The sequence below is a fragment of the Acanthopagrus latus genome, chromosome 8 (assembly GCF_904848185.1).
Source record: "Acanthopagrus latus isolate v.2019 chromosome 8, fAcaLat1.1, whole genome shotgun sequence".
Classification (NCBI taxonomy): Eukaryota; Metazoa; Chordata; class Actinopteri; order Spariformes; family Sparidae; genus Acanthopagrus; species Acanthopagrus latus.
This window is the reverse complement of record NC_051046.1, coordinates 7,947,804-8,019,369: the sequence shown is the minus strand read 5'-3', so window position 1 is coordinate 8,019,369 and position 71,566 is coordinate 7,947,804. Positions and strand designations below refer to the sequence as shown.

General features: G+C 44.2%; 3 protein-coding genes across 4 annotated transcripts in view; 1 reads left to right on the top strand and 2 right to left on the bottom strand.

Annotated features, from left to right (window-relative positions):
* The window catches only part of LOC119024151, a 10,312-nt gene extending 7,316 nt beyond the window's left edge, over positions 1-2,996 (bottom strand). The window contains exons 1-2 of the mRNA XM_037106649.1: positions 2,934-2,996; positions 2,244-2,700 (exon numbers count right to left, since the gene is read on the bottom strand). Coding sequence (XP_036962544.1) covers positions 2,244-2,700; positions 2,934-2,971 — 495 coding nt within the window. The 5' untranslated portion in view covers positions 2,972-2,996. The remainder of the gene's footprint in view (positions 1-2,243; positions 2,701-2,933) is intronic.
* A 4,158-nt stretch (positions 2,997-7,154) lies between these two features.
* On the top strand, positions 7,155-22,110 carry elapor2a (endosome-lysosome associated apoptosis and autophagy regulator family member 2a). Its single transcript, XM_037108274.1, has 22 exons — positions 7,155-7,459; positions 8,953-9,073; positions 11,166-11,355; positions 11,456-11,603; positions 12,365-12,454; positions 13,674-13,779; positions 13,890-14,042; positions 15,035-15,123; positions 15,232-15,412; positions 15,518-15,646; positions 15,833-15,923; positions 16,005-16,107; positions 16,191-16,328; positions 17,415-17,678; positions 17,779-17,952; positions 18,117-18,303; positions 18,478-18,574; positions 18,669-18,770; positions 18,886-19,012; positions 19,382-19,560; positions 20,946-21,114; positions 21,318-22,110. The coding sequence occupies exons 1-22, from the start codon at positions 7,364-7,366 to the stop codon at positions 21,384-21,386; spliced, it is 3,003 nt and encodes a 1,000-aa protein (XP_036964169.1). The 5' UTR covers positions 7,155-7,363; the 3' UTR covers positions 21,387-22,110.
* A 2,478-nt stretch (positions 22,111-24,588) lies between these two features.
* On the bottom strand, positions 24,589-66,774 carry grm3 (glutamate receptor, metabotropic 3). Of its 2 annotated transcripts, none has more exons than XM_037108311.1 (14): positions 66,491-66,774; positions 61,137-61,205; positions 54,476-54,535; positions 48,052-48,603; positions 46,281-46,424; positions 42,397-42,666; positions 41,334-41,937; positions 33,660-33,902; positions 33,354-33,543; positions 32,076-32,385; positions 31,774-31,967; positions 31,507-31,639; positions 29,652-29,829; positions 24,589-28,443 (listed from the first exon to the last, which is right to left on the bottom strand). In XM_037108311.1, the coding sequence occupies exons 4-14, from the start codon at positions 48,367-48,369 to the stop codon at positions 28,367-28,369; spliced, it is 2,661 nt and encodes an 886-aa protein (XP_036964206.1). In that variant the 5' UTR covers positions 48,370-48,603; positions 54,476-54,535; positions 61,137-61,205; positions 66,491-66,774; the 3' UTR covers positions 24,589-28,366. The 2 variants fall into 2 exon arrangements, with proteins under 2 accessions (XP_036964206.1, XP_036964207.1); XM_037108312.1 differs by lacking the exon at positions 66,491-66,774 and adding an exon at positions 65,537-66,354.
* Positions 66,775-71,566: the final 4,792 nt, after the last annotated feature.

Genomic DNA, 71,566 nt, shown 5'->3' with positions numbered 1-71,566 from the left:
ATGTTCAATATTTGCCTTGGCTAAAATAAACATTGTGAAACCTCCTTCCTGTGTCAGAACAGAAAATTGCAAAACATATGCTGAAAACACGGTTTTGTAAGTGCATCTGCCACCGCACAGTGATGGCTATGTTGAGGGGGAGGAGGGAGTGGTTCAATACATTCACAAGCCTTATCTCATGACCCCCGGGAGGTGTCCACCACAGACACGTCTTGTATTGTTGGCCAAAGAGCGCCGCTGCTGTAGTTTTATTGGGAGGCTGGTATAATGTAGTAAAGAGGGGATTTTACATAAAAAAAAAGTTGTGTAATGGTTACAGATGGCGTAGAGTTTTCATCGGTTAGTGCATTTGAAATTCTCACAGCTTGTATCTGACTGCCACAATAAATCAACCATGTGTTCAATACTTTCACGGCACATTTCTTAACTTAAAACCGTACAGAACCGGACAATCCCCCGGCCCAAAACAATCAAACCCAACAGATGTCTAAACATCTGCTGATGAGATGTCTCCCTTTGGATCAAGTCATCAACAGTGTAAATTCCAGGATTCCCTATTAAAACCCACCCCTCCCCCACCCCTCATTCTTCTAGAGTTTTCCACTGCTGATCAGCATTATTGATCAGAGCCCGAGGACACGGCTTACATAATGGGCCCACCTCCTGTTGGACTAAGGAGGAAAATCTTATGCACACAGACTGCGTTCGGCCGGTTACTGTCAGACTAAAGAGCAACAACCCCCGAGCACACACACACAGCCACACGTGTCTGTGTATGTGTGTGTGTGTGTGTGTGTGTGTTCAGGGAGATCAGCAGACACAGATCATGTTGAACAGGAGCTCCGGACACATTTCACTGACATCCTATCTACAGACATCGAGCCCTCTGACCGCAGTGTGTGTATGTGCGTGTGTGTGTGTTTGGAGTTTCAGAGCTTTAAATCTCATTGATATGATTTGTTTTTTAGTAGTCTGATGAGAAATGACTGTATTAAATCCTGACTGTGTGTGCTCACTCAACACACTTGTGTATGATACCTTGATTTGGTTATGCAGCCCCCTTGTGGTGATATAACAGTACTTTAAAAAATAAATAAATAAATAAATAAATATATATATATATATATATATATATATATATATATATATATATATATATATATATATATATATATATATATATATATAGGTCGCCGACTTTCTGCACAGTCAATTGCTAGAGAGCTACAAACTTCATGTGACCTTCAGATTAGCCCAAGTACAGTACGCAGAGAGCTTCATGGAATGGGTTTCCATGGCCGAGCAGCTGCAGCCAAGCCACACATCACCAAGTGCAATGCAAGGCGTCGGATGCAATGGTGTAAAGCACGCCGTCACTGGCCTCTAGAGCAGTGGAGACGCGTTCTCTGGAGTGATGAATCACGCTTTTCCATCTGGCAATCTGATGGATGAGTCTGGGTTTGGAGGTTGCCAGGAGAACGGTACATTTCAGATTGCATTGTGCCAACTGTGAAATTTGGTGGAGGAGGAATTATGGTATGGGGTTGTTTTTCAGGAGCTGGGCTTGGCCCCTTAGTTCCAGTGAAAGGAACATTGAATGCTTCAGGATACCAAAACATTTTGGACAATTCCATGCTCCCAACCTTGTGGAGCGGGCCCCTTCCTCTTCCAACATGACTGTGCACCAATATATAATATATATATATATATATTTACCTTTTGTTTATTGTTATGGACAAAAGAAGCACATGGCAAGTTACTTCTATGTGGAAAATTATTACCTGGCAATAATTCTGATTCTAATTGACATGCAAATAGTGTTTGTGATACGTCAGTCACAATCAACTGCAGGAGCTGAGAGGTTTACTACTTTGCTTCTTGTTAAAAATAGTTTTATTTTGAAAGGCCTTCTTGATTAGTATTTAGTATTAGTATTAGTATTTATTCACTGTATGCTTATTAGTGATTAATACATTATGTTATATGACATGTGGAAATAGACATGTTTTCTGCTTAAATATATCATTATGAAGTAAATGTTGATTGCATGATGTAATGTATGTCGAATTATGAAACCATAAGTGTTTACACTGGTTTTCCATGAATCCCACTCTAACGATACAGATTAACTGGTTCTCCTGTCAGGTTAGAGACCTTGTATCAATTCTGTCTGTCTACTACTCACTGGAAAAACTATACTTGAGTAAATGTACTTTCCACTTATTGAGCCAAGCATTTCTTACCTTTGGCTTTCTGATAATAATGGAGGGTCTGGGGATCTGGGGATATTTCAGCTCCAGCTCCGGACTACAGTCCAACTCCAGCTCATCCTCCTCTGAGCTTTGAGAGAGGCTACGGCTGGGTGGAGGTGACTCAAAGCACGGTGCCTCACCTGCATCCTGCAGGTGGCAGATAGAGTTTGAGTTGGTGCCGTTCACATTTCTGGTTCTGGTGGAGTGTGTGGAGATACAGCTGACAGTCCTCTGAGCCTGTTCATGCTGCCGCTGCTGCTGCTGCTGCTCCTGTAGACTGACTGGCAGGCCTTCTGGCTGGGATGTAACCGGGTCTGCTGCAGGTAGTCCGTGGCTACTTCTGCTTCGTCTGGCGCTGTTTGGCTCCTGGGCAGGTGCTGGATCAGTGTTCACATCGGATGGATAACCAAAACAGTGACCCAGAGAGGAACAAGGTAGTCCATGCATGCTGGGGGATTCAGAAATGACCAAAAGAGACAGCAAAATAAACCCTAGTTGCACTGGCATTAGGTGGATCTGGGGTTTCCCTGTGTGTGGGGGAACACCAGGCAGTTGACCTGGAGCAACCTCTTGTGCACCATCAAACTTTAGAGTATGAATAATTACTAGTAAGGAACATATGTCATTTCCTTTAATAGAAACCTCTCTTTATCAAGGGAAAACATTCAGTTTGATCCATACCAACAAACATCCTCAAAGGCTTTTCTCATTATCCGCATGTCTTCTTCTTCATGTCAAATCCGCATCAGTCGTCCAGCAGCAGCAGCAGCAGCAGCAGCAGCAGCAGCAGCAGCAGCTGTATCAATGGATCATCAGTTTATCCCAGACTTTATCTCCAGTCACCAGACTTTCTGGGTCAGTAGGTTGAGCTCTCTTATTACATCATTCTCCCTTTTTCTCTAGAAAAAAAAAAATCCAGACGTGGTTTCCAACCGCTCTTACAGACGAGGGTGACTCTTTCTTGCTCCCTTGTCTGCCGTCCTGACAACCTATATGTATATGAGCGTCTCAGGGTTTTTGTGTTTGTGTGTGTGTGTGTGTGTGTGTGTGTGTGTGTGTGTGTCAGTTGCAGCGTGTCACTGATGGGTGTCTCATTTCTCCAGCAGGTAGTCCCTGGCCTGTTGCAAGTTTGGAGGCAGGGGATGGGCCACGGGGACTCTGGTTACCATCTGATTCAGGGTCAGTTACTAATACACTTGCCCTACACTTCACCAGTATTAATTAATGAACTCGTCTGATCGTGGAGCGGTGGCTCTGGAGTGTAAAAGGTTATTGGAGTGTTACAGATGGTTGAATATGAGAGTTCATGTTACAGGCAAGCACCGTAAGCGATAGGGGCCCGAGATGAGAAAGAGAAAGGAGGGGAGAGAGAGAGCGAGAGAAAGGGGAGGGATAGAGAGAGAGAGCGAGCATCCCTCGTCACAGAATGAGCGAGCCAAGAGAAACCCAGCTGCCCTTGGGTGACGGCTACTTAAATATTCATACAATCACATAAAGCAGACTAGCATCAACACAGCCTCGCCAAACTGGTCTGTATGTTTTTTTTAATAGGATGCAATATGACAAAAATAGAAAGCATCTTATAGCAGGCGCTGTTTTGTTCCAAGCTCAGCCTTTTCTCGGCTAAATTAGCCGGTGACCAAGCAAACACAGCTGACAGTCTATGTGGTAGCACTGGAAACAAGCAATCCATCAATCTAAGCTTAATCAAAGGTTAACAAAAGCACTGAACTACCTTGATGATATTAGCACGTCTCTGCCATAATGTAGTATAGGGACTCGGGTGCACACTAGTGAAAGCATTGCAATACAGATATTTGAGTCCATGTTTGCAGGAATATTAAAAACCACGCACAGCTGTACTTAAAAGATAAATTACATTTGTACTTTTCATCCATCAGGTGCCAGATTCACGAGGCCACATTGCAGCAAAACAGTATGGCACCCACAGAAAGGACAAACAACAAATAGTCAAACTTCTGACTAATTCTGTTAGGTCACGTGAAACGTTTCGAAGGAATCCTGCCAGTTTCAACAGAGGGATGTCATGCACACAGCGGTTCAGTTTCAGTCCATGCTATCGCTCCTACTGCCCTCTATGATCACCCAACGTCTTCTGTTTGTATGTTTTACGGTGATGTAACTCGCACACAGACCTTGAAGGAGTGTCGATATCTGCTCGATATCTAAGATACTGACACTCCTTCAAGGTCTGATAGCTGCAGGGCTCGGCCTTGTGGATGTGCTGTCAGGAGACACACCGGACGCAACAACCACTTTAGATAATGTTGCTCATGTGGAGCAGAGATAGATTAATGTCGGTGCATTAAGAAGTGTAGCTAATTAATATGCTGTCAGACATGCTGCATGTGTGGGGTGTCTGCAGGCCCCTGGATATTAATAAAACATATTCTTATATGTATTTATTTATTGAAGACCTGCACAGGTAATATACCTCATTCATTATCTCTGTCCATAAGAAGGTTAGATTATAAGACCTCGTGTGAGGAAAGACAGATTTTTTTTTGTTTTTCCTCTCTGTCATTACAGTACAATGAAACTAAATCTGTTATGAGCACAGCTCTCCGTCCCTCCGACAAACTTGTGTTGTGAGTGAAACACACCCTGACAAATTGAACCGGGCTGTGACTATCAAACATGCATGAGCTCTTTTGTCTCACGATGTAAACCGAGACAAAGTTTTGCGCTCACCATTTAGAAACTTAGCAGGTCTGAAAAGTTATGAGGGCAATTCTTTAATCATAAGCATGTGATAAGTTTCTGTACTGCTGTGTATTGTATATATTTTCTGCAACATGTTTATATAACGTCTGGTGATGCTAATACTTAAAGGTGAACCTTGTGTGAGGGTAGAAGTCGTTGTGACATGACAGCCCCCTTCAAATGATGACTAGTTTTGAAGTGGGAATCTTCTCAATACAGTGACACATTTTACAAACCTGCACAGGATTTTATAGGTTTTCTCTAAGAAATAGAGCAGTGGTGTCCCGTCATCAGGGTGTCAGATGATGATGACACAAGGATTGCAGCAAGCGTGTGCTGAATAATGTGCATGTCTCCTCAGAGATCCACAGTTGCGCATTCTTTTGTATAATTCTTGTGTGGCCTTATTTCTCTCTACCTGTGTAATGATGGATTAAGCCTTGTCAACACAGCTGCTCTGACCTACAAAGCCAAAGCACAGTCACTTCCATTGCAGTAAGTGCAGTGGTTGCGCTCTGTCATGGTTTTTCTGAGCATTGGCAGCACTTCCTGTGGTTAGCTGTCTATTAAGACTAGATTATATTGTATGAGAGTTTATAATTCTAAATATAGATTGAAATAATTCTTACAATACTGAATATATCAAGCCACCTCAACAGGTTAAACCTCACAACATATTACCTGATGATTCCTTGAAATATTTTCAATTACAGATCTAAAACAACACCTTAAAAATCCAGACATTCATAGGATTATATACAGATAGGATGAAATAAAAAATAAAATTTGATTTAGATTTTCTCAACAAGAAGACAAGAAGAAGACTGTAGCTACAACACTTTGCTGTTTCATTACCTCAGGATCTTTTTACAGGTAAGACAAAGACTGAGTGCAGTATATGAATTTTTAGGGGCGTATTTCAAATGACTGATCATGATTTACAAGAAGAATGGATATTTAATAAGAACATTCATAAGTGCTGCTCTAGGATCGACTTTGACATTGACCGTTGTTTTTATGTTTAAACAAACTAAAGAAACAAACTATTTTCCTTTTCATAACTGAATAAACTGAATAAACACAGTGGCGTTAAAGGACAACACAGTTTCATTCTGTTTAACTTTGTTTACATGTGGTGGACCCTGCCACCTTTATAGCTTCAAACAGTGTTCTGGGGACCTAAATTTCCTGACAACAGCTTGTTTATTCAGCTATGGAAAAAATAGATAAACTCTGAGTTTGTATTATTGCCTCATTAAAATGTAAAATATTAACATTCTGAGTTTGAATCTCTTCTCCAAAATACAGCTGACCCTTCTCTCTACCAGGCCACAGCACCAGGTCCAAAGCCAAACCTTCACAGTCTCCAGAGGACATGTGTGCCTTTGGAAAAAAAAAAAAAAGCATCATTCAGTTTTGGCACTGAAATCCAAAATCCAAACATCTCATTATAGGCAGATGAGCGACACATAGCAGCAGCCATGTGTGACCCATCCTGCAGGGGTGATGATGACTATGGAGCTCTGGCTCCCTCTGGCGGTCAGTGATGTGGACTACAATGGTCATGATTTAAGAGCAGTGTAGTCCATCTACCCGAGGCTGCGTTCAGGGTCAGGAAAAAACGCAGCTGGGGCATTTCAAAAATGTCTGTGCTCACATAAAAACCAAACCTGCAGCAGTGACCTCAACAGAAACTGTAAATTAGTCTTAATTTTATAATATTCCAGCTCATCTAAACACATGCAGTTTGAAGACTGAAGCCTTTATTGTACGTATTTATTTGTGTATTGTTTTGTCAAGCTGGCTCCAACATAACCAAACACTGTTATTTTTTTCCCTGAGCGACGTCACCGGAGCGTCAGAGCCGGTGGTTAAAGGGACACGCACGGAGAGCTGCGCCAAGTCAGCAGAAAACACCGGATGTTATCTTGTTCTCCCTTCAAAATAAAACCGGCAATCATCATGACGGGGACAATAAAGGCAAACAAATACACGGCGATGAATGTTTTGTATATTAAAACAACTATAGCGCAACCACGGGAAACAACGCGAGTGGAAAAATAACCTAGCGAACGATTCCTCCTCAATGTGTGCGCCGTGCGAGCTTTACTTTGAAAACACGAAGCGGAAACTCAATCTAACGCCGCCAGGCTTGATCGTGATGAGGCAGCAGCCCCGGAGCGCACAGTCTGAGGATAATCGCAGGTGGTGAGGGTTACAATCTGCCGACAAGGAGCGACACGAGCAGGTGTAGATTCGTAGCCGAACAACCACTGATCACAGCTTTTTTATGAGACGATTATCTCTCCTGGATCGAGGCCTTTTCTTTCTTTCTTTTTTTATTTTTTATTTTTTATCTCCCTCTCTCCCCCCCTCGATGATCCACAATGCGGTCCTCGGCTTGGTTCGTCGCCAGTCGCGCTCTCATCCTCTGCGCGCTCGGGCTGATTGACGGGGCAAAAGGACAGCGGCAGTGTAGCGAGGTGAGAGATGCCACAGCAGATCGATAAGAGCTCGTCGGAGCAATCAGAAGGAGGAGAGAAAAATCACATGAACGGACTGATTGTAGCTGCTGTGGTCGCTGACAGTGAGTGGTGGTGGTGGGGGAGAGTAATCCAGTACTACTCAGATACGATTAAATATTGATGACACATTTCCGGGTGTGATGATTCTTAATAAATAAATAAATAAATATATAAATAAAATCATTCCCCTTTGCCGTCATCTTGCAGGAGGTGGGAAATAGAGTGCCACTGTGCAAAAAAAAAAAAAAAAGATGAAGAGATCAAGTTTGAACTGCATGCATGGAGAATGTGTGCTGAGGCTCTGGTGTGTGTTGAACTTCACCACTCAGTGTTGTTGTGTGCAGGGTTCTGTTATCAGCTTCCTGCATGGACTGGCCCTCTTCCTTCCCTTCTGGTCTGGCTCAGCTCAACACCTCCTTCGGGGTCCTGACTGGCAGCTCAGACAAGTTCCATGATAGAGGAGCAAACATTCCTCCCAAGTTGCTGTCCCAATCTGTGCTCTCACACTGGCAGAGAGATTACAGCCGCTCCCTTCGGTTTAAGGCCATAATGGTGCTAAATGACTGTGCTGCTGATCTTGGATGGCTGCGTGCGACACCAGAGCTGATAACTTGGATTCAGTCATTCAGTCTGGGGGAAATGCATCCTGCTGAAGAATAATAGGGCAAGATGAGTGTTGAAATTCTGCCACGTCAGTGATTCACCACAGCTCAAGATATGACGAGTTCAGATTACTTTTCTCAGCAGGTTTGTCACGTTTTCAGGCATCTGCGTCGATGACTTTGGTTAACAACGACACTTTCCCTCGATCACAGGACCCACAGGCACGACTGACTGACAGCAGGGAAAATCAGTCCCACTCACAACAGCCCTTGCATGCATTCGCCGTGGTGTCAAAATCTGGTTTGGCTCAAGGAGCAACATTATGTAAACTGTCGGAAATTAGGCCACCCTCCTCTGTAGACACAGAGATGGTGGTGGAGGCGAGAAGCTAAAGGCTTTTCACTCCAGACTCCACATTTTAAAAACTGTAACATCAACATCAGTGTTCATCCTGAAAATGTGAAAAAAAAGCTGCTGGTGAGACGCCCCCGCCTGTTTTACTGGCCCCCCCATGGTTCCCATCGCCGTGGAGATGGTATGTTGTGTATCCAGGGCAGAAGAGTGGCTGTGACTCGAGAGATAACAGGCGGACATGTTTTGTGAGGCTGAGCAGCTGGATGTGGAGGTTAATTTCAGCGCTGGCTGCTAATGCAGTAGCTCTGATTTGTAAAAGACTCACCCAGAATGCGATGACTCAGGGCTTTGATTTGGGTGGTGGCACTTGTGGTGTGATGTTTACTGACCAGCCTCTGGCCTACTTCTGCCCATTGTTTGGGTTGTGGTGACCGATTTCTTATGCCTATGTGTGTGTGTGTGTGTGTGTGTGTGTGTGTGTGTGTAACTGGCAGGCGGACTACTACTATGAGTACACAGAGTGTGACAGCACTGGATCCCGGTGGAGAGTGGCCATCCCACACAGCCCCGGGGCCTGCACTGGACTACCAGAACCTGTACGCGGCACTGAGTGCAGTAAGTATAAGTGTGACTGAGTGAAAGTTGATGTGTGTGTGTGTGTGTGTGTGTGTGTGTGTGTGCGTGTGTGTGTATCTCACCTTCTTAGTAGTGAGATACACACACTCAGGAGCCTGGAAATCCCACCACCACAACCTGTTTGGATTTACTCCACTCAAAGACCAAGTGAAGCCACAGCTGCTCTGCTGCTGGATAATCTTTTCAATATATTGATTAGTTATTTGGTCTATAAAAATGTCCGAAAATGGTGGGAAATGCTTATCAGTGATTCCCAAAGTCCAGGATGATGTCCTCAGATGTCTTGTTTCATCCACAAACCCAAAGATACATTCACATTTAAGAAACTGGAATCAGAGAGTTTTTAAGAAATTACTCAAATAGATTATTTAACTGATTTATCCTGGGGTCTTTTGAGGCCAAGGACCCCTCAGCTGATAGAGAGACAACAAACTGTAAAAAAACAACAATAAAAGCATACTACATACGTTTATTTTAAAACATTCTGTTGCAGTTTAAACTGTGCCTACAGTAACGTGTATGGCCATGTATAAACAAGTCTGTAGCAGTTGTGGTATAGCTAATGTTAGCCACGTTAGCCTTACATTTTTTTTTTTCTCCAGTGGTTTGGAGGTGGAGGGTATGTCAGAGTCTCCTGCCTGATATGTAGAAAAACAATCCACTGTGGCTAACAACAATGTCTCTACACATGGAGTGCTAATATTACAAATTGCAGACCAATAGGTTTCAGTCATTTGTAGTGAACTGACTAGTTTTCTGTTATGGATCGATTTAGCCAATGGTTAGCGAAGTTAGCATGCTCAGATGATTGCACAAGGAATCGTGGGTAGACCATGTTTTCTTTTTAACAAAAATGCATCTTTTCTAATTACGTGTTAGATTTCTGTTAAAGGTGATATATGTAAAAATAGGCCATATGTTAAATTCCTAAAAAACAATCATCAGAATAAGACAGGACATTTGCAGAGTTGGGGCTTTCTCATGTTTTTGATAATTAGCACTTGTCAGTGCTTGTGATTTTTCTTCCATGGAATCAGATCTAAGTAAAAGATGAGTCAGAGGGAGCGTTAACACCTTGATTGTGTTTGGATGAGGTTTGTCAGCACTCACAAACATTGTCTCTGTCTCATCTCAGTCTCATCTCAGTGGAGCCAGGAAGAAAGACTTTAATTGTGTGAAACCCCGTCCTGAATTTTCTACAAAATAGTCATACAAGTTTTTTCCTTGTTAGACTTCCCTGGAACAGGTTTGACCAATACTGTCGTTAGACCGCTTCACTAGTGGCTAGATTGAGATTGTCACTGGTGAGATCTTTGTAGAAGATAATAACGCTCGGGGTGCATAATAATGGCTGACTAAGGCTTTCTAATGTGGATGCTTTGCACATATATAAACTGCATGGAACAGAAGCGGTTCTTGAAACAATAGATCATTGAATAAAACACTAAATGTCTTTTTGTTTTTTTTTCCCTTCTTCCTGTTCAAATTCGGTGGAAGAACATCAGACATGCGTTTCCTTGTAGCAACTGGGCAAACTATCTGACATCTTAATGATCGTGCTATCCGCGATTCGACCTAATACAATGCAAGAGGCTCATTTAATCAAGCTGTCACCATGAAATTGAGTGCCACAACAAAACTATCCTCAAATTACACCTGTGAGCTGCTCATCCCCACATGACACGCACTACACATTTCAAACCCACACACGCACCTTTTTTTTTTTGATTTGTTTTTTTTGCATTCTTTGCTTTGAAGCATGACGAAGCACCACAATGGCATATGACCAGATCAGGTATGCAGAAAAGGCTCACGCTGTCAAAACACTGGCAGCTGCAGAAGACGCGATGGCTCAGTGGTGGTGGGGGGGAAGAAAAGCGCAGTGTGTAACAGGATGTTCGGATTAAGCTGCCTCATCGCAGCTACATGAGACTGAATGCAGCAGCATCTTCATCCGTGTGCAAAATCACTTCGTGTGTGTTATTTTTGCAGAGAAATGCAAAGGAGTTTCAGGATAGGACTTATTCAATATTCTCCCCCCTTTTTTCCCCCCATCCCTCTGTGCCTCCAGCCTTCTCGTGCGACGCCGGGGAGTTCCTGGAGATGTCGGCTCAGGAGTGCACCCAGTGCGCGGCGGGGAGCTACTCCCTCGGCAGCGGCGTCCGCTTCGACCAATGGGATTCCATGCCTGCTGGATTTAGTAGCCTGGCAACCTCGCTGGAAAACAGCCCCCGCGGAGACGACAGGCTCACCTGCAACAGGTGTGAGAGCTGAATTGCACAAAAACCCCAAACAAAACCAAAAACACCTGAAAGCTGGAGTTTAAGTGTAAAACTTAATTGAGCCTCTTTTTCCCTGCAGTTCGTCCTGGGTGCCTCAGGGAAACTACCTGGAGTCCAACAGGGACGAGTGCACGGTCTCTCTCATCTACGCCGTCCACCTGAAGAAGCAGGGCTCTGTCAGCTTTGAGTACCAGTATCCAGACAAGAACCTTCTGTTCGAGTTCTTCGTGAGTTTTGTCAGCTTTCATCGTCTTACTTCTATTTGTCTATCGATCTGTTTAAGTGGATGCTGCGCGAGTGTATATACACAATCAGAAAGATGCCTTAGACACCCTGGAGAGGGCATCAGTTTGTCCTCTCACTCCACATCAATGCCCGAACACGTAATAGTCACAATGCTAATGCAAACATGCTACATCTAGCTAGAGAAATCTCCAGAGTGCATGTGCACAAGTCAGACTGTCATCTTACTGTTGTCTTACAACCGATATTCTACCTCTATTAAGAGCACTGATTTACCTTAGGGGCAGTTTCTCTGTAAAACTGTTTCCTCAGTGAAGCAACACCTCTTCCATTGTCTGCCGTGAGCTGACATTTGCCTCACATGACACCCGATGGCTCCAGGAAAGACCTCTTTGTGTTAAGAATCTGTTAAAAGACAAGTATACTGTTCGCATTCCACGTGGGTACATCGGTTTCAGTGTATTGTGCGTGTTGTCTCACTGCTGGGATACTGACACAGAGCAGACCCCATAAGAAAGATTATTAGCTGCACCTGTGCTTTTTTGCTGCCATGGCAAGTCAGACGATGAGTCTCTTAACTGGTGCTTAATTGAAGGCAGGTTTTGTTGGAAAGGTTAAGATTGTATTGAGTCATTATTTTGTGAGAAGGTGTTTTCTTTCTTTCTCCCAGTGAACATGTGTATGTAAGTTAATACTGTAGTTATACTGTATATACCTTAGTTTGATCCTTTGTGTGTGTTTTTAGATCCAGAACGACCAGTGTCAGGAGATGGATCAGTCGGCCGACGCAAAGTGGCTCAAGCTGACCAACCACGGCGAATGGGCGACCCACACGGTGAGCGCTTCAGATAAACAGTAGCTTCAGAGGACAGATCTTTGGCAGCCGGGCTCGGCCCTCCGAAATAAATGTGTTGAGCTCGGGCCGAGCAGCGAGAAGTGGGTGGATACAAACAGGAAGCCTGTTAGTCCACAGAGAGCGGCTGGCATCACTTATTGTTGTCTCCAGTATTTTTCCAGTCGCTGTTAAATTGCAATTAGCTGTAATGTTGGGCGGAGGGTTGATTCAGTAAGTGGATCTCCTGAAGAACATGAAGTGTTTTTTTTTCCCCTTCTGTAGCGTATGGTTTAATAAAGGTTTAATGAAATAAGTATTTGTGAGGACTAAAATGTGGGACTTTGTCGTCAGTTTCAGTCAGACAGATTAAATTTGAAAAGAAATCCAAGAAAATGTTTCTACAATATTTTTAATTGTAGTTATCCAGTCATATTAATTAAGTCATATAACATTATTCTACCCTGCATTTGACAACCCTGCATGTATGACATTATTGCTTATTATGAATTTGAGAATATTAATTTTGCAGCTCTTTGTGTTAAGAGGAGACTGAAAAAGATGAATAGGGTAAAACTGAACTAATGGATGTCACCAGGAAACTTTCCCAGTTAATTACCTACATTAAGATGATACATTTGTATTACAACCTTTTTTGAAATGTTATGATTAGTATGAAAGTATTCAAATGACTCATTATCTAGAGTTTCTACTGAGGGAATTATGTTATCTTTTTTATCGCCTCTTAAATCTGAATATACAGCTGTAACAGAAAAGAATTAAGAATAAAATGTTGTATTAATCAGGCTGTTATGGATAAACGAAACAAGCCCTCTGTTAAAACCTGCAGGATATAGAAAGGATTGAAACTGGTAAGTTTTATGTACGGTGACCAAAAAAATACACACTTGGAGAAAACAGCATTTAACGATATAATGACTTCCGTACATTTTAGATACAGAATAAGACACTAAAGGTGCACAGGGTCAAAATAGATATGAACGTGAAGCTTCCCCAGCTGATTACTCACTTTACAACAATTATTTTCTGCACAGGTTTTATGAATATCTTTCTATAAACACACACGCGAGGTGATATATAATTTATATGTGTTGTTTTTGCACACATTCTGGACGTTTACTTCCCACAGCTCTGAAGAAAGGCATGTTGAAATGTTGTCTTTCGGCTTGACTGAAAACACATGATATTTTGTGTATTCTAGGTGAACCTGAAATCTGGCACCAACATCCTGTACTGGAGGACAGGTGGAGTCCTGATGGGGACCAAAGTGGTGAAGCCTGTTCTGCTGAAAAATGTTCAAATAGAAGGTCAGGAGCGACTTCCCTTTCTTCGCTCCGTTCTGCGCTCATCTTATCAGTACGCTTATCATGTTTTCATCCTCCTTCTTCATTCTCTTTCTGTCACTTCCTTCTACCAGGAGTCGCCTACACCTCGGAGTGTTTCCCCTGTAAGCCAGGGACGTTCAGCCACTCCCCGGGCTCCTCCACATGCGACCCCTGTCCTCCGGACACCTACTCTGGCCGCGGTGCCAGCTCCTGCACCCCCTGCAACACCACCACTCAGTTTGCAGGTAAAAAAAACTAACAGCGGTACAAATTCAAGCGTTTCAAATCCCACGGTATTTTGAGTCGGTGGAGCGACACAATGAAAGTGCAGTGGCAGTGCTCAGTGTGGCATAATTGTCATCGGTGCCGCTCACAGGAGCGCAGAACACAGCAGAGGGGTAGAATGAGAGCTTGTCCTATTTTCAGCCACGTTAGTCAAACTTTAGACGGAGAAACATGCTTGTTAGTTCGGTGCGGCGGGATCGTGTGTCGCAAGGGAGTCGCAGTATTTTTTTTTCAGATAATGCCGTGCTCACTGTGTTTTTCGTAAAGCTCTTATATGGCTTACTTTCTCCCGAATTTGTTTTCTAATCTGCCTTTTCTGGGGACAGAAGTAAAGTGCTCGTTGATCTATTTTGGGGTGTTTCTCGACAGGCGTTCACACGAATACACTGCAGCATGTGTGTACGACTATACCCAGCTGAGAGGCTAATAGACTAAAGTCAATAGAAGAGAGCTGATGTTCTCGAGTATATTAACACAAATCTGGCTTTCGTCAATTTGTGATATCTTAACATGGTTTAATAAAGTGACTTCCTCCTTCATCCTCTCCTATTTGCTTCCGAAACTGTCTCCTGTTTGGTGAAGCCACTGAGAAGAGACTGAGAGGAGCCTCGATTATTCAGAACACATTACATATTTAATTCAGTACAGCTCTTTATGCATATTGAATGACCTTTTTGCTTTACAGCTGTGTTTTTAGCAGTCTCCTGCCAAAGTGGCCTTCTTTAAGAGCACGTTAGTCTTTCTATTATTTCCCGTCTGCATTCGCATCTTGCATCACCCATCATCCTCTGCTCCACTGTATTTTATTTCAACTAAACAGCTCTGTATTACGTTTGGATTCTTTCATGCACTGTCTTTGCAAAACCGTATTATTTATTAAAGTTGTCTGCAGCTGTGTTTCTTTGGCAAATGTAGTTTAATTGTGCCATTTTCTGTCCACCCGTTCCCGTAGCCGAGGGATCAGCGGCGTGTAAGGACAAACCTCCGTGTTCCAAGAAGGACTATTTCCAGATCCACACGGCGTGTGACCACGAGGGCAAGGTGAGAGACGGAGGGGCCGCAACCAGGTTTATAAAACACCCAGAGCAGACCCGTTCTGCAGTCACAGTTCTGTTCCATCATCCCGTCTCCATCTCTGTGTGGTTTTAGACGCAGGTCATGTATAAGTGGATCGAGCCTAAGATCTGCCTGGAGGGCGTGACCGGAGCTGAGCCGCTGCCTCCGAGTGGCGAGCGAGAGCCCTGCCCCCCCTGTAACCCTGGTTTCTATAACAACGACACAGCCACCTGCTCACCGTGCCCACCTGGGACCTTTTCCGATGGGATGAAACGTACTGAGAGCTTTGTTTATTCAGATTCATCACTGGCTTTTCTTTTTTTCTTTCAGTGACTTTTATTTTCCTAATCGTGTTTTTCGCTGTATTTTCTTCCTGCAGCGTGTAGGAAGTGTCCGGCAGGCACTGAGCCCACTTTGGGTTACGAGTATAAATGGTGGAATGTTCTTCCTGCAAACATGAAGACGTCCTGCTTCAATGTGGGCAACTCTAAATGTGACAGTATGAATGGTGGGTGTTCTGTATATCCATATACTGCTATCTGTCTTTACCTTGGTTTTCTCGCCCTGTTGCTTCTTGTAAAAGAACGTGTCAACTTCTTTACATTCTGTGTTGTTTTAATTATTTTCTTTTTTTCTTTTTAAAAGTCCACTGACCCAGTGTGAATGTGATGTGAATTCGTCCTGTCCTTTATAGGCTGGGAGGTGGCAGGCGATCACATCCAGAGCGGAGCGGGAAGCTCAGATAATGATTACCTCATCCTCAACATCCATATTCCTGGCTTCAAGTAAGTACAGTCTGCTGTGATTTCGGTGTCCATCGATTATTTTCGTCATGACTAATTTCCCCTTTTTGCATCTCCTGCCAGGCTCCCCACGTCCGTGTCGAGCCACTCTGCGACTGAGTTTGGCCGCATCACTTTTGAGTTTGAAACCGTGTGCACAGCTGACTGCGAGCTCTACTTCATGATGGTGAGACTAGCTCCCCACAAATCTTTGCTGCTACATTTACGTGTCAAAGGTGAGCTGAATGAAGTGAATGTGTTTATTTTTAGGATGTAAACAGGAAAAGCACGACAGTGGTGGAGTCGTGGGAGGGAGCGAAAGCGAGGCAGTCGTACACGCACGTCATGACAAAGAACGCCTCCGTTTCCTACACGTGGGCTTTCCAGAGGACGAACCAACCATCAGATGTGAGTATGAGGTCAACACTTCTACATGGGCTACCTTTATATGACACATAAAGATACTTTTTACATAAAAAAATAGGATGTGGCACAGTCTTACTAATCCAGCCAGTCCTATACAAAATACCTAAAACAGGCTCCACATTGTCGAACTACAACTTTGAAATGTTCTCACATGTGTTTGTTAATGACCAAAACAGAAGGATATGATATCTTATAATAATGTTACATCTTAAAGGAGCCATTCTGCAGAATGTGTAGCACATATAGCTGGTAATACTTCCATATTTTAAATATAATTTAGATATATTTTAAAGTAATGTTGTTAGTGACGGAGTACTTCTTTCACCTCTGTAAGTGAAATAATCATTATTATTAAGCACATGATTCAACATAAGAAACCCAAAATCAGCAGAAGGAAGACAAGCGTATGTCTCTATAGGTTTAAACCACTTTTAGTGTATGCTGTTGCATATCCACATATTCATCTTCGTTGTCTTATGCCCAGAAACAAGAAAAGGTTTGAAAAACGTCCAATATCTCCAGAATGCCTCACTGAGCAAGCTCAACAAACAGCCTTTGGACCTGAGCATCTGCTCCACACTTGGTACACTGAGCACTCCCCTTCTGTTAGGTATTAAAGATTATTCCTGAGGTGGTGTTTAAACCGAACCACAGATCAAACAGACTACTTCATCACTGTGCTTACTCATTACCTTACACAAAGCATGAACAGTGAACAGAGAATATGCAGTGTTTTTGTTGAGGTAGGGCATTCAGTCCTGATGCCTCCAACTTCAGTGGCAGAGGGTCGAGGTGAAGCTTAAATCATTAACTTGCACCTACGTTTTGTATCAAACACCAGTCGTGTATGTTGTGACACACTCATGTTTTAGAGTTGATCTGCTTTAGTACACGAAGAAAAAAGAGAGTACAGACACCAAGTGCTTCATATGAGAAATAAACAGAAATGGGAAAGAGCATTAGATAATATTAGATGCAATATAAAAGCAACTTGGTAGTAATAGATAAAGGAATAATTATTTAAAGCCTTAATAACGACAGGTTCGTCTCTCTCTGGCCTTCTCCCAGGTTCGTTGGAGAGTCAACGACGTGGCGCGGCTCTACTCCATCTCGGTGAGTAACGCTGTGGACGGGGTGTCCTCAGAGTGCCGGGCCTGCGCCCTCAGCACCCAACCCTCCAGCTCCACCTGCGTGCCGTGCCCCCCCGGACACTACATAGACACGCGCACCAGCCAGTGCACGGAGTGTCCACGCAACACGTACCTCGTCTCTCACGCCACGCCGGCCCCAGACGCCTGCAAACCTTGCGGGCCCGCCAGCAGGAGCGATAAGGTTTGTAGGTGTTGTGATAGGAAATGGAGCTACTCTTATAACTGTGTTTGCCAAACTTTTTAAAAATGTTTTATATGTGTTTTTTTTTTTTTTTTTACAGGATCACAGATTATGTTACAGCGACTGTCACTTCACCCACACCGAAGGCAACGCCACTCTGACTTTTGACTTCAGCCTCCTCGGGTCAGTGGGATCGCTGATGAACGGTCCGAGTTTCACCTCCAAAGGAACCAAGTACTTCCACCAGTTCAACATCAGCCTGTGTGGGGGACAGGTGGGAAGAGATGAAAACACACACACACACACACACACACACACACACACACACACACACACACACACACACACACACACAAGCAGAAAAATACTGCCCTTTTAAAAGTTTATGTGGATGAATTGCAACGCCTTTTTTCTGTTTGCTCTCGTTCTTTATCAAAGGGTCAGCTGGCCATGTGCACCGACAATGTAACTGACCTATCCGTCACCGACTCCCAGAGAGAGAAAGGTGAGGGAGCCAACTCCGTCAAGACCTTCATCTGTCAGTCAACAATAATCCCGGCGAGCGGACGAGGCTTCCACACGGCGCTCTCCTCGCAATCCATTAACCTGGCTGACACATTCCTCGGTGAGCGAACGTAGCGGCGCTGCATTGTGCACAGCGTGTTTCTTACCGCAGTCGATGCTTTTTGTAAGATGGAAAAAAAGAAAAAGGTCCGGTCATGTTCGTCTTTTAAAGGAAGTGAAGAAAAAGAAAATCTCAGACGTATTGAATCAGTCTGTCTTTGTGTGTGATTAACAGGAGTGACAGTGGAGAATACACTCGACGGAATCAAGGCGGGACCAGAGCTGTGGCCTCAGACCTCCAAGAAAGTCCCCGACATCAACTTCTACTACAGGTACCTCTATAATTTCAGAGATTCTCCCCACAAAAGGTAAAAAAAAAAAAGAGGATCGCTCTAAGGTTCTTTCTTGCTCACTTTGTTTTCAAAGGTCCTTGGACGAGACCTCATCTTGCGTCTTGGGTCGGAGCGCAGTGGTGACACTCCGCTGTAACCCGGTAAAGAGCACGAAAGGAGATCTCTCAGTTCCCAGGTACTCTCATGTCTGTCACTTTCCCCAGTCGCCTGTCTCATATCACATGACAAACCTGTTTATCTGTGTTGTTGATGCGGATGTAGACCTGACAGCTTGTGCTTGGCCATTACAGCCGGTGCCCTGCAGGAACATGTGACGGCTGCACTTTCCATTTCCTCTGGGAGAGCGCGGGAGCTTGTCCTACATGCACAGAGAGGGACTACCATCAGATAGAGGGAGCCTGCAAGGGCGGACAGCAGGTGTGTGATAGATATTCCATAAGCACTGGGATGGATTGGATTGGCAATGAAACAATGTGCTGGCTGAGCTCTAATCTGTGGGCTTGTTTACACCCACATCCAACGGACTGTAAGAATTATACTCCCCAAGCATTAAAAAGGAAAAAGGGTTTTGACGCACACACACCATTAAAGCTTGACAGTCTTTGTTTCACTTTGAAATGCTGAGTAAATCCAAAACAATTTCAAAAACTCCTCTCTCCAAATGCCGTCAAACCGCACTGTGTACGCGGGGGATTTCTAAAGAAACAATTCTCTGTATAATTCTTATTTCATGCTTCGTGTGTGTGTGTGTGTGTGTGTGTGTGCTCGCGTGTGTTCGCCCCTCAGGACCTGCTGTATGTGTGGACCGAGCCGAAGCTGTGTATTGGAGGCGTGACCTTGCCCGAGAAGAAAACGTTGCCGTGCGAGGGGATGGAGTACTGGGTGAGACTGGGCGGAGGACTGGGAACGTTTACCGCAGTGCTGCTCATCTCCCTCACCTGCTACTTCTGGAAGAAGAACAAAAGGTATGATTCCCTTTTCAACCTTTCTTTCCTCTCCCGGCTCTTTCCCTACTCCCAACTTTCTCTTTGATTTAATACCAAACGTGACATATGTTGGCTTCACTTGATAAACAAGCTTGATTTGATGAATTGGATCTCAGTCCACCGAAAAGAGGAGAAAGTAACTCGGTCCGATTCTGTAATGACAATGTGATCCACCACATTTGTCTCCGTTTACAATGTGACAAAACAGATCCCACTCAAAATAAAAGATGTTCAAATTAAGATACATGTCTCACACTTAAACCCACAAAGAAAGCAGTCCAGCTGTAATGTGGCAGTAGGTAGAGTCCTTCACAATAAGACATGAGAAGAAGAAAAATAATGCTGAATTGAAAAAGTCCCCTGTCCTCCAGGCAGCTCTCCCTGTATACCGATTTTAGTTATTTGATGCAGGTTCAAGCATAAATCTTTAACTCGCCTTGTCTTTGTAGCCTTCCATGATTGTGTTGTTGTAGTTATTGTCTTTGGTAGCTAACAAGGTGTAACAAAAAAAAATCACAACATTTATGTGGGAAAGTCACCACAAGCCAGTAAAGCCCTCCCAGCTGAGTCTACAGTGAACTTCTCCCCGGAAAATAAACAGCATCCCACTCATGAACCGAGAGCCGGAAAACTTGATGTGATTTCAAGTAGAAGAAGTAAAAAAAACAAACAAAAAAAACTCAATGTCTTTGTCTCTTTTCATGATGCATGGTGGGTCAGGATCTCAATCACAACACAAAATAACAGCATACATAAGATTATAAACAGTCAGCGGAGACATTTTTCTAAATGGGCTTTAAGTGGAGACTGAGTGGAGACATGCTGAAATGTTATGATGTGTATTTATTTCAGGTTCCGGTTATTGATGACAGCTTAAAGCATCTGTTATTCAAAGCTCAGTATTTTAATCCATTGGAAGTCATTTTAAAAATGATGGAGGCTCTCAGGCACTGTGGTGAAATACAGCAGTCTGGAGGGCCGTAGAACAACATGATATTAAAGAAGACTGCAAAGATGCCAGAAATCACCTGTTGCACCGTCAACACTGGGTGAAGCTAGTCAGTCAATGGTTCCTCTGCTGGATGATATTTCAGATGCGTCCAAATAATGCAGAAAACATTGTGCAAATCATCATTACGGCGGAGTCCTCTTCCTCCTGCACACTCTCCCCGGGCGCTCCCGTCAGCTTTCTGTCATTCTTACTTTAGCTCTGCCTCTCCTCCGAGCTGCTGCCGTCTGATCCCTCCTGCCATTCTCTCCTTGTCACATCACATCATTTTTGTCAATATTCATGTGGGCAACATCTTTCCGCTTCTTGTTTTTCTTCCTGCTGTATTGATTCCCTTCGCTCGTCTCTCCGCTAGGTTGGAGTACAAGTACTCCCGCCTGGTGATGTCTGCCAATAAGGAGTGCGAGCTGCCAGGAGCTGACAGCTGTGCCGTGATGGAGGGAGAGAACGAGGCAGACATGGAGGATGAAGTCGTGTACACAAAACCCTCTCTGCTTGGCAAACTCAAAGCCATAGCATCCAAAGTGAGTGGCACTTTTACAGTAAGAATATCTCACTCTGATTAAAAAAAAAAGAAAAAAAAAACAGTCAATCAAACTTTATTAATATGGCACCTTTTCAAATAATCAAAAATGATTCAGAGTGCTTTGACAAAACGTAGGCTGTTGAAAAAGATGATGTTGAGATTAGTGAATGTGCCGAATATTGTTTGTGTTTTTGATTTTAGGGGAACGGAGAGAACTACGAACATGTGCAGCTCAACTCGTCTCACTCCAAAGCGTTGGTCTGGAGCTAGAGAGGCGGGGCCAGCGAGTGGGAGCGACTGGGGAGAGAGATGGGACCCTCCGGAGACTTTCCACCGAACGACCCCTTGAACCAACCACCCCCTTTATGAGCTTTGGTACCTGGAATACCAACTGTGTGTACACATGCACACGTGCGCACACTTACACACACACACACACACACACACACACACACACACACACACACACACACACACACACAGCACGCACCTAGGGCCAGGTTCAGAGAAGTCCCACGAACACGGTGGCCTTAAAGCTCGGTACGACAGAGCCCGTCCAAACTGGAAGCATAGTACTGTGAAGCCGGTGTGTGTGTGTTAGACACTTCCTGGTAATATTCTGATTCAAGCTGATGTCAGAAAGGCTGTAAGAAGAGCTCAGGGTAAGACAAGGACCTATTTGACTGATGTTCTGTTACGTTTTTTGTATTAATTTAAGTCTGTGTCTAATGCGTCTTCAGACGTCCACGGTGTAACTGTCATCAGCGTCACCGTGGCGAGTGTGTGTCCATCTCCCACAGACGTTTACACAGACTGCTGGTTAGATTCTGTCCGTATAAAGCCTCTATCTTCTCATCTGTTTGCTTTTCTTGTTCAGTTGAGATTACTTTATTATGAGGAGAAGATGAAGATGAAGATGTCATGTGAGACGAGGTGATGTTGTGGTGTTGGCTGTCCATGTGTGTCAAATAAATTATGATGTATTTATGTATAAGCGGACTCTGTTTGATTTGATTCTGCTGTCTACTAATTCTTCGACACAAAGTGGTCTAACTGGCAGTTTAATTGAAAATCATTTTGAATATAACATTTATTATATGATATTAACTTCCTCGGGGCAAAATGTGCAGTAATCAGTTCAGAAAATGCAGACGACTTTGTGTATTTTTGCCCTTTTTTTCTCTCAAGAGTGCGACTGAGCTGTAAAGCTGCTACACAAAGGGACTGCATTGTGCTGCATATTACTTTGACAAGATAATTCCCCATAATTACATGATTTCTCCTTGTAATGGCAAGTGTTCACTTACAGCAGCAGAGATAATGTTTCCCTATCATCATAACATAGAGCACTTAAATGGAGTTCTCTTCAAGGACAAATCACAACTCCCAGCTTGTTTTCTGATCTTGGTAACAGATTTGCCAAAACAAACTGAAGCCATTTCTTTTATTTTTTTAAAAGCTGATTTATGTCACAGGACTTTTTTGTGGATTTGAATTTTTATGATCCAGCTTCTTCCTCTGATTTAGTGGAAGCTGAAAAACGCTCAGGTTTTCCGAGCTTTCCCGAGGGCTGAATGACGTCTGTAATTTTAAGTTGAAACACCTGATGCAATGTTGCATATTTAGAACCGTGGGAGCACGTCGTGTTTTTACATTTTCACTTGCGAGGGTGGAATGAACTATGCACGGAGTCAAACTTTGTTTCAGTCTTGCAGACAGTCATCCCTCCAAAGAACTGTTTCTTGTCTGGGCCGAAAAATTGTTCAGTGCTTCAAAAGCCTCTCACTTCTTTGGCCTGATATCCAGAAATCTGAGTGCACAGCAGGTTAGTGTTACTTTAAAAATGTTCTTAACAACACAAGTCGCACCACCTCTTGTGGGTCAGAACTGGGTTCTTTGCTTTTGAAAATGAAAATGAAAAAGTAAAAGCATCTTAGACGGGATAGTAATATTGAATTGGTGGGACACTGTGACTGATTACATTTCAGGTTCTCACTGGAACGTTGGTGGTAATAGTTTGAAGATATTTTCAGGAACCGGAGGACGAAACTCAAAATTCTGTGAATCATCTGTAGCTGTTCTAACCCTCGTCCCAACACAGAAGCTCAGTTTCTCATAAATCTGACAGGAAAGGGTCTTATCTTTTGTTTTTCCATGATTACAAAAAAATGTATTCATATAAACAATTGCTGTTGTATGATTATTTAATAAGCCCCTGTGGCCCCTGGCCTTCAGTGGGCTCTCCAGTAGAGGGCAGTGGACAACAGAGAGATGTTGAGAGGAAACTTTTTACAATCTTTAATTTCCTTATCTGATTTGATTTTAGTCTGTTTCTTGTTTCCCTACACGCAGAAATCAGGAATCCAAGTGCAAAGTAAAGACTTACCTGTCAACAGTTGGTAAAAGTAACTTTACTTTTAACTTTAACTTTGGTTTAGCTTTGTGCTCCTTGATGTGAAAATGTTTGTGGTGCAAATTAATAAAAGGCCTATATAAGTCACTAGGACCATATTTATCTGCTTTTAAATTACTTTTTGCAGACAATACTGCTGTACTTGGATTTAAATGCAGTATGTTTACATGTAATAAGTCACGTTGTACTCTGTTTTATTGGTGGATCGATTGTGTTTCTCAAGTAAACGATCTGAGTACTTCTTCCACAGGTACCAGCCAGTTGAACGTGCACGCTGCCAAACTTTTGAAAGTGAATAGACATTCCTGGCTGTTGTGTCTACCCTGTATGTGTGGAAGTCTATTTGTGTAATGACCTGAGCCGACCACCAGAGGGCAATCATTGCCCAGGCACCAGAAAAGTCAACATTTAGTTCTGCAAAAGTAGAACCTGTAGGCAGAGTGATGCAGGTAGAAGGAAGAAAAAAATAATAAGGGACAGGAGCAGACATGCAGTAGCTGCAAAATATCTGCAGTGTTTTTTTTTTTCTGAATCAACAACGGAACAGAAACATCCACCAACACACCCTGCTGCTGTGTCGCACTGCTAAAGGTGGCGCAGGACTAAAACTATTGACAGATGGTTCCCTAAACATTTCTCTTTTCTCACTCCAGGTTTATTTCTATCGTCCTTTGTTGTTTCTTCTCTATCTTTTTACTTGTGTTTCTTCTTCAGTCTTTGTCTTTTTTTGGCAGGGGGGGAGGTAGATGGAGCCTACACACTGGAGGGCATTGTCCTGCAGCAGGGAGCACTCCACTGGATGGTTTAATTGGAGTGCCATCACTTAGGGAACAGATTAGGAGTGTTGGAGACATCTTTCAACATTTGCCAGCGCAGACTATGAATAGAGTCCATGTGTGTGTGTGTAAAAAGTGGTGGTGAGTGGCTTTTAATGTAGCTGGAGTGTCACATCTATCTACGCTCCTGTTCAACGCTGAACATTTTGACTGAGATGAGGAAGCTCATGCACGGATCTACTTTCCCCACAGGAGACACAGAAGGACGAGCACACGACACCGGCTGTTTTGCTTGTTGTTATTTATTATGATGTCATCACAGCCTCGTTATTGCACTCATCATCAACACGGGCACTATTGCTTTTTTTTTTTTTCTTTTTCTTTTTGCGATTGACAAGTTCCAGAGTTCAACCTGACCTCCCTCAGATTCTGTCTCGTTTCAAAGCCCCCTGGAAGGCCGAGGACACATTTTGTCGTATAGCGCGGGGGGGCTACAGCACAGAGACCTTTGTAGAGCACATGGCAGTTGGCAGAGGCTGAATAGGGGGAAACAATGTAGTGGATGGTTTGCCGTTTGAAAAGGGGATATTCATGAGTAAAGCCAATTAAGGGAAGCCACAGTGAGAACTAGTGGGTACATGAGATGATAAACTGACTGCAGTGTGTGTGTGTGTGTGTGTGCGCGCGTGTGTGTTTCAAAGTGATGCATTTTCTTTACATCTAAATCCCGTTTTTGTTTTGTTTTTTCTCCTACACTCTCCAACTCCTCTATCTACCTTTTTCCCTTATCCCCTTTTCCAACCCTCCCTCAAGGCCGCCTTGTTGGCATGCGCTGTGAGTGGGCGCCCACATCTGAGTGCTTCAGTTTAAAGTGCGGGCCACCAGTCTGTTGGTCCGGCTTAGGCGGTGGTCTTGGCCGAGACTGGCTTCGGCCAGCAAGTCTCACACATAGAGCAGAGGGGTCAGGGGAAGAGTGTGAGACTGCTGTCGGAGGCTAGTCCCCGGACTAAATGAGAGGAGAATCAGGGTTAAGTGCTCAACCATTTAAAAGCTGGGGAGAGTAGAGCACCGGGCCTGAGTGAGCCAAATCTCATCAGTCACTGCCAATTTGAATCAAAAACCAGCACCCCATTTTTTTCCCTCTTTCTCTTCCTCTCCTCTCGCCCTCTCCTCCCACCCTCCTCTCCGCGCAGACAAATAGACATTCCGGCAGCGGATGTGGTGGTGGTTGTCCATAGCAACCCTGCCATGCGGGGTGTATCTTGTGGGAGCAGGACCACTGAGTGGATGGCTAAGCCTTCTGCTAACAAAGGCTGTGAATCTCTGAGATGCTTTTGAGCTTCCATAGAAGCGCTGTGACTTCTGGGCTGTGGGAGTGCTTTACATAATCCAGCAGCAGCAGTAGCAGCAGCAGCGGCAGCAGCAACTCCCCTCTGCTCTGCCACATATCGCTCTCTCCTCCTGCTCTCTGCACCTAACACACGCCCCAATGTAGGTCGGCTCGTCTTGGTTGCACCCCTCTAAAAATTCTTTCGATCTATCATTCATTGTGATAATCGCAGGGTGCTGTCGGAAGACCGGCTGTGCAAAAAAAAAAAAAAAAGGTGTGGAGCGGTCAAAAGATGGATGTTCAACAGTTCTGCCTGCACCTACTGTATGAATTTTAACAGGAAGGAGGTTGATTTTAAAATATCCTTGTCTGGGAGTTTAACAGTCAAAATTTATTTTATACAGCATATTTTTACCATTTAAGACTAATTAATAATGATTAACATTAATCGTCTAAATGCGATAAGTTCTTGCATGACAGGCGACTCTTTGAAAAGGTGCGACATGTGGGGATTAGAACTTGGATCATCAACAGAATATGAAGAAATAAAAGTTCAGACATTGTGACATGTGGATGCTCCCGTGCTAACTAAGCTAACAGTAGCCACAGTTGGTTACTCTCTTCATATGTTGCCCTCTATTAGCTTTGAGTTAAAAGTGAACAGGATGCCAGTTTGCTTACATACAACGCCTTCAAAATGAAATACGCTGTTACGCAAAATTAGTCCGCTAATTTAGTTTACTTTAGATTCACTTATAAAAAACGTATTCACACGTTCCCCAACCCCAACCTCGTGACTGTCGCCCAGCATTGACTCCCAGCCACAGAATAAAGAGTTTGATGGGTATGGATGTTTCTAAATGTTATGTATGTTATGCATATGAGCGCTACCCTCGACATCCTCTCTGTTAGTTGGGATCTGCCAGCAGCTGACACTGTGTGCTCTGCTTCCCCTCGTGAGCCTCTCTGGGACTGCCGTAGCCAGCTGCTCCACTGTGCCCCACGACGTCAACACATTTAACACAGACATGTAAACCGCACACTTGAATAAGTCGACGAGTCAACGACTTCATCTTAATGGTATAAGAGCTTCTCTTCCCCCCCTTTTTTTTCCCCCATCTTTTTATTGGAGCCGCTAAGCTGTAAAAAATGTCAAATGAGAATCAGTGTGATGGGTGTTTACCAGAAATATCCATTTTTTATGTTGTTTTTTTTTTTTTTCAAATCACAGACTGGAGAGAGAAGAGGTGGGGTAGAGAACGTCATTTCAACCTAAGGATTCCTCAGATTCACACTTCAGGTAAACAATCAATAGCAGAAGGCTCGCAAGGGATTAAAACTAAGTGGCATAAGTCACGCCCTGAAACATGTACTCTACTATACTTGGGGGGGGGGGGTTCACTTTTAACATTTACCGAACAGGGATTTGCAGCTGGTAATGTAAAAACTGATCTCTTACAACCTCTGCCTGGGGCACTATCAAACATACAATTAAGGCACATAGCCATATTCAAAAACATCACCACGTATTGTATCTATTGGGGAACAAAAACATCAGCTACCACTCCCCTGTAGTCGGAGAAAAAAAAATCAACATGTGTTCAGCAAAGCAGACAGTTTCCTTGTTGTTAGAGTAAAAATTCATAATTAGCGAGTAAGACACCAATTTGTTTTTTGTCGGCAGGACCATCGCAGCACTGCGAGTACTGACAGTTTTGAGGCAAAAGAAGTGAGTCGATGCACAATATCTTTTCAGCCCTGCCGTCAGTGACTCTCCATTACAGCAGTTTGAGAGAACAGGAGCGTACACACTGTTGCTTCGTTGAACACACGTCTAGAACTATGGCCATTTATATAAAGGGATTCCATGGTTAGAAATAGAAAAATGAACATTTGTATCAAAAGCAAAACATGTTTTCTTTTTTGTTTTTTTTTGTTACCTGCAAAAAACCCGGATTTAGGAGGCGAAGCAAAATCTCACAAGATGTGACGAGATAAACTCTCCAACTGAAAATGATGTTCGGGCACAGTGTAACTACAAAAATCAATGAGCTTGATGGATTTTTTTTTCTTTTTCTTTTGTACATGCCCGTGCCTGCCATCTTGCGCTATCCAGTTTTTCCTTTTTGTCCACATTCAATCTAGGGTCACAAGACTTGTCAACATTGTGCTGTTTGAACCATCAGTAGTATAATATACAAATGTACAGATACACAATAGAAATGCATACATAATTGGTTATTACAATGAGACCTACAAAAAAGCATGAGAATAAAAAGTCTGTGGGATATTGCAGGTGAGGCAAGCAGAGCCACAAAATGTGCATCCAGACTGAGGGACACACACACCCCCTCCTACCATGATTAAGCGCGAGTCTATTTACACCGCATCATAACAAAGCTATCAAAAACAAAGGCTCCAAAAATTCCTCCTAAAAACTTTTTTTGTTCTTTTGTTTCTCTACTTACAACAATGTCGATTCCATGTATGTACATCCCTAGAAAATAATTTAATTATAGTTACACACTTTCTACATTTTTTGTGAAACAATACAGTTCTAGTCCACAAGGAAGGTTTGTTTGTCTGTTTGTGCGTGTATTTGTGTGTGTGTGCGAATACAGTGTGTGTGTATGAGGTGGTTGAATGATGGTTGGCGGGGGGGATATAATGTTCATGGGTTGGCTAACAGTCGCGGGGGCGGGAGGGGGGGACAGATTTAGACTGGATGTGGTCACAGGGAGGACGTGGTGGAGTCGACGATTTCTCTCCCGTTGCACACGGTTGGGACTGGGTGGGCACTGACAGAAGCTGGAAAGAAGAGGCAGAACGACAAAGAAGAAAAGACGGATAATTACATTCTGTCATTCTGTGAGTAGAAGCCTTCCTCAGTTAATAAAACAATATCACATCATGTCGTTACATTTAAAGCTGCAGTATAAAAGCGTGACCTGAAATCAAATAATCTTAGTGAGGATGGAGGTCTAGATTCTGGCCTGGCCTCAGCATCGCCCTTATTGGCAAATTAAAGGGTAACTCCGCCAATTTTAAACACTCAGGTCTTGAAGAGAACTTCTGCATGTGTAAAACAGTAGTATAAAGTCTGGTGTAGCTACAGAAGGAGCTGCATGTAATCTGACAAATTGCCTCCAGTGATGTCACTCATTGACCAAGTTGCATTGTGGGTAATGTAGGCATCAAGTTTGTAAAAGAAGACAGCTGGTCTGCATTGCATTTATTTTCTCATTTCGGACAGTTTACAAACAAAAGATGAAAATCAACACAGCAGAACCTGAGCTATGTCCCACGTAATCTTCTTTCTTTTCAGAACCTGGTGCCTACATTACCCATAATGCAATGTAGCTACTGACATGCAGCTTCCTCTGGAGCCGCAAAAGATTTTCTACTAGTTTTTTTTAACACATATGTAGTAGTAACCCTGTAAATGTGGAAAACTGGTGGAGTTACCCCTTAAAGTTCGTATCCCTGCCAACATTTTTTTGAAGCCAATTAAAGTTTTGTATTCATTCAGGGGTGCAATGTGTGCTACAGATATTTTAAATATGTGAATAGTTGTTTCCTGTCATAACAAAAAACTTGAAATATGTGTCCAGTCTAAAATTCCATTCATCGTGCTTCTCTCTTGGCATCTCATTGCACGGCTCGACACTGCAGCTCTGTCGGCTGCATGCCACTCTTTACAGTCTTACAAGCTCATATTCTCACTTGTCAATCACGCATCACTGCAAAACGTAACGTTTGGAGTGACAGTAACAGACTTTTCAAAACTGTTCTGCGCTGTTCTATAGGAACAAATCCAGAAATATACAGAAAACAAACACCAAGATATTTGAAAAAAAAAAAAAAAGTTGTATCCCATATAGCATAAGTGGAACAGGGTCGTCTGTTGTTGTTGAATACTGAAAGCTGAAAACACCTTTTTGGCAGAGACATGATAAAAAAAGAGTGCAGGTCTAAACCCTGTCTCTTTAAAAATGAGGTAACTGCATGCAACCTACCGTGCGATGCGTATGTGGTGGCAGCCCCACTGACACTGAAGCGATTGAGGTTAAGCCTGTGGCTGATCACATTCTTCTGGGGCTGGAACATGATGATGTGGACCTTGGGAGCAAACATACAGCCCAGAACCACGAAGCCGCTCAGGCTGACTGAGATGCACATGGTAGTGGTCTGAACCTGCGGATAAAAGCAGGAGGAGACAGTAATTAGCAGCCAGACTTTGATGGATAAATCTTATGCTAATGTCGTACAAAGTAATTGCCGTTAAGCGCTAATCTGATGATGATAATCTGTAATAATGAACATTTTTCAAAGGCAATCTTTGAGTGACTATTACAAAGTGCTTGACAGAGAATAAAATAATACCAATACATTAAAGCCAATTTGATATGCAGTAGATAAATATAGACTAAAATAAAGCCTCAAGTATTTTAACAATCACTGAATGCACACAGAGCCAATGAGGCCTGCAAAAGGAGAGTAACTCTTTATTGAAAGACTTTGTTACCTTGCAATGGTCCAGAGGATAACAACTACACCACGGATCAATAAAAGACTTAATCAACAGAGACCACACAGGCTGAAGTTAACAGTATCTAAGCTTTGACTTCATTCGCTGTGATTCAATGTGCGAAATCAATCCTGAATACTATCTTAAGTAGGTGCAGAGAGGTGCAGGCTGTGCGTCCCATTCGGGTTTGCCGTATCATCATACGTCTATCTTTGCGTTCAGAGGGCTACAGGGTTGGATAACAGCAGCTCGCAGTTAAACCACAGTGCTGCACAGAGCAGCACATTAGTAATCAACCCCTTTAACATCTCCTCTGTGTATGTATACACTTACGTATGTGTGAGTGGGCAGTTGTGCATGTTGGTGATGCAATGCCTCTACCTGACTAATCTTAAAGTCAGATTACAAGGCCGAAGAGATGCTTATTTTACAGAGAGAGAGAAAGAGAGAGGGGAAGAGAGAGTGAGCTGTTTTTTTTGTTGTTTTTTTTTTCTTTACAGGGATCAAATGAGCAGCCCTGGCATCAGCACTCCTCTCTTATGCCCTTTGATACAGTGTACTGTGCGTGTGTGTCTGTGGAAGTGTGTGCTTAAGATTTGTATGGATCAGGTGAACACTCACTCGCTCCCCTTTGCTGTTAAATCTGGACATGTGTCAGCAGTTTGACAGAGCCTGTCTGTTTGTCATCCCAATACTGCAGAGCCGGGATGTTTGCCAGCAGGATTAGAAATTGTTTAAGCTTCCACTACACCTGTGTAGTCACTGTTCTGTGACTCCACAGTGCTTAATCATGTTGAGGGGGCAAAAAACTGCTCACGCAGTGACTTTAAAGGGACTTCCCTCCTGTTCGAGAAAAATAAATACGTCTCCAGAAGGTAAATCATTATGTTTTGGGCTAATGGGAATAATTAAAAGTTTGGGAGATACACTTTCTTGCCCGGAGTCAGATTCCACTATGAAGCTACAGCCATAGTCATTGTCATTTGTACGGATTAAACAATCAAGATACAATTTATTAGTTAGTAATCTTTAAAAGGGGCTCCTGTTTCCCACAGATTTGAGTCTTTATGCTGAGCTAAGTCAGCCAGCTGCTGGCGGTAGCTTCATATTTAACATGAGACTGGTAATCTTCTGATCTAACCCCGGGCAGGAAAGTGAATACGCTTGTTTAAGCCTATTTACTTATAAGATTATGGCCACATTCAGTCTAGGGTTGGGTTCGACATGTAGCAGTTACGGTTAGAATCAGGATTACTCAACAGGAAATTAATAAAAGTCAATGAATTGTCCTCCCAAAAGACACAGATACGTGTTTGTGTGCGTGTGTGTGCTCAAGAAGATACCCTGTAGTCACTAGATGTGACGTAGAAAATGGGAAGAAACGCCAGCCAGATTATGCAGGTGGTGTACATGGTGAATCCAATAAACTTGGCCTCGTTGAAGTTCTCGGGGCACTTCCTGGTCTTGAAGGCATACCTAAAGGGAGAGATTCATATTTCTACATAAAGACAGACACCACCTGTAGAAAAAAAAACCCCAAAAAAAACCCAGATACCAACCCACCGAAATCAATAAGACTTCTAAACTCAAACCAGCTGTGAAGCACTTACACAGTACACAGGATGACCAGGAGCACATCATATCCCAGAGACAGCAGCATGCTGGAGTCGCGAACGTTACACTTGAGGATGACAGTCTGTCGTCGTTCTGGCAACGTGAAGCGCCGTGTCCCGGGAACTTCCAGCAGCAGCCAAACTGACACCATCACTAACTGGACGGAAATTAAACTCAGACAGATGAACACCTGAAAAGAGAAGGGAGGACAGGAAGGTTAGGTCATCAAGATCCACTGTCTGCCCGTCTGTCCCTCTGACGGATGCAGATGGATAGATCTGATGCCGCAGTCGCTCACCTGAGAGGACGGGCTAATGAAGCGTGGCCTTGCTGCACCCGCTCCATCTTTCACGCCGCTGAAAATCCTGGCGATTCTGTTGGTTTTGGTGAGCAGGGCAGAGTAGCAGACAGCGAATGACGTGCCCAGGCCGAGGCGCCGTAGGGCACAGATGGCAGGAGATGGTTTGGCCAAGAAAAGGAAAGTCATGGCGTAGGACATGAAGACTCCCGAGAGGAGGATGTAACAGAGCTCCCTGCCCGAGGCTTTCACCAGTGGTGTGTGGTTGTGTCTGATAAACACCCAGAACACCAGACCGGTGCACATGAAGCTGTGGACGAGGAGGGAAAGTGTACGTAGACAAGCAGACAAGTAGTTTCATTAGTCACAAACGGTCCTTTTCAAATCCATGACATGCAAATATAGAAGCCCCATTGTTCTTGTATTGCTTTGTAGGGCTTATATTCAATTCTGACGATACAAGAGAAAATGCCTTCAGGATGAGGACTATCTGGTGTGTTTTGTAAATGGAATACTATCTTGAGTAACAGAGGCGGATACATGGCTGCCAGCATTAAACTGATGCTCTCAGCTTCCACATAGTGAAGATGCAGTAAGCTTACAATGCGCTCCTTGGCCATGTATGAGTATAAAGGTGACACTCGGTTGCTGTGGGTAGAAGGCTAGGCTAGTTAGCTGGCCATGCCATTTTTCCCTTGCAATTTTGCTTGTGTGTTTATGATTTAGCAGAGGCGAGTGGAAAGAACACCCTCCGGGCTCTTTAAATGCTGAGTATTGCTATCATCAGAGCCTCACGCACGCTGCCTCAGCCAGTGGAAAAAAAAAGTGCTGTTACGATTGCTCAGCTGTAACTGGACAATCACTGTTCAGGGGTTTCAATTCTTTTACCTAAGATGGTGAAGGAACCCCCTTCCCTGCTCTACCCCCTATCGGTTCATACTAGTTGCCTTAGTAGGTTGAGTTGGTGAGGTTCCGAGCCCTTGCGTAGAGAAGGCAATGGAATTCAAAATGCATGGCCGTCACGTGATTCAGAGACACTTCCGAAGGGAGCTGGCGCGACTCTCTCTACTCAAGGACTACGTTTAAACATTAGGAGTGATGATTGGGTAAGAGTATCAGGGTAAGCCAATTACAGGCTGAGGAGGGTGGCTCATTCAGTGGGGAGTGAACAGTCGATTCCGTTCCTTCATCCCTAAATCCATACAGGCACTCACGTAGAACTTGACCACCAGTCGGGCACCATTACTAACATCATGTTGACAGCCCTTTATCACTCACCCTACACAGGCGATGGTAATTGGACCAATGGCCCAGGCATCTTCCCACATTATGTAGTCCTCAGGAAGGTCGTAACAGGAGGTAAGGTCATCAGTGGGCCACTGGCCAGGAGCGCAGGGTGAGCATGTGAACTCATCAGCCAGGTATTCATGAGGCTCGCAGGCTGTACAGATCCAGCAGCAGTATTCACCTGGGAGACAGGAATATGAGCAGCAGAGTATGACAGTCTGAGATTCTTTTCAAAAGGCATTCCTGCTCGGTACGCAATGTCTCTATGACAAAAAAAAAAAGAACACCGTCTCCTACCTGCCTGCATTTTCTTCATCTCGTTGCGCTCACAGGGGTCGCTGCACTGAGAGGTGGGCACAGCGTCTCTGGGCCAGTGAATCAGCTCGTTGCTGAGACTCAGAGTCTCTGCCCATTCACCCACCGGCACGTAAATGTAACGATCGGCAGAGCGCTGGTAGCTGAAGATGTTGTATCGGCCCATGCCGTCCCCCTGGGAATCAAACTTCACGACTGTCTCGCTGCCAGGGGGAGCGAAGGGAGCTGGAGGGGGAGGGGGGGTGAGAGGAGACAAAGAGTGGAGGAGAAAGTGATAAGACGAGTGGAGAAAAGGAGATTAAGGCTAAACAATTACAAACAAGCATCCCATTGATGTCTCATTGATGCCTGTTAAAAGCAGCAGTGAGGACAGAGACAATAAGCCACGGTCAGTTAAGCCTCAGGAGTCCAGAACAGACAGTGAAGGGCATTTTACAATAGTGTTTTCATTGATGAAGACCAGCCAGTTACTAAAGTATTTGCTAAGAGGCTATAAATGCCTGGTGCGCTTGGTGATGGCTGTGTGTATCATTGGCCTCCCGTCTTTCCCTAAGGTCACACAGGGACAAAAACGCCGCTCTAAAATCGGAACTGACAAAGATTATTACCAAATGCATCATTAACAAACTGCCCATAAAGTCGTACAGGCATGAAACAGAGGACTGAATCCCCGGGCAGTGCTGCAACTACCCACACATTGATAGAATTAGCCTCTGGGTCTCTCATGTGAGGGAGGTACACTGCTGAAACTGCCAAATTGGTTTGTATACAAGTTGTTATGAAAGGATTACCATCTACCCTGAGGATGTGGGAACAGAAGACGTTTGTAAAATTGGCAGGATGCTGAAACCATTAAAAACAACCCAAGGAGAAAAGTGGCCATGGACTGGCAAAAAAAAAAGAAAAAAAAAAAAAAGAAGCAACTTCTCGCAGGCGGTGTTGGACCTGACAGTGCTGACACTTGGTCGTTTTGACACAGACAAAGTGTATGTCACTCCGACAGTGCCACTTCTGTCCTTACAGCGGAGCAATCAGCTCCGTGCTGCTGACACACTGCACCGGGCTGAGCGTTATACGCTGCTGCCTCCCCTGTCAAATGATGATGTGGCTGGGGATAGTGCAGCGAGCACCGGCTTTATAAGGCATCACTCTTCGGCGCATAACAAGGCCCTCCGTCGTCAGCGCGCCGCGGCATTAATGATACCCGCGCCGCCTTCCTCATATCTCTGTGTCATGGGGTAACTGCAGGAATCACGGGCCAAATTCTTCCTCCAAACATACAGCTTGGGTTCAGTGGAATGAATAAAACACAGTTTGTGAATAAAGCTGCTGGTCTGAGAAGTGTGTGTGTGCATATGTGCGTGTATGTGTATGTGTGTGTGTGAGGATGTGCGCACACACGCCTGTGGAAGCTCCATTAGGTTTTACTTTACAGTGTGATGGTTAAGGTATTGCTCTGAGCGCTGTGGGAGGCTCTGCTGACAGAACCAAAGCTCTGACCCTGCTGTTAGCTCCCCGTGTGTGTGCGCGCGTGTGTGTGTCCGTGCCAATGAGTGTGTGTGTGTGTGTGTGTGTGTGTGTGTGTATACGTGCTCGCAAACGCCAGCGAGGGCTAAAGCTGTGCTATTGTTGTGCGAGCTCGGTGTGTTCGGGAGAAGAATGGCGTGTCAGATGGCAGCAGAGGGGGTTAGGGTTTATGAAATCCATAAATCACAGAGACAGCACAACCCTCTATCTTTCCTCCTCTCCCTCTGTCACAGGAAATTTTAAGTGTCAAGTCTTCTTTGGATTTTGGGGCTAAATGTTTAGGTGACAGCCAGAATGAAAATGATTTCAATAAGAAGGCGCTGATAATATCTTCAGACAGAGAAGAGTTATGAATCCATTATACCGCAAGTTGGAAGATAATAAAGTCTGCTAATAACACTGAGCAGTATCACCAGCCAGGCCTCCTCCTCTCAGACTCCCGTACACACTCCCAGAAAACACTTGCTAATTATCATAACTGCACCTTATTAGGACCTTAGATGTGTGCTGAAGCCTAATTAGCTGTATGTGGTAATTACGTGTAATACAGACTAAAGAGATAACAGCATTAGCCTACAGACCCATTTGAGGGTGTCTTGTCCTTGACTTCCCTCAAACGCATCACATCCAGAGAGCAACAGGACTCAGAGGGCCGGCGATTCCTCCCAATAACCAACACAAGCGACCTTGCTGACGTGACAAAGCAGCTTATCAGAAAAAAAAAGAAAAGTGTATGAGGGTGCAAGTTAGAGCCGGCGAAGGCCATCGAGACTCCTCTGGTGACTGCAGAGAGCTGAGACACGCAGCTCGGATCCTTGACTGATGGGTGCCACCCTCTCTTTCCTCAAACAGGCTGGATTTTTAAAGTCTGGTGGCTCTAAGATTTTGGCTCTCACTAAACAAGACTGAAGCCACTCAAGAGGGGAATGCCGCAAGTTATTCCACCTCGCCGTTCTGTATAAAAGGTACGGACATTGAATGAAGGGGCATTGCTTTCCACCTTTAACATACTACTGTAACACTTTTGTAGTGAGTTTCCCCGAAAACTGGTTACACGTCACACACGCGGTGAAAACTGTTAGCAAGGTAACACAAATTCAGCTGAGGCTGATGGGAGTGCCGATCCTTTTGCAGGTATTTGGTCATGAACCAAAGTACTCGGCAAATGTAAAATCCAAAATGATGATTGTAAATGGAGTTAAACGTTTGGGATTCACAGAAGTTAATATAATCCATCCTAAGGGGCAAATAAACGCCTGCACCAAATTTCACAGCAATTCATTGAATAATTGGCGCTGGAGGAAAAGTCAGGAGGAGTCATTAGGCTTCATCCTCTAGGAACTACTCTGAGCAAAATGTAGCACCAATCCATCAGGGTAGATTTACAGGATAGACACTACAGGGACAGTGAGAGGATCACCAGTGTGTCATTTGGCTCCATCATCTGGGATCAGTGGATCTCTGAAAAAAATTCATGATAATCCATCAAGAAGTTTTTGAGATATTTCAGTCTGGTGGACAGACTGAATGAGTCATGCACCTCCCGTGGCTATGAAGCGCTTGCATTTCAGCGAATGCGCAGTTCAAAGGAAGTTTCCTTGTGACGTAACCACAATCTCGACCAATCAGATCATTCAAAGAAGTGAACGTGGTGACTTCTTCCAAGCAGCATGACTGATGATGCTGCGCCACCTCATTCATACGACACTTCCTGCAGATTGCGTCCAGCTGAGGCCCCCCGGCATCCAAAGAAGGGACGTGCCTTCTCTGTGACCTTCTCCAGCTGTGAATATGCTGCTCTTTATCTGAGAGGATTCATTGCATTGCCGCCCAAAAATACTGCTCTTCTTTTTTTTTTTGCGTGAATGCAGTTGATCAAACAGCTGGTGCCCCAGATCATAAAACAAATAACTGAAAAAACAAAACAAATAAAAGCTGGGGCGAAACAAGTGGCTCTTGTAACTCAGATCCCTCAAATTTTTTGAGATGCTTTAGCATTTACTGCTAACTTGAGAAGCACCTTATTATTCCGGCTTAATTAGAAGCATGGTGAAAAACAGGCTTTTCATTCAGAAGCTGTGAAATTAATTACGTTCTCGGCCATGTCGGGCTAAAGCGAAGCCCAAGGGGGATTGTGGGTATTAAAGGCAGGGAGGGAGAGGGGAGGCGAAGGGGCTTGGGAGGAATAAGTAGGAATAAGTAATCTCAAAGTGGAGAGGGGAGAGTGAGCGAGGTACACAGACACACAGAGAGAGAGAGGGCAAATCTTGCCTTTGTGTGAACGTGTGACCAAGAAAAAAAATCTGAAAGCAGACTGCTGATGAGACGTTGGCTCGGGAATAGAAAGTTGTGTGTCGGAGCATCGAATCAACTGAATCCTGGATTTAGTTGTGATCATGGAAGTTTGACAAAGTAGGTCCACTCACTCACAAAGCACATCTGTTCCAGGTAGAACAGAAAGCTGCAGGCGCTGAATGCTAACGGCGCGACCAACCTTTCTCGTCCTTTTTCCCCCCTTTGCTTCACATGGTTGATGACCTTCCACATCTGTGCCCAGACACACACACACACACACACACACACACACACACACATATCCCCGAGAATATACAGATTTGGACACAGGGATGCACTCACACGTCACAAACGCACACACAGACGGATCACATCAGCTATATTTGTTCTCCCGGCGGAGTTGGTCCCCGCGGACGGAGGCGCTGCCTGGGCCACAGAACCAACAGGCCACAGGGGAGCAGAGGACAGATAGGGCAGAGAGAGGGAAGTCGCGAACAAGTGAGAGAAATGTATAGGAGGAAAAGGTGGCGGAGCGACGAGGCTTGACAGAAAGGAAAGGCGGTGAGATAGCGGGGAGACAAAAGAAGGGGACCGGACGGCCGAATGCTGGACTGGGGGGGGTGCTGGGAGGGAGGATGAGCACGGGAGACAAGATAAGGGGCTGAGAAAGGAGGAAAGTGACAAGGGAGAGGGATACGAGGGAAGAAAGGGAGAGGAGATAGCAGGAGAGAAAAAGCAAGAAACTGATGTGACGGCAGCCGAGATATAGGTGGACGGAGGAAAGCCTTTAGACGGAGGAATCAATAAAAGAAAAGGTGAAGGATGGATGGAGGGATGGATGAGCAGAGAGAGAAGGAGTGGAGGAACAGACCGGCGCAGGGAGGCGGTGGAGGCAGGAGAGCAACCTTGTGAAGTCTGAGTGGGATGTGCTGTTTTTGAATGTAGAGAAAGAGAGAGAGGGAGAGAAAAAGAGAGAGTAGGACACTCACTCTCCGGGTGAGACAAGGAGAGGGATGTATAGAGAGATGGAGGGGCGAGGAGTGAGAGAGAGGGAGAGACAGGGAGACGGAGAGACAGAGGAAGGAGGGAAGGAGGGAGGGAAGGAGCGAAGGTTGTTCTTCTAGCATCTAAACGTTGCAGTAAGCTCTCTGCTCAATATGGCCCTGAAGGCACACCGCCTCTGCTAACACAGACATATCACACACACACACACACACACACACACACACACACACACACACACAGACACAAAAGCACAGGGAAGGGGGAATATCACATCTATCAACACTATTTGAAGAGAAGCCTGCATGCATGTGTGTATATACTGATATGTTTGCTGCAGATCGGGGCGGTGGGTGGGTGGGAGTTGAATGATGGCTTTGAGAAGTGTGTGGGTTGGGGGTGTCTGCAATTTCACGCTGTTGGGAAAAAAAAAAAAACAAGCATTTTCAAGCTGCCTCTTTGTAAAAAAAAAGAAGAAGAAGAAGAAGAAAAGCCGACTGTTTTGCACGTGTGCGTGTGTGTTCCGCGCGTGTGCACGTGTGTGTGTTTTTCACGTGTGTGTGTGTGTGTGTGTGTGTGTCGAAGGGATGCAGCGAGGCCTCGTAAAAAATGCGCAAAATGTGCCCCTGCGTCTATTACTAGTTGGTAGGGAGCAGTTCCCATGATCTACCGGATCAGTCCAACAATTGGCAATAGTGTCGGCTTCATTACCATAGCAACTAGCGAGATGAGACTAGATGAAGAGAGAGCGGCGTATGAAAAACACACTCCTGGCCACACAACACACTGCCTCGGCGCACCACATACGCTCGCGGCGGAACACAACACAAACAGCCTCGTCGCAGCTAAAAGGACACAGTCCGCTGCGCTGTGAATGTAAAGTCAGGGCGGGTGCGGGGGGGCAGTAAATCAGCGTATTGGGGGGCGGGAATACGTAAGCGAGGATCTAACTTTGATGCGCGTATAATGAACACACGCGTGTATGTGTGTGTGTGTGTGTGTGTGTGTGTGTGTAAGAGGAGGAGATGGGAGAGAGATAGAGAGCGCCGAACAGTGTTGGTTTTCCGTCTGCTACAGTTCAGACTGAGAGCACTGCGGATGGTGATGCTGCAGTATTTATACCCCACGTTCAACCTCAACTCACCTCGGCTCCTTCCTCTACACGCTGCCGATGGAGAGATGTATATGTACAGCGGTGCGTGTGTGTGTGTGTATGTGTGTGTGTGTGTGTGTGTGTGCGTCATTCAGCAGCTCAAAAACCGAACGCCCGCCACGGATCCCATTTTAACCGCCCCGCCACCTTTTAAAACCCTCCTCACAGTCTCACCGTCACAGATTCTTTGAATGCAGCGGGGGGCGCGCCCCCCCCCCCCCCCCCCCCCCCACACACACACACAGATACAGCTGTTTGCCATGCTGTCACCGTCGTCACTGACGCTGAGCTGTAAAGAACTCGCAGATCCTTGTACATGCTGTTACTCTTTCCCTGCTGCAGAGTGAGAGAGATGCGCCTCATGGACATACATCAGTGGTGAATAGGAGGGGAGGGAGAGCGGGAGGGGAGAATGTAAAGGAGAAAGATGATCAGAAATAAAGATGTTGGGAAGTCACAGCGGGATTCACACCTCCTCTCCTCTCCTCTCCAACTTACTCCACAGCATTTTTTAAACTTTCTATGTGTGAATCTATCCTGTCCTTCTCTGTATGCTTCCTATAAGGGAGTGGTTATCATCTGTGCCAACTGGAGGCTGCAACTGCAATCGCCTTGACTATTTCCTCTCTCTCTCTCTCTCTCTCTCTCTTTCCTTCCCTCTCTATCTTACTCACACTCTTCCTCCCTCTTTCCTTCTTTCTGTCTCCTCCTCTCAGGCAGAAGTGCTCCGAGTCCTTTGATTTGTAGCAGAAATGAAGATGGGGAATTTCAAAGAGAATCCTCGTCTTGTGCTGACGCACGCTGTCCCACTCCGGCGTTGCCTCAGTGCTCCCTTGTTCCTTCCCTCCTTTCCCTCCCTATCTCTTTTTCCGTCTCACTCCCTTTTCCCCTCCCGCACAAACTCTCTTTTTCTCGTTTTAGTCTGCCTGTCAGTCTTATCTGCAAGCCTCCTTCTCCCCCCACCCCCCCTTCCCTCCGCAGGTGAGTGCCATTCTTTCGTTCCTCCATCCATCCCTCTCGCTCGCTCCCCAGCGTCCCGTGGCAAAGCTGCCGCGTTAGTGCTGTTTGTCTGGCTGTTTTGATGTCTGCTCCTGGTCACGGTTGGGAGACGAATAAGCACCTCTAAACCTGTGTCAGTCCCCGAGACACAGCAGTTTATTTATAACGCTTTCTTTGTACGCCATCTGTCAGTCAAGCCAATCCTCTGTCTCCGCTCCCCCAACTCTACAGAGACTGACAGACAGACAGGCAGCCTGCTATAGGAGCTATTATAACACACACAATCTCATTAGTGCGAGAGAAGAAGAATATGGCTGACGGATTAACTGCAGCTCGTATTCCTCAAAGCAACTTTGTAGTGTCGTATCAATTACGCATGGGTAATAGGTGTCAATGGCAGGCTGGCTCCGACAATACATAGCAATTAAGCGGATTTGTCTCAGTACTTTTTATGTTCTGTGTTTTGGCTGCTCGGGCTGAGGAGAAGGACAACATCCCTGTGTTGTTCATGAGAGGACTATTAACTAGGCGCCCTCACATTTCCGTCTATTTCCTTGCTATCTCCCTCCCCCGTTGCTCCCCAACTTCCTCTCAAACATTCGCTTCTTTCCACACTTCATCCACCTTGAACACCTTATCTCGGACTCTTGGCTTTCTTCGCCACGCTCCAGCTCTCTTACCTGTGAAGCTGACGTTAAGGATGTAATCCCTGTAGAGTCTGCGCCCATCCAGCGCTTTCATGCTGTCGCAGAGCTTGGTGGTGTTGAAGCACAGGCTCCGTTGCATATTGTGGAGGGCAGCGGCCATGGCGTACACCGCGTTCACCACGAACATGATCTTGGACTCTGGCTCAAAGTTACTCTTGTCCATTAACAAGTCCTGGTCACAGGGCGGGAGGGGCGTCTCTCCCAATCCAACACCTCCCCCACCACCCAAAGAGCACTGGAACCGCTGCTCCCAGAATTCCCTGTACCAGGGATTACGAAGGTTTTTCCCTGGGTTTAGGCTAAGGAAGTAGCGGTTGAATTCCGGCACGGGATTTGCTGCCAGCTCAAGTGTGATGGCTCCTTCGGCAGTGACCTCATTTCCCTTGACGATGCTTTCCTGTGCACCCCAGCCATCGCTGGCCACCCAGATGAAGGAGGTGTTAAGCCTGGCAGCGGCTGCCAGCAGCTCTCTGGCATCGTCGCTGCGCAGGAAGAGGACGGCCACACGGGCATTTGGCTTCTGGAGGAGCTGACGGATCACAGCTTCATAGGACTTCTTGGCATTCGAACGCCCCACCTGGACAGGAAGAGGACATTATGTAATGACAGATTTACTGTAAATGCTCCTTCAGCTCCCGACTGGATCTGATGTCCCTATATCACCCTGTGTCACTTTCTTTCATGGGAGGAAAAACACACGCCTCCTGCACTTCTGTCTCACACCATCGTGCACCTCCGTAGCAAATGAGATGAAAAAATGTGACTGTGAAAGTACCCAGAATAAGTTCTTGGAGATAAGCTTTCATTTTCTGCCTCACAACTGATAAGACCAATGTAATATAAACCCCATTTGTGTGTAAGACAAGATAAGACACGGGGACAAACTTTTATATACTCAAACATGGTGCCCCATTCTTTGTTACTGGTGCAGCTTCAGGCCATTCATCAGCGTGACACTTCTTATTAAAGTTTGGGGGGTTTTTGCTATCAGGCTATAATCACGCAGATATAAACTCATTCTATAGTGCTGTTTTACCTTCTCTGATGTAGCGATACAGATGTTCCTCATGCGCGCCTCCTGCTCGAAGGCCTCGATACCGGTTTCCCCGTAGTCGCCCTCCGACGCCACAGTGGACACGTACGTCCAGTTGAAGAAGCGGAGAATCTCGGCCATGGCTTTGGCCTGGTAGAAGTCGGGGGGCACTGTGCGGGCGAAGTAATCGTAGCGGGTCTTGTCGCTGAGCTTGGCACTGGTGGACGCGTAGCTTATCTGAGGGATCTGAAAGAGCCTGAGAAGATTGGCAACCTGAGGGGAGAGGTGAGATGAACAGGTGAGATTTTGTCCCAGAATGAGCTCATATTCACAATTAAATTATAGAGGAGTGACGTGCATGTTGTCCTTTCCATGATCACTGACAAAGAGAATCCTGACTTGTGATGTACTCTGTATCTTTTTTGTACGTTGACCCGTTAACCTCCAGTTCATTTCTGTCTGTAAGGAGCGTTTTCCTTAAACGTGGTTTGATTAGCGGTTACAGCGGCAAGAGTTTGAGTGTGTATCCGTCAGGCCTGCGATGTGGAACCGCTTTAAAACTCAACTTGACTTAACGAGAGTGTAATGTTTGCGATGCAAATGTTTTGAGAGGTGGCGGCAGCAGAGCCAATTATTGTGCAATTAATTTAATGGGGCACTCGAAAGAAGCATACAAGTACACACATAGAGCGGGAGACTGGAGGATAAGCAATGGAAGTGGTGAAGTGTCTCAAAAACAAAACACTTCTGTGTGAGTAACGTGAAAAATGAGAGCCACATTAGAATAACGAGGATTAACCCTTTCTCTGCTATCTGCCGGTCAGATACTGCTACGAAGGAAATATTTGCACCTTGGACCGCTCGACAGGTAAAACCATAATCATTTGTATACAGTCCTGATCCTCAAAAAGTTGGGATGCTTTATTGTGACAGTCTTCTAATTTTTTTTGAAATACGCTCAATGAAAACCACGCAAAGACAATATATTTAATGTTTGACCTATTCATCTGCTTAAGGTAAACACATATATTCTTATTCTGAATTTGATTCCGCCAACATGTTTCAAACAAGTCGGGACAGGCCAAAAAAAATGATCAAAAATCACCTGTTTGGAACTTTCCACAGGTAAGCAGTTCATTGACAAAAGTTGATGGTATCGTGATCGGGGTATGAAAGGATCAATCTCAATCAGTTGTTCAGCACTTTGTCAAACACATGACTGTATAAATGATATTACCACTGGGGCTCGGGAACACTTTGTAAAGCCGCTGTCGGTTAACACAGTTCATTTGCAAATGATCGCTCTCTGTTTTTATTGATCTTTTACGCAGCGGCTCCAGTTTTTGGAAATCAGGGTGTCACACATCAATGTCACTGCTGAGCTCAGTATTTCCGAATCAACAATTTCTGATCAATACTGGGTATTCCAAACAGTGAAGTCAAAAGAAGCAGTTAGGGAGCGCCTTGTCTTTAATATTGTCTGATGGAACAAAGAAAAAACAAAGAATTGAACTCAACATGACCTCAAATGTTCTCTGGAGAAAAAAATGTCAGTGCCTTTCATAGCTTCTTTTTGGTAGCTGGCAAGTAAAGATGTCTGCTTAAGGGCTGTCAGCCAGCAGTGTGAATGATGTCAAGAATATATCAACCACAATATTATTAAACCGACACAGCTATTTAAATATGTGCGTCACTGCAGGGGTGGTGCTGTTGTGTTAAAAAGGTTTTTCAAAAAATGTCCCTGGTTTGTATCGGCCAGTAGATTTTTCATGTGCCTCTTAAAAAAAAAAAGTTAAAAATCATTAGCGAGTTGTCAAAGACTTGGAAAATAAGACTGGATAATAATTAAAAAAATAATTGGAATGATCCTTTAATACATGTGTTTTATTTTTTTTATCAAAGGATGAATTAAAAACGTATTTAGCAGGTTGCTGCTGATAGGATTTGCTTCATGCATAATGTGATTATTTAAAGATAAAAGACAATGCGGCAAGTGTAGGCACACACACACGAAGAAACACAAAATAGTGTACACACACACACACACACACACACACACACACACACAGACACAGACACACACGCATGCATGCATGCGCGCACAAGTTCAATAAATCACTGACTCATGCATTAGTGATGGACATCATCTGGGGTCTACTGATGTCCATATAATATTCCCTTTTACTGTTGATTGGGGTTCGGTCATGTTCTCTTCATTACAATTTTACTCACAGGCGCCAACACAAACAGTGGAAATATTATTGCTACTCATTCTTGTGCGCACAAAAGACACGTAAACATGCACAGCCAAACAAACACACACGCACATGCAAATAAACACAAATTGCGCGGCCGTTCTGTTCTCGCCTCAGTTTAATCCTTTTAGAGCGCATCACTCTGGGCTTTTCTATATTTCATTCATAGCACAGCTGATGAGCTGTTTTGACAACATGTCAGAATCTCATTAGACTAATAATGTAGAAGATTAGAAAACACGTTGGCGTGCATGTACGCGGATGCGCACGAGGACAGGTCGACATGCAAAGAGGCTACCTGTGCCGACACACGCTCGGGTGGCTGCTTGTAGTGCTTTGGGGGTTTTTATGGTTTTGAGACGGCAGTTGACTTAAATGTCAGGGAAGGTCACGCTGCAAGATGTAACCGCATTGCTCCATTACCTGCCAGTGAACAATGACTACAGCCAGCTAAGAGGCCTCTCTGTAGGGACACTGAGAGTTTACTCTGTTAGGAAAAGCTGCTGCCTTCCTGCGAGAGAGAGAGAGAGAGCGAGCGAGGGGAAGGGAGATATGTACTGTAGGAATGGCTTGAATATGAGAGACGAGTAGAAAAAAAAAATGAAAGGGGAAGGAGGAAAAAAATTGGTGCAGTGGAGGGCTGCTGTGTGTTTTCTGCTTGGAATGCAAGTCACACACACTCACACAGACACACACACACACACACACACACGTGTGCGAGCGATGGGAGGAATGATGCCTGCTATGTAAACGCCTGCAAAACACTGGAGTTTAGTTGTGCATGGTTAGACACGAAATAATTCCCTATGACTTCATTTGGAGGCAACAGACAGACTGGCCAAGCGGAGCGGCATGAAGGAGTTGCTGGAATGGCTTCACTGGCAGGAGATCAGAAAGCAGAGCACAGTTCGGGTCTTGTAAACAGTCCTGCCCTCGGAAAAAAAAAAGGACAGGTAAAAACAACAGCCGCGGCAACAAAGGGCAACAAGAATGAGCGGCGGGAGAACAGGGGGATAATTATGTGTGATGAAGGACAAGAGATGAAGCAGATGTGTTAACAATGGCCGCCCCAGGAAAGGAGGAGGAGGAGGAGGAGGAGAAGAAGGGGGCTGAGGTCAGCATACACTGAGCTCTCCCCAAATAGCCGCGAGGGGTGCCTCTGAATGCATATAAAGAAGGAGAGAAAAGAGAGAGGCGGGCGGCGATGAGAGGGAAGAGACCGAAGATTTAAGGGGCCTGGAAAAAAAAAAAAGAGAAATACATAAAATGGGAGAGGGAGGGAGAGAGAGAGAAAGAAGAGAGGATGAGGAGGAGAAGACAGAGACAGTTGCAGAGATTAGGGATTTAAGGACTGATAGGAGGATGCTTTTGTGCAGTCACAGAGGAGTAAGGGGAGAAGGAGGTTTTATGCTAAACTATGCAAATTGCCCGGCTCTGTGACAAGAGCTACAAGAGCTGCCGAGACACACAAGAACACACCGACGGAACTTGACTCCGAGAAATAAGCGCACACACACACACACACACACACATACAGGCAGAGAGACAGACGTGTCACCGGGGAGGATTTGAAGATTGAGTGAAGAAGCCGCCACGGAGGTGAAAGTTGGATGACGCTGGCGGAAGCGTTACCTGTATGGAGACGCTGCTGAAGGATCCACCTATGACTCCGGCGATGGCGAGCGGGCTGTCGTCCTGCAGGGCGTAAGATCCGTCCGGGCAGATGAACTCTGTGTCGTCCACCTTGGTGAGGGAGGCTCTCACAAACTCCAGAGCCTGAGAAAAACACAATATCTCACATCAAACGCTGTGAGACATACTGAAAACCATATGGTCGACATTATCTGTTGATTTTAATCAGCCTGTGAAACACTTTGAATTACGTTCAATATAAGAAATATGCGACACAAGCGATAATAAGAGTTTTCTTATCATGTAAAATATCTGTCTGTTTGAAGCGACTGTAAAGTCCTGTTGCTTTCCACTGGAGGCTTCTTAAAGGCTTTCAATGAAGGGGCTAAATTAAGTCCTCTGAGACCAAAGCACGGTGTAACATATTGCTGGTCTGTGGATAAACAGCCGGATAACCTGCAACTCATTTCAGGAAACTGAACATAAAGAGTCCACAGCTCGTTCTATAGAATCACTAGATGTATCATCCGCTAAGTACCGAAGCAATAAAATACGATCTATTTTCTTTCAAGATAACAATCCCTGAGGGGAAGTGTTAGTTTTCTTTTCTTTCTTTTTTTTTTTTTTTTTTTATATCTGCCTCATTTCCCTCAAAGCAAATTGTTTCCATCTCTATTTCTCATCAAGGATTCACTGTTATCATCATCTGCGGCAGCCCTCCTACCCGTCGTGGATTAAATACAATTTCGAGGTACATTTACTTTACCTGAATATTACATTTTAATGCCACCTTATAGGTTTACCTGATTTAAAATGGAAAAAAATTGCACTTCTTTACTTCTGACACCACAACTTACTTCACAGAGTAACTTTTAAGTGAAAGTTCAAGTTGCCCGGCAGCACAAGAGAACAAAACAGCTAATGAAACCAACTGCATCCGAGCATCAGCACTCGCAGGTGAATACAACTGAACACTGTTGGAGAATAAACGCTTGAACTGAACTGTTATTTTAGTGATGTGCTCGTAGCATTACCTTGTTGTGGATGTGATTGCTTTCCCCGCTTTCATATGCACACATCATCAATCACTGATGATATATGTTGTGCACACAAGTTGGCAAAAACCTTATTTAACTTTTACAGAAAACAGTGTGCTGTGCAAAAGAAATCTTAAGTGATTTTGATTTACATATCTAGGATTACACCCACACACATGCGAATGGTGCTTAATAGTGGTTGGCAGGCAGCAATAAACTTAAAATGATCAGAGAAGCGAAGCTCAAGACCGGAGGGTTGCCGGTTCAAACTTGCCTCCCCCTCATTTGAGCACTTAGGTGCCCTTGAGCAAGGCCCATAAGCCCAACAACTTCCGCTGTGGTGATATCTCTTAAGTCACTGTGGTAATCCTGGCATCATCACAATGCCATTTATGTGAGTAAGATATAATATAAAAGAAGCTTGGACGCTATCAACCAAACCATCAAATAAATAGCACACGGCCTCATTACCTGGCTGCTAACGTTAGCGGCGCTAAATAGGCTAATATTAGCAACCTGCCTCCTGCCCTGCACTGATATCAGAGGAGCGCTACCAAGCGCAGTAACTTCACTTTTGGACTCTAGTTAAATTTCTAGTTATGCCATTCAAGGGGGATGCAACGTTGAAAAATGCAGAACTTTTATCTACACATAAGCACTAACTATTTAAGCTAGTTGGTCAGCAAACTGTCTGTGAAGTGTCCATCGGAAATTATTAAAATATGCATGCTCACCTGCTCCAGTGCGTAGGTATCTCTTGAGCAGGTGTCCAGGATGTGGACCCCAAGGGAGACCCCGGGCAGAATATTGTTGTCCGAATTGATTCTGTCTATGGCAAAGAGCATGGCCTCCAGCCTCTGGATCCCTCTGTCCTCATTCACCCGCCCACACTCCTCCATCCCAGCACCTTTCTCGTGCACTGGGAACAGGCCGCCGAGCACCAGATCTCCCTCGATGCGGATCTCCCTGCGGGACTGAGGCGGGTCTCCGACAGAGAGCAGGACGCCGCGACACATCATGACCAAGATGAGAGCGGGAACGCGGGCCACCATGTTTGACTCAGGTAGAGCTAGGATTGTCAAAATGTGAGGAAAGGGTTGACAGAGGGAGGTGGGGGACTGAGGGCGAAGGTTAGGGGTGAGGGGTCGAGGACGAGGTGCAGAGTGCGCGGTAGGGTTGAGTCAAGCTGCGGCCGTGGATGCGCGGGTCTGTTTGAGGCCCATGAAATGGTCAGGGAGAGCTGGATTGGACCACACATGGAGGGGCACACCATCTGGACATCAGTCCTGCTCGGAGAAGGAGAGAGGAGAGAGGAGAGAGAACTAAAGTCAGTGCAGGACAAATCACAAAGCTGTCAGGAGCTGCAGGATGAAATACTTTAGTACATGTTACTATAAAGTATAAAGACAGCAACGTAGACATTTAGTGGAGTTTGGGGACACTGTTAACAAGGGCTCAGAGTTGTTTCCGCTTCACAGCCAAAGCGGAGCCATGACTAAAAAGGATATGGGACTGTTTGGAGATTGTTCCCCACTGTTCTCCTACCCCCTCCCGCCCCCACTTACATCACCCAGTAAACTTTCTTCTTATAAGTGTGTTTTATGTGTGTATGTGTGTGTGTGTTTGCCCCTGGTTGTATCAGGATAAGCCAGCTTAGATGGCTGGTTGATACATGAGCCCAGTCTTCTCATGCCACAGATCAGAAAAGCTTCTCTAATCTGATCTCTGTTCCAACAATTCTGTGCTCGTCCATGAGTTTATAAGTGTGTGCGTATGTGTGTGTGTGTGTGTGTCTGTGTGTGTGTGTGTGTGTGTGTGTGTGTGTTATCAGATTTATTGCTCCCGCTCTCCCTTGCATAATTACAGTGCGAGGACAGAATGCATTTTAACCATGGAAGAAGCTAACTGACAACAATGAGGCCAACAACAGCTGATGCTGCTTATCGCAGCTTACAACTCAATTAAAGCTATCACTGTGTGTTTTGACAGGCTCGCTCACCAACATTCTCCGTGTTCGTCTCCTCAGAGATAGCCTGAACTATTGTAATAGACAAAAGCAATCTTTAAATTGTTTTAAGAAGCTAATCCGCAGATTTTACATGTCAAATTCGTAAAAAAAAACAGTCATGTAATGTTTTCTGAGGCTTCTGGAGGGACTTTTGTACCCTAAAGATATGATCAGGGTTGTTTCAGTTTTTGGGTTGGGGAATACAATATGGAACAGAAAGAACACATTACAATCTGGGGGTGTGGAGTTTGAAAGATGTGGGTATCTTACCAAGTTAGTAAAGTATAACAAAACATGCTATTGAGGGTCATTAAGGGAAGTTAGCCGTACAAACTCACATCGTTTTAACATGCAGTCTCGATACCTGGGTGACATTGGATCACTGACCTTCGCATTTACAGCAAAGTGTTAATGAGCACTGGTGAGATCAATCTCAAATGAGAGAGGTGGAGCTGGTGAACTTTTCAGAAACCACGCTGCAGTATCCCAGCACAAGTGAAGTGATTCTTATGGCCGTGTGCGCTCCACTTATCTTTCTTTATACTTGCGGAGGAATTGGTCCTTTGTGGGCATTTGCTGGGAGAGCAGAACAACACCTTTCAAGTCGTTGGATAAGTTTCAAGCATGAAATTTGCTGCAGATAATTAAGGCTCATAGTAGATACATTCTAATGACTTTGGTGATCCTCTGACAACACCAACAGCTGGCCAAAGTGTTCAAGTATGAAGTAACTCAACATTATCTCGATGGATCGGCACAAACGTTATTCAGGCGTTCAAGGTGCGAGAAGATGAGTTGACCATCTGGAAAGTTGTCGCTAGAATCTGTTTGGAAAAGGCCTCACTTTCAGAAGATACTCATCAGGTAACAAGCCATCTGTCTATCCCTGTCTATCACAGGCTAACTTCATCTAGGCCAGCAGTGGGAGAGAGCTACCACACAAGGAGACAGAGTCAAACTCTTACCTAAGCTGGTCGAGAGAAGAGCAAAAACACATTTTCCATTGAAAAAAGCCTTCATTGCCATTTTCCAGTTCTGATTTAACTGATGCTGTAGCAGCTATGCTAACCTCTTGGGGGAGAAGAGCTTCTACATTGTTTTTTTTTTTCAAACTGGTCGTCCCATCGTCGTCCGCAGCTGCCAGTTCTTCTTTAAAAGGGCGCTGATTGGTTCAATACCTTCGGCCCTAACTGCATATCTTAAAAACCTGGAGGGATGAATTTTCCAGGACTGGTGAATCCAGCTGTCTGGTTGCTGGACAATGTACGCTGATGACTTGTGAGATCGCCTGACTTTTCCTCTGACGCCACGATGCAGTTGTCGTTTTTGTTTCTCAGTGAAAGGCTTTAACATCTATGGGATGTATTGCCGTGAAATCTGACATAGACATTAATTGTGCCCAGAGACATTAGGACTGAAGTTGGTCAAAAAACATGCTGTGAAAGTTCCCTCTTGGATGCCCCTATGGTAGATAACATATGATGAAGAGCCAGTATTTGTCCAGTACTGTGATTAAAGAGCTGCAAATCTAATGTGACTCACATGAGCCAAAGCTACCTTGTGTTTAGTGCTAATTTAGCGATAGCATCCTAACCCGCTAAACTAGTATTTGCATTACATCTGGCAAACATCAGAATGTTAGTATTGTCTTCGTGTTAGCATTTAGCTCAAGGCACCACTGTAGCTTAGCACAGCCTCCTATAGCAGATAGCATGGTTGTAGAGTCTCAATCTTAAGAATGTAGTTAGATACAGATTGTATTTACACGAGTCAGAGATGGTCTGGCTGTACTGATAAACGTGCCTTACCTGCAGCGATTCAGATAACATACCCAGATATATTGCGTGTCAATACCAGGTGGAGACGGGGCACTAAAGTCAGCACATCCCGCTCCCTGCTGCATTGATTTTGACCTTTTCTTTTTCTTGCAAGTTCCACAACTTTATGCAAACGCAATACTAAAAAGTCCAAGGATTCCAAGATTCAGCTCTAAGATATGATAAATAGGCAAAACTTGTTCTTCCTCTAGTCTCTCTCTTGCCTCCTCTCTGTGTTTATATCTCTTCAACTATTTAGCTAATGCAAAGTCAGTAAAAGCCTCGAGTAGCTGAAAAAGCTCTCTTCTTTTAAAATTCTGCCTCTCATGTCTAACTTGCCGTCTCTTCAGTCCCCGGGAGAGATGAGACGGAAGCTGGAGGTTGACGTTTTGACTATGAAAATCAATCTAGACCAAGGAGCAAACTTGTAGTGAAATCTCCGTTGATTGCTGAAATTTGTGGCCTCAACCGTGGTTTGTATGTGTGTATATGTGTGTGTGTGTAAAAGAAAGAGAGAGAGAGAGAGAGAGAGAGAGAGAGAGAGTGAGAGAGAGAGAGTGTGTGCCTCCCCTCTTTGGTGGGCAGGTAGGAGGATGAAAGCTTCTCTTAGATGCAGGCAGCTCAGATTTTTCTGCAGGCGGCTGCCATACCTTTACCACTCTGCTCTGTAATATGACACACATACACACAGACAAACACACAAACCCAGACAAACACCCACCCACACGCGCACACTCAGACATACACACTCACACACATGCACAAACACACACACACACACACACCTCTGCTTTCTCTGAGGGGTTGACCTAAAAGCAGACTATTTCTATGTCTTAGATCCCTCCTCTGTCAGCCATCAGAAATCTGAATTACGGTGTTCAGGAAACACGTAAGAGACCCACAGAGTCAGGATATATGATAAATAATCGTTACAGAGGAGGACTGGAGGGTTAGTGCCTCGTGTGAGCCACATGATGTACCATAATATGGTCCCATAAGTCGCTGATGGGTTTGGTTTTGGTTGTTTCCTGTCAAAATCCCACTGGAGACATGCATTTGATGGAAATATGATTTAACTTTTTTGGAAGGACACTGATGGCGCTGATGAAAAATGTATATCCATTCTTCAAGCTGTCACACAAGATGCATGGTGTGTGTGTGTGTGTACGCGTGTGTGTGTCCATAGTATTTGTTGTGCATTGGGGGAAAAAAAAAGTACAACCTCCTCAAATGATTTCCAGTAATCCACTGAAATCGCTGAAGTTCCTGGAAATAAACTCTTTAAACAAACTAACATCCTTATTAGAGGCCACTTTGAAACTAACACAAAGGGGGAACTTTGTAATGAGCTCAGTTTTGAGGACAACGCTGCAACAAGGCTGCAGATGTGGCTGTGTGTTTGTTTTGAGTGTGCACACGCATTTGTGCACAAGCGGATTCACGTGTGTGTGTGTGTGTGTGTGTGTGTGTGTGTTGTGGCACATAAAATTGTATATTTATGGAGCTGAGACTCTAACAACAGTTTCACTCAACGCCTTGCACCGACACTATGCTTTAATGTAATTGGCAGTTCTTGAAGTCAATTTCCCAGAAATGTGCCAAATAATATCTCCCAGCATTTTTACACTGCTCTCTCATGGTGTCCACTGAAATTGAATGTTTGCTTCATTATAACCTCTTGGAAAGTGCCCAAACCCAGCTTCCTGTCTCAAGAGCAACTGTGCAAGCAAAACACACTGTGAAACAGAAACCATTTCACTTTTGGAGCCCTCTTTCTTTATTACTGAAATATTGCCAAGGAGGCTAAAGCTCAGGACAGGGCGCTCGACTTATAAATATATATAGGATCATAATATTTTACATGTTTGAGCCCTATATTGAAAACCAACTAAAATGTCCTTATTCCAAACTCTGCCAGAGCTTTAATCGGATTGAAGAAAGCAGTTTTCTCTTCTCAAGCAGCCACACGATTCACCATGACATGATTTGTCAGTTCATGGAGTATGGAAACCGTGGTGGGATTTTATACTTTGACAAACAATACACTTAGGGATTAAAATAGGCTAGAAGACCTCCGAGTTTTGAGATTTGGCTGGCAAACACCATCACTTTCTCAAGCTGAATACAGTCAGAATCAAACCCAGTGGACACATTAGATAATCATGCTCACTCTCAAAGGGTTGTGCGATTGGAATCGCTTCTAAACAAAAGTTTCCATTTGGCGAGCAGCTCAGAAACTTCACATGTCAAAGATTCTGACCTTGAAGACAACTTGAGAATTTCTTTCTCAGTTGTAGCAGTGGTTAACTTCTTATCTGTGCTGCGTGGTGCCTGTGGTCGACTCATATACGACAACACTGTATGTCTCAGACCTGTTGCATTGTGCTCATTGAGCTCCAGTGCTCTTCAGTAATATCTATATGTGACCCAATATGTTAACAAGCACAGCAACTTGTAACAACTATGGCAGACCAAGCTGAAAGCACCTTATTCCAAAGTGTCATGATTGCAAAGCCTTGATTACACATCATGTAAGCACAGCGTGGCCCTTTGAAGGAATCATTCGCCATTTTTGCTTTCTTGCTGAGAGATAAATGAGTGAGTTGAAGTCACTCTTAAGTCTGTCCATCAAATACGAAGCTTTTGCCAACAGCTGGTTAGCTTAGCTTAGCATAACGAGGGTGAGACAGCTAGCAGGATTCTGTCTTAAGTTAAACCCTCTTTGTCAAGCTCATAATTAACATGTTTTATCGTGTTTGTTTATCCATGAAAAATGTAATTGTGGTTCAACATGGGGTTGTTACAGACTATTATTGTGTCTCAGTTCGGGGGCCCCTTCTTTTGAGGGCTGCATTTGAAGACCGAATGCGACACAGCGGTGTCCTGTAGACCACACCATCTCATTCAACAACACTCAGCTCGGCCTTTGGCGGTCTAGGAAGGCCTCGACCGAGTCCCCTTGAAGGATGCAGCCTCAGACCTGAGACACAGGCCACTTCCTACAGCCTTGCCTTCCAGTGAGAAATACTCTGGTGAGCTTTAAATGTCCAGGTAGGTTTTCCCTTAGAGACAGGCCAGCTTCTTCCACTTGTCTTTCACTCTTAATGCAGAGCTAAGCTATCTAGCCACTCATTTTAGCTTTGCTTTAAACAAATGGATACAAGCAGCATTGAGCCTCTCTAACAGCATGTTTCCCAAAAAGTCAAACTATTACTTTCAAGAATTATGTACTTTCAGATGTCACCAAGAAATTCAGTAAGAAGAACATTTGTACAAATAGAATATATTTACTTAATGCACACACATACAGTACACAGTCATTCAGTGTCTTACCTGAATAAAGAAGGAAAAGAGCAGATAGCAGCTGGCACATGGCAACATCACCACAGACACCTATTACAGAGAGATGGGGGGACACACACACACACATGGAGAGTAAACATCAGTCAGAAAACATCCTGACTGTCATTAGAAGCAGAGGAGAGAGGATCAGATAAAGGAGGGAGGCTGACTACTGACCCTTCTCACTGGGAGCTACGATGCAGAGTTACATCTGACAGACAACCCCATTTCACCTCTGACCTCGCTCAAATCTGAAATCGGTGAATAGGCTGCATGCTGCATACACACCGCCAACATACTCCTCTTTTGTTTCCCCCGTTCTTCCTCTATGGCATCACCCCTGCATCCTCTCCTCCTTGGCTGGTGTTCCACTCTCCCCATTTATTTCCACCTCCCTCACACCCTCCACAGCCCGCTCTCTCTCCCTGACAGGCAGGGCTGCTGTGGATGACACGTATCCAGCTGAGAGCAGCCATGCAGGGTCGATGGACCGCAGTACGCTGAGAGGAGAGATAGCCCTACAACCCAGCCCTCTGTGTGTGTTTCTTCTGGGTTTTTTTTTCTAACTGTGTGTGTGTGTGTGTGTGTGTTCATGCGTGTGCGTGCTTGTTTATCTATCTATAGTGCACTTCACAGACCCCACAGCTGCATCAATGACGCGAATCTCACAGTATGGGGAGACAGTGTAAGTGCATGTGTGTGAGTTCTTTTTGTGTTTTAAGAGAACGAGAGACGGGAGATTTTATATCAGAGGCTTGGTTATGACAGGACAACAGACTGCACGCTATCAGAGGTGTATCAGTTAATTCATTGATTGCTTTGTGTGTGTTCTGTTCTCCTTCCATCTCCTTCTCCTTTTTCTATTTTGGCGATTAAGGCCAAATAAGTACAGAGTTGCTCATTAATGCTGAGAGGACGTGAACTAAAAGCACATTAATTGCAGGAGACAGCACGCGTGTAGCCCTTTTCAGAATGTGTGAAGAGTGTACTACTTTTATTTTGGCCCTCACATAACAATTACGCTGCCTGTGCGTGCGTTTGTGAGTGCGTGTGTGTGTGTGTGTGTGTGTGTGTGTGTGTGTGTGTGTGTGTGTAGACATGGTGTCCCAGACTTCTGACAGCCCAACGAGTGCAATGGGCTGTGACCATTAATTATTTACTAAGTGCGTTTTTAGTCAGGAAAGACTGATGATCCATAAATAGGACAGAAAGATATCAGAAAACACAACAGCTCAACAGCCAGCGAGACATGATGCGCATCCCTCGATCAGCATTAAAAACACACTTGTGCAAGCTTGTGGCTATTCACTGAAAAAAGACTTCAAAATATCTGGATAAAATATATATCTACAGGGGGATGATGGCTAACCTGGGTTAAACCACCTTTATCACCTATAATTTCCGAACCACAATCAATAGTTAGGTAGTCTTAGATGGCTATTGATGTTTCTGTTCACACAGTCAGATATAAACCAGAGTTTCCTGTATTGATCCTGTGAGTCCATTTCACGACCGGCATTAGGTTCAAAGGTTAAAAGGCCGTCTCATGCTAGAAACATAGAAATTGATTTCCTGGACCTGAAACTGAAAAGATTTGACCACACAGGCATTGATCTCCGCCCAACAAAAGATCTGCAGTTTTGTAATCCGCATGCTGCGATAGATAAAGAAGCGTATTTGTGATGAAAATTGGATTAACCCGTAGAGGAAGTGGTGCGCTTCGGGGGCACGCGGACTAAACTGTACTCTCGTGTGCAGTGGGTACTCCAAAGGGATTCTCTGCTAAAAGAGCTTTTAACCTCTGAGCACTTCATAAAGTCTACGGTGGGCGGACTCAGCACTGTGGACTGTTTGACTGCAGTGAGACCTTCAAAAACAATTCCTGACAACTGTTACTTTAATGCATGGTACGTCATTGCTGCCACTTGGGGTCTCTCAATCAAAACAACAAAAACAAAAGACGTAGTTTGAAGTAGCGAAGAGCGTGGGATCATGGTGTTGTCTTCACTGATGAAGTTATATATTTCAGTTTGCAAACTTCCTTCCTCACTCTCTGACTCCCGGGACCGATTGCAACATCAAATGAAACAGATGACCTCAAAGGCTTATAATTGAGTTTAGAATGCTAAATGTTGTTGTTCAAACCTTTTGGCTTGTGCAACTTAACAGTCTAATCAGTTACCTGACTTTATAGATTACGGTAAAGTCAGCTTAAAGTCAATTATATGTGTAATGAAGGCCAAGTCTCTTTAGTCTGGGAGTAAAGCTGCTCTGTAGTCTGGGAGTAAAGCTGCTCTGTAGTCTGGGAGTAAAGCTGCTCTGTAGTCTGGTGGTAAAACAGGAGATACTTCTGTGTTGCTAGACAGCATCAGGACATCTGGCTTGTATCTTAACATTTCATGTTGGTCTTGCAACTGAAGTACATCCTGCTGTGGCTTATTGATTTAAGATTTCTTGGGAATGTTAAAAATTCTCAAGAAATAAAAATAAAACTTTAGCCAAATCTGTTACCTATAGGATTATATGTAACCCACAGATGACCCATGGATGATAATGTTACTAGAACAATGTTTACTTTGTTTCATCATTGTCGTATTGCTGTTATTAATGTAATATAGCCACAAAAAGATACATTACCTCATCTATATTCATCCTGTTAACAGCTGTGTTTGAAAAAGACTTGTTAACTTGTGGTTGAAAAAAAAAGCAATGCGATAACTTCACATCTGTCTGTATATTTTAAAATATAATTGTTAGTTGCAACCCCAGATGTATCTGTTATGTCTTCCCACTGGGTTTCAATCTGTTGTCTTCCTTTACTTCACGGAGGGTTTCGGTGGTCAGGACCTCATCTGACATAGCGTGATTAAAAATGGCTGTTTCAGCCTAAAAACAGACTAGGGTTGGGAAATGTGTGAAAGCATTCATCAGATCGGCATTTCATCACTGTAGAGGGCGGCGGGGCCTGTCAGAAGGAGAATTACCCCTCTGTGGATGGCATCTATCAACTTAACTGTCATGTAATGACCCTGGGAGTCATCATGGAGCATCAGTCAACCTCTTCATGGCACCGCCGCTGCCGCATCCTGCTTAATTCATGTTCACACCCCGCCAGTCTGTCGTCACTGCGGTCGATACATGAGGTGTACAGCGTGTTGCAATGGACAGGTAGAGAGTAATGGAGATTATTGACCACAGTATCCCTCAGACAGTTAAAGGAATAAATACAATTGGTTCGGACAAAGACATAAGACCCTCAGGTAAAAAATAATGTTGGTTGGGTTTGGCTAATCTAGTTGAGGTGGTGAGGTGTAAAAAACAATTACTGCAGTCATTCCTCACTAATTATGAGAATTTAAGTGATACTAATTGTTTTAATTTGCTCTCTCACATTAGCCCTGGATTTGTCATCCTCATTATTGGGATACTAATTGTTTCCACTGCAGTGCAAGAAGCACAACCTTTTTTGGACCCTGGTATTTCATCTGTTAAAGTAACAAAATGGAGTCATTTGTCACCTCACCTGTCTACATAATGTTACTTTAAAAAGAATTGCATTGAAGTTGTCATTCATTTTGTGTTGTCTTGCGTTGAATCAGCGTCAATGATGAATCAGGTTATTTCTCCATTTTTGTGCATTTGTACGCTTCTTCCTCTGTATATGTGGTTGTCAGTCAAAAATGATGAAAGGCAAACTTTTTAGTTTGATTTCTGTGTTTTATGCTTGATGCTAAAAAGCATGGTTTCTGACTATTGCACACCTTAAAACAATGTACGTACACTGGAAAAAACTGGATTTTTAAAAAATTTGCATGCTTTCAAATTTGATCATGTGATGATTAACTATGTTGTGTTTCCCCTGCTAAATCCCAAAAGAGTTTAAATGTTAGAGGTTATACAGTAACAGGTTTGAATTTAATAATAATAATAATGATAATAATAACAACAAAACAATAATAATTATTATAATAATAATAACAACAATAATAATATTAATAACATAAATAACAATGCTGTATACACTGTCCTTTATTGATTATTTCATGGTGACATTCACAGCTGACATGTAGTTCCCAGGTGTGTGGCAGATGCCCACACAGCAGTGAGCAGGGATTGAGAGGGTTCAACCCGTGCATTAGGAGTGAATTTCCAGGGGGAGTTACTACACCTGATGCAATAGTGGAGAAAGAGAAGGTTATTGTGGCTGTCATGTAATCATAACCTGAGAGAGGGCTTATGTAAATTGGCGGAAGGCGCTGTGTGACAGAGAGCTCTGAATGGTCAGACTGCTCGGGAGCTGCATGGGAACCAAATCATTTTTTTGTTGTTGTAAAAATATCTGTTTTGTTTATGTGGAACACATGTTTCAGCTTTTCTTGTGGTACGCCACAATCATTTTTGTTTTCCTTCTGGATATACACCGGAAAGGCTCTATTTGTGCTGTTGTGAGTCATGTGATCCCCTCATGTGGCGGACCACGCCACGAAGAAATGTTTTAATTAATGAATGCAAAAACGATCTGGTATTAAAAATCGCCCAGGACAGAAATGATTCAACATGTGACAGTGCCGACCTTTGAGCTTCACACTATCACTATGTGCACTCTTCACTGCTTTAGTGATGGTGCCTTGGGGCCTGAAGCAATGAACGGACCTCCAGTTGTTTGGCGTAATATCACACGTACACTCACATAACTGAGAAAAGCTCCATCGCCACCATCAAGACCAGAATGGATATACTACACCCACGTAGCAGATTTGCATTGTTATTTTCTATTTTTAGATTGCTCATCCCAAAACGTTCAACCAATATTAGATCCGCTCCTGGATATCAGAATGCTGAGCTGACAGGATTTGGAATGATTAGAGATCACAACTGTTGCACTGAGTCCATCGAATGAGCTGTCCTCGCGTAGAGCACGGCCCAATCAACAATCTTAACAGACGTCAAAAGTTTCTGAGAGTGTCGCTGCTGAGTTGCTGTCACTCCGTAACTCTCAAGATGGCCCCTCCTATTGATGGTAGCCACTGCATGACCAGTAAGCCACCTTTCACTACCCATCCCACACAAACACACACACACATACACACACACTGCTACCCTCCTCAAGCTCATCATTTATTAAAGAGTCTGATCTCTCTCTGAGACACACCATCACAGCTGTACATCCCACTGCCCTTTCACTGCCTCATCCCCCAAGTGTACCGTGTGTGTGTGTGTGCGTGCGTGTGTGTGTGTGTGTGTATGAAAGTCTGTGCATGTAAGGTAGGATGGATGTCAGTGAACAGACAGTGCAGTGCTATGTGCTGCAAGTGTGTGTGTGTGTGTGTGTGTGTGTGTGTGTGTGTGTGTGTGTGTGTGTGTGTGAGGCTCAGTGTGTGTTGTTGTTGCTGATGAGAGGTGAGCTGTGGGAAGCAGCAGCAGTGATTTCCAGACACTTCCCTGTTTCCTCACCAGAGCATAACAGTGTAAAAAACATGTGGAGCGGAGAAACAGTAGTATTTAAAAAAAAAAGAAAGAGAGAGAAAAATGAAACAACCCTGAAAAGACAAGAACTTTGGGAAGAAACTTCAACAACAGAATGAAGGACGTAGTTTATGGGATTCATTGAAATTATGATTAACAAAAGCATGGCGGCTCGGTCGTCTGTTCCGCTTCCCTGGTTAATTTTATGAGATCTTCAGCAAGGTAATTTTGCTATAAATGTAAAGATCCTGCATCAGCTTCAGTGGTCAATAATACTTAGTAGATCTGTTGTAAAAAAGTACAGCAACCCCAAACTACTGAACACAATTATTGGTGGTTAATGACAATGTTTCTTTGGTCTTAGTTCAATCCTCGTCTGTCCACAGCAGTCAAAGATATGCTTTCTATTCTATTTCTATTCTATTTTGTGCTTTCTTCTCATTTACATGTGTCACTTTTTCTGTCTAAACTCTTCTTTCACCCTCTTCTCTTCAATTCCTTAACAACGGCAAGCGACTTAGGCCACTTCAGATGATACATCTTGCCATATCATCTCCCAGTTACTGTTTTACTCCAATTAAGTACGCCCAAGAATAATTTTAATACAATTTTCTCAAGATGCTTACTTGTAAAGATGAACTGAAAGAATGTACAAACAATAGATGCCGTAACTTTAATGCCAAGTGTTAAATACGATATGTAATGGTGGGATATGAGACCACATGTCACAGTGTAACTTATAGTCTTAAAAAGAGGAACTGCAAGACAGCATGGTCACAATGGTCAAAATCAATACAGAAGAGGTCATGATATCCTATTTTGAAGTCCAGAGTGAGAGTCAAACTCCAAAATTGCTGGATCTTTCAATTCCCATGATGCGTCTCAGTTTTTAATCTCGCGGACATGTTTGTGTTTATATTTTTCTGAGAGAGGACAAAGACAATAATGTTATTCTCTTGCATTGTTAGAACCTCCTAAACTCCCTCATCCTTCTCTTTCAGAGTTCCCCTAATGCGCCCTGTGACAAAGACTTCTATAATACATTAGGGGATAAAGTGAGAAAAGTTATGAATGGACTCCTGTTTGAGTATGCCAATGCTTACACAGTATAATCCTTTAAAAAAATATAATTTAACATTAGCGGTGTGTGGGGGCAAAACAAATCATCAACTTCGAGGTCACCTACCTGTTTAATTAGTGTATTAGACTCCGCCCGACTCTGCTGAGATCAGATCCCATGTTTCCATCCGCCGGGCTTCAGGCGTTGATGAACACATGAAACCAACAGAAAGAGAAAGAAAAGACTGAAAGAGGGCCATTCATCATACTTGTTTATGGCGAACCAGTCAAGTTCCTTTAAAATGAGTTCAGCACCATGGACAGAAACATTAAGAGGCTCTGACACGCTGTGCTCAAAAAAACACCTGTGGAGCTTCAACATTACTCATAGAAAGCATACACTGTTAACTTGGATAATGGATTTTTAATGTGAGACACCATTTGTATTGTTTGCCACTTCTGAATGTGATGTTTTTTGACTCGTGGCTGTGTGTGTTAAATGTACTGTGTGTGTGTGGCGTTGGGGTTAGTTTGTAGGAAGTTAGTTCTTACAGCTTCCAAAGTTAACTGAGAAATAACTGAACTGTGGAGACAAGAGCTTTAATAAACATTGGTAAGCAAAACAATGTTGAACTGATTTTTAATACGTCATCTTAACATAATTAATAGGGCTGTCAGTCAATTCAAATATTGTATCATGATTTATCGCATTATTATCCATAGTTGTAACTTGCAGTAACTTACTGGAGTAGTTTTCAAGGTTTTAATACTCTTATCAACATGGGAGTTGACAAATAGGCTTGATTTATGCAAATGTGTGTCTACTATTATTGCAACAACACAAAACAACTACAAATGCTCTCCAGAATATGCTTCGGAATAACCTCAAAGGTACGGCATGCTCAAAAAATATGCTGAGAACTCGAGCCCGTCAAGCAACAACAGATGGGCAAACTGACCCGAACAAAACATTTCTCAGCACTACTAACACAATGTAGTGTCAACTGTACTGTACTGTAAAGGTTAACCAAACAATGGTAATCTGCCTGCAAGCTGTTGCCACCCATTTAGCTATCAAGTTGAAAGTTTGTCACGTGCGGAGTTGTCCAGGCGTCTCTGCTGCAGCCTACACAGCGTGATCTGAGAGCGGGGAGGAGGGCTCGCTGCGCCTGCTAGCGGTAATTGAGACCCGACGTACTCCGGTGGTAACTCAGTTCACACCGACAGTGAATGCAAATAGCTTTGTTCTTGTCGAGGAAACCATCTGGCAGCCCTTTAAAGCTGGACCTGCCATTCAGAGGACCCTGTTCTCCATCCATTTCTGCTCAAGGACGTTTGTTTCCGCTAGTACATCCGCAACGTTACTGCTCCATCGTTTCCCTGATTTTCCCTAAACACGTAATTATTGCGTTAACTTTGACAGCCAATAGGAACAGATACGTACACCCCGACAATTTAAAAAACATGCTGTTGTTAAAATACACGCTATACATTGTACAGATTTCAAATGTTCTGACGTTGTTGTCTCCAGTGTCAGACAGCACTACACGGCAGCACCTTGATGACTGGGCTGATGGCAACATGTACACTGCACCAATTTTAGGTATTGTGTTATTTTCTGCAGAAAATGGTGCCATTAGAATCATTTGAAGTTTATCATCATAGAGGCTTCACGGTAATTACAAGGCTCACTATACTTTTCAGGACTTTTCAACGTGCCAATGCAAAGCACTAGCTGAAAGCTGCACATAAGCGTACCAAAGTAAGGCTTAGGTCAAGTGTAAATCTACTGATCATGGACTGCAAAACCCAAACTGTGCATCATAAAGGCACATACACAGTATACAATAATGAAAATATACAGTGAAACGGTACACCACACTTGTAACACATGCAGTATCATACACCAAAAAAATCTTTGCTGAAGGGCTGATTGTGCCGGCAGCAGTAGGCGGCAGCTTTGGCATTAAACAGAACGTAGTTTGCTGCGTGTCATTAAGTTTGTACCTTCTGATGTCAAATGATCCCTCACATTGTTTCATCTGGGTCGTGTTGCACTCAGTCAGTAATCGCGTCACCTTCTTGCCAGATTTTTCTGTCGAAGTAAAACACCATCACCCGAAACGCCTCGTCTGAGTAACGCATAGAAGATGGAAGATTTTGTGGGGCTTAAATACTGCGGGCCAAATTGTTTTTTGTTTTTTTTAAGTCCTCGCACCCGTAAGCTTGAAAGGAATCTGTAAGAAGTTTTGTCCCGTGGTCGACCGGGAAACTTGGTAAAAATGACAAATTGTCCATAGAAAACACTGATGGCTGTCTGTCATCATGCTCAGTACACACTGTGGTCCAGACACTTATATATATTCTCACCAGTTCATGTTGAACACACTTCCATCTCAGTCCTGAAGCACAACGTGAGCAGCCGTGTTCATGTCAGAGTACTTTGTGGATGGGGAGCAGAGAGGTGGATGATGTTGCAGGCGTGGTTTCAGACATGTCTGTAGATATTCACATGTGTTTTTTTTTATTTTTTTTTTTTTACGTGAAACAGGTCCATACTGGAATGAACTGCACTGGACATAAATTCTAACTGACCATAGCTGCCACTGTGCTCCAAAACAACAATAAACTCTTTACGGGCACATTTCAAGCTTACAGGGGTGTTTGAGTACTTCACACTAAAAAATACAGAGTTGTGCAGCGTATTATGTTAAAGGATGAGTACAGAAAGCCGCTTTGCAAAGACAATATGTGGCTTAAACACAGATGTTTTTATGCCATTACACCAGAACTGGCTTTATTTCCCTTTTCTTTGACATTTTATGCGCAGGATTTAAATTTGGCCTGTGCGTAGTTGACGAGACATCACTGAACTTATCTCACTGTGTGATGATGAAACTGATCATCGGGATCTATTTAGACAAAAACCCTCCAGTTGAAGTTGTCGGATTTATCAAACACACTGCGAAACCGATAAAAATCAATCACAGGGGGAACTATCGGGGAGACCATTGGCTCATGATAGATGATCTACAATCAGCACGGCTTGTGCTTCCAAAATCTAAGTCACATCACACACTTGCATCCACACAGAGCTCGTCTGCCAATTCTCACATCCAATAAAACTAGTAGACATCACTGATGCAGGGGCTTCCTCTTCCTATGCACTGTGCCAGCACACTGCTAACGATGAGGTTCTGTGCTGCATGCAGTGGAGGCTACAAGGCCATCTGCACACACACACACAACCACACACAAACACACACACGCATGCACACACACACACAACCACACACACACACACACACATGCACACACACACATAAAAGGACACACAATGATGCACAAACACGAGCTCATGTAAGCACATTTACCAGCATAAAAATGCTGAAACTCAAGGCCAAATCCATTCACTGACAGACAATTCTGCCCCGACTCGCACACAGACGCACATTCTAATTACACACACACACACTCACACACACAAACGCATGTTCGTCCATACAGAAGCATGTAAACATGTCCTCAGGCTTTAACAAGCCACCAAATGCCCACCCACACCTGTGACACTCCTCTACACTGCGTTTGACCCTCCAGTGCCACAACATTGCATGAGTGTGAACGAACACATCTATGAATTTTGCACTTAATTACGCAACAAGTTGCACACACAGACACACACGCACACACACAGACACACAAACACACACACTTGGGCACAAACACGCGCAGTCTGCGTGTACACACAAACATGGAAAAAGTTAGAATTGGATCAATGAACTAAAGAGAGATTTCAACAAAAAACACGTAAAACACAAATTTCTGACATGTGAAAAGCGAACAGTTCTAGTTTTACACACACAACCACACATGTGCATGAACACACACACACAAATACACACACAACATGTTGACACCACTTGTAAGGCCAAAAAATGTGCAAATTCTGCATTCAGTCTTTGCTGCTGCTCAAGCCCTTTATTATGATGATGATGATGATGATGATGATGATTATTATTATTATTATTATTATTATTATTATTATTATTATTAGTGTGTCTGCTATAGAACCAAGCCTCTCAGGTATCTAGCAGTACAGACACTGCCCGCCCCTTGTCTCAGGTCTTCCACTCCTCTCTAAAAGATCCCTATCTTCTGATGTTGGTACTGAAATAACAATACAGATACAGATGGGGTGATTATCACAGAGCACTATGGTTTTGTGAGATCGAACAGAAATTCTAGAAACAGCCTTCAATGCAAACGTCTGACTGGATGGAAAAGGAACACAATGTCGTCCTCGCCCGCTGCCTGTCCTTTCAGTAAAAGTTTTGTCTCTTAGATTCAGGACAAGAACAACAAGGGGGCATCATCACCAAGCTAAGTTAATCAGTGGCTCCTGAGCACATTGATATACTCCCCCATGTGTGAAAACATATAAAATCAATGCCAGTGGGATCTGATCACACCAAATATATAAGGAAAACTAGAATAGTTGCTATTCTTTTTTTTCTAAAATACACTTACCACAAAGGTGAGGTCAGCCTGAGCTCACCGTTATAATGACACACCTGATCTGCAGGAATACAGCCCACGGGCCTTGATTTTTCTCGCTTCTCGCTCCAGGCTTCTAATATGTAATTGACTTTGACTGGGAGGTAAAACCGTTTTGAGGAGGAACCACATGTGGCTCGCATGCAGGAAAACGCTCGTCCAAGTTCTGTCGCACCTCAGAGCCCCGACCGTCAGTGGAAACACGTCTAAAGTGTGTGTGTGCATTTTTTTTTTTTTTTTTTTGCTCCTGCTCTACCTTCAGCACAAGTCCACGCGCCTCTCCTCCTCCTCCTCTGGCGCAAGGTGTGGAGTGGATGCTCTGTCAGCGAGGCAGGAAAGTCGTCCCACCGATAAACACTGAACACATATCAAATCCACCTGTAAGCCTGTTTCCAGAGACGCACTACCCGCCCATCTTTTGATTTATTTATTTATTTATTTATTTCCCCCCTTCTCCCAGGAAGCTTATAGCCGCGGGACATGCCTTGTTGCGGCGCGTCTGAACCCAAATAACTTCTCCGCGCAGCGTAAAATACGCAGCTGCAGATACTCTTTGTTTCACCTTCTGTATCTTTATCATGCATCTTGCTGCAGAGATTAGCAATCAGGGCTTTTTTCCCCCCTCTCCTGTCTGTATCGCAGCCCGCGATCACTGGGGGCGTCTGATTTAAAAAAAAAAGAGAGAAAAAAAGAGGAAAATCCACAAGAAACCACATTTTATGCAGCACGACCGGGTGTTTAAATCCTGCGCAAAGTTCAAAGCAAATTGTTCCCCACCGTAGGATTGGCTGACGCGCGCCCCGAAACGGTCCCGGACTGACAATTTTTTTTCTCTCTCTTCTTCTCTGCACTCTGTCGCCTAACCCGAAATCTAAGACTGCAACACATTTGCCCAGCAGAGAGGAAAATACGCTCTGATTGACCTACCTTGACGACTTGGATCATTTGAATGTTGCTCACAAAAAATAATGATAAAAAAAAAATCTTCAGCCGCTGGAAGTTTGACTTAGTCTACTCCTGATCCCTCGGAGGAGTCGCACTGAGAGGAGAGGATGGGCGCCACTGCTCTGCGCGCCAGCTCGATCCGTGGATGTGTGCGTGCGTGTGCGCGCGTGCGTGTCAGAGTGAGTGAGAGAGAGAGAGAGACAGAGAGAGAGAGAGACAGAGAGAGAGCGGGAGAGAGAGCGGGAGAGATGGGGAGGGAAACAACAGACGTGGAGAGCTGTAGCCCCTTGCCAAAGGATGCTTCAGTCTCCTAGCAACAACAATCGATCTGGCAAGGAGACATTTTTATTGGATAAAAAGAAAACTTAGCCATTCACCCCCTTAGCACATGTTTACCACTCAGAACAACAACTCCGGCTTTAACTGAGTGAGGACAGGGAGATGAGCAAAAACAGTGAGGGAGAGGGCGGTGATCCCACATGAAGGTTTCAGATGTGTGTTAAAGGTGCAGGATGGCGTACAGAATCCATCTACATCTGTCTGTCAGTTCAACCCGACAACATACAGGCTTGAAAGACTGGATTTCACACCCTTTTCCGGTTTCGTGCACACCCCATCAATGTTTTAACACGGTATTACACTCTATGATGTCAGAGGCAGGGGTAAAGAAAAAAAGAAAAGAAAAAAAAACCTGTGAGAGCGGCACTAAACATGCTGCCCATGCTTCATCTTGTTCAGGCATATTTGAAATAGCTCGCACTGGCTGCGTGGCTCACTGGTGCCAGATAGAGCTGTGACCAGAAGTCCACATCCAGAGCCTTTATCGCACTTGACACTAAAGTGGTGCGTTAACACACACACACACACACACACACACACACACACACACACACACACTCTCTAATTTTTCCAAGTTAGGTCTCTCTCTCTCTCTCTCTCTCTCGCAGCTTTCCAATATTTTTTCCACTGTGGGAGCAGAGACAGTGGCAGTCAGCGTGCACGCACACACACACACACACACACACACATCTGTGCTTGTTTATGATTATGCACATGGAGTCATTAGAATGCAAGTATGCAAGTGTGCAGCTCCTATTGAACAGAAAATCCTCTTCACGCATGATTGAGTCACAGAGCGTCCTCTCTCACCACTCACCACAAACACACACACACACACACACACAATGCACACTATGCGCATGCACGCCTGCACACACGCACACACAAACACACACACACAGAGGGACTCGGTCTAGGGGCCTGATTTCAGTATTGTAAAGTTAGTCAAGTGCGTAGAGATACACTGTCTGAGGGCTTGCTTTAAGCAGCTTTTTGATTGCAGCCACAGGCCACAGCATGTTTTCGCCTGTTTTATATGCAGATGCATGATGACAGGGGGATGAAGTTACTGACCCGCTCGTGTGTTTTCCATGTACTATCTAATGTGTGACACCATATGGCGTAAGACAACTGTCTCTGAGGATGAGCTTTCGGATGGGCAGAGATTGATTAGTTGACTGAAGGAGTAAGGGTAAGAGCATCCACTTCACACCTCTGTGGCACACACGCATGCACGAGCATGAGGTGGGAAGTGCACGCACACAAGCACGAACACACACACACACACACACACAGACACACACACCACACTAGCGTTCAGTGTCAGTCACAGCTTTCCCGGACTCCATCCCTCATCCCTGCCGCTCCGGCTCGGAGATGCTGGCCACTCTAATAAAGGCCTCATTGTCTGCATGGCATGCATATATGCAGAAAGCCCAGAAAGCCAGCTTTGTCCCATAAGGGTCCCTCAGCGAGAGAGCTTTGTGCCCGGCCTTTCCCCATAGACCGAGGCACAGCACAGCCGAAAAAAGCAGCGAGAAAGAAAGAAAGCGAGAAAGAAAGACTGAAAGACAGAAAGACAGACAGAAATAATGAAAGAAAAAGAACGATTGAGGGAGGGATAACAAAGTGATGGATGCTAAATATCACAACATAACCTCAAAGCGTAAAGACGTCTATGTGCTTGCGGATCTAGTGTGCAGGAATGTTACGTTTGGCCTTATCATGGTGAACTGCTCCAGCTCATGCAGCAGGAAGTGGGTCCGCAGGGATTGTGTTTCCCTCTTCTTTGATTCCCAACAGATTGTTTGTGTCCCCGCGCTAATAGAATTAGCCATGCTTCATTTCCCATGGTCTTCTGTTCTGTCTTGGCCTCGTGATGGATGGAGCTCCACACAGAGGAGTGAGTGTGCTTCGAAGTGTGCCCAGTGTTGGTCAGACAACGGGCCTAGTTACAACCACAAGCTACCATTTGCTTTGGTCAGAGTGGTCACTTGTGATGTGGTCAAGTGGACAAAGGGAGCTCTTTTAATGTGGAGCTTTGATCCAGTATTACAATAAAATCATGTGTGGCGTATGATGAAGAAACACACTGTATTCTCTCAAATAAAGTGGGTAAATCTTGGTTTAGCGTGGGCGTGTATTTCTGTCTGTGTGTAACGGCCAAAGACCAGATTTAGGGCCACATTTTGGGATTAAAAATACTTGACCTAAATAAATAGTTCACCAGCAAAAATCAAAACTGAATCATTATCTACTTACTCCCGATGCCAGTGGAAAGTTGGGTGGTGTTTTATCGCCCTGCAAACAACACTTAATGTGTGTTTGGTAAAAGCCCTAATATTGCTCCAACAGGCGTAATCCTCCAGAAACTCCAAGATCCAAAATTGATTTAAAGGAAACTTTATTTAGAGGTGGGTGCTTATGCTGTTTAGCGATTCCTGTCACTGTTGTGGTCAAAATGAGATTTAGGACCACATTTTAGAAAAAAATAGACAAATGCTTGACCTAAAGTAACCTTAAGCCCAAAAAGTCAGTCATCGTCTACTCACCTCCAAATTCCAATGGGAAGTCATGTAGCGTTTTGTAGTTAAGCGACCACTCTATTTTGCAGTGGTGCGTGCTAACCATGCTTTTAGCTTTAGCAGCAACAGTGAAGACTTGGCTTTAAAAAGAGGGTGTGAACAATGTGAGCTTGGGCCTTCTGGAGACGAGTTCCCATCCCCCTCAGTTGTTTAGGAGAATTCCGCAATGCTGTTTTGCTGTGACGCCCAATTTCATTTCTTTTTTTTTAAGGGTTTCTTCCATAGGCTCACTCCAGATGGGAGAGTTGGAGTCTGAGGGGATCGGCTTAAGCACGCTTTAAATTTCCACTACAATGGTTAGACCCACTTTATTGGTTTTTAGAAATCACACTACACTGAATGCCAGTTTTAGCAACCAGTGCTGAGAGGCTGACGCTCGAGCCCACTGCATCAAATCCCCTCGCTGCATGTATAGTATTGAAAGAAACCTCATAATACTCCCCAAAAACATACAGTCTAATACAATAACCATGTCACTGAAGGAGCATTATGTAACTTTTCCACCTTTACCTACAGCTTCAAAATCATTGTGATGCTACAGTGTCTTGTTATAAGGTGAATGGTGTCTCTGTCTCAGCCACTCTGCCCCTCTATCACTTGTTTTCTGCACTATGTAACTTCAGTGAGAGGGCCGGATCACAGCGTTACATACATGTTTACTTCAACGTACACATTTTCAACATATAATACTGCCATAATGTAATGAGTTTTGTTCGTACTTAGCACGTACGTTATGTCTGACAAAGTGTTACAGACCTGAGATCTGTGTTTAACACAGTGGCGTTGCACAAATCACACAAAACATGACTTTCTGCATAATGTTGCATTAATAGATGTCGCACATTCTATCATCTCTTATGAGGTTCAGTCACTTGGTGGCGTTTCTAATCGTCGCAAATAGCAGCGACATCATCATCATGGTTTGATTATCCACGAAAAGCTGCCGCCGTCGCCGGGAATTGAAAACAATGGCTATATTTGGAAATTAAGTATGATGCATAACAAATTTGTCCCAAATGTTTTTTAGATTGCTATGTGAAAAAAAAATGTGTGTGTGTGTGTGTGTGTGTGTGTGGATGAATATCATATGGTGGGTGATGTTGTTTTGGGCTGTTGATGGCTCCTAACAGGGGGCTGGTCTCTAATTATCCTGGTTACAGAGGCATGGCCAACAGACTGCAGGACGTGCACTGACCTGTCTCATGTTCGTCTGCCGGCCAGTCCAACACACACAGATGTGTGCGCAAGTACACACACAAAAAAAGCCCCATAATTTGTTATTGAGCAGTGATTCACTTCACCTTCTGTCCTGGGTGCTGTGCACCCAAACTTTATTTAGTGCCATGGAACATCAGATGGAAAAATATTTTTTCCTTTCTGATACAAGTAAAAGGTTTTTCTTTCTGTGAAGCCTTTTCACTGTCTCTGTCTGTTGCTACTCTGTTTCAGGGCTGATTATCTTTACATACCTCTGTAAAAAAAATCTGAAAACCGGGGAGCTTTAAAGGTCTAAACTATAAAATTCTAGGAAGTTCCCTGATGAAGTGCTGTTTCATTGCGCTGTAAAGAAATAGCAGCATAAACGCTCTGTCGTTTCGCCATTTATCTCATTTTGTCAATTTTCATCCTTCCTTGCATCTCCTGGCCTCACACAAATATCACATTTAGTGGAAGCGCCAGGGAAGTGTGTTACATGTGACAACCAACACACCTTTGGATGCGTGGGCATGGAAAGGAAAAGAAAAAAAAAACTGAGTGAGACTCATCGTGAGCCAGTGATAAAAAAAATTAAAAAAGGTGAAAATCAGAAAAAAATGAAACCGACTGCAGAGGAATTCTGTAACCGATTAATATCCAACAGATGCAGAAACACTCCGGATATTTGCATGCGTGCATGTGCACGTACACGCAACCCGCGGTACGCATGTCCGCACATACAAACAGACTGTGTACAGTATCTGTTTTGGCCTCTCCTCTGAGCTTTCTCACCACGACCACAATTCATTAGTAATTGACCGCAGCAGCCTCACTCATTAAACATTAACAGGCTGCTGGTGAATAATTGATTAATGATATGAGGCGATCTGCAGCAGCATTCTGACAATAAGAGTGCACGGATGAGAGGGGAGGGGAG

Coding starts and splice junctions, on each gene's coding strand:
- elapor2a (XM_037108274.1), top strand. CDS start 7,364: ATGCGGTCCTCGGCTTGGTTCGTCGCCAGTCGCGCTCTCATCCTCTGC. Junction 11,356..11,455: donor GACAGGCTCACCTGCAACAG/GTGTGAGAGCTG, acceptor TTTTCCCTGCAG/TTCGTCCTGGGTGCCTCAGG. Junction 19,013..19,381: donor CCTGCAAGGGCGGACAGCAG/GTGTGTGATAGA, acceptor TTCGCCCCTCAG/GACCTGCTGTATGTGTGGAC.
- grm3 (XM_037108311.1), bottom strand. CDS start 48,369: ATGGTGGCCCGCGTTCCCGCTCTCATCTTGGTCATGATGTGTCGCGGC. Junction 42,667..46,280: donor TCAGCAGCGTCTCCATACAG/GTAACGCTTCCG, acceptor CTCTCCCCTCAG/GTTGCCAATCTTCTCAGGCT. Junction 31,640..31,773: donor CTGGTCATCCTGTGTACTGT/GTAAGTGCTTCA, acceptor CTCTCCCTTTAG/GTATGCCTTCAAGACCAGGA.